The following is a 69,106-nucleotide window of genomic DNA, read 5'->3' as shown; positions in this document are numbered from 1 at the left end:
AGTATGTTTTTGTGAGACAAATGAGGTATATATATATGCACGAGACTGTATTTATTTGCAGTCAATCTTCTCCTACTAGTGTAGTGTAGTGTCTATTTGTCAATGAATGGCAGGTTTAAGTTAATCTGCGCACCGCCTTTCAACTACTAATTAATTATGTTGAAATTGGATGTGTGCTTAGCGAAATCATAATTGAATATGGTGCACCCAAATAGATTTTTAATTAGTCTTTGATGGCTAACCCAAGTGACTACTAGGATTTCCGAAATTAGGGTGAGCATGAGCATGAGCATCATCACGCCATTGATGATGATGATGATGAGGAATCTGCACCTCCCCACCACCACCACTTTGTTTATCCATCTCCTTCTTTCAATACAACACAAACATTTCCAACCATGCACAAAATATATACACTCTTAAAGAGTGTGCTGAAAGCATAAATGCATATTTCTTTCGAGATATATAGCTACAATCATCATTTCATTTTCCCACCTTCTTCGAATTCACACAACGCTCAAATTGGGGATATTGAACAACGAAACACACCTCAGTTAGTAAGTTCGAGTCATCATGGCCAGAAGAAATAGGGAACCATTATTGATTCTCTTTTAAAGCAAGCTAATCATTGTATTGAAGTCAATGTCTCTAAGAGAAATAAATATGATTTTAAATTGTTGAGAGCAGTGCCATTATCATATAGCCTGGTATATGTATATAAACTGCACACCTTATTCCTTAATTAGGCATTCGTGTGAAGATAGATACATGTGCATTTATGTAGACGGAGGGATGAGTTAGGCATGATAAGTGATAACAGCACCCACCAAAAACCCATTAATTTCGTTAAATATAAGATCGGACCTCAACATATCAGTGGTTTGAATTCCTAGCAAAACCAGATACAAATACTAAAAAGGAGTCCACAATCACCCCATTACCTTCTACTTAGCCAAAGAGTATTCAACACAACCTCAACCATCTCCATTTCTCTAGTGAGCCACTCGGCTCCATCATTCTGTAGTTGCAAGTCGTGAGCCTGCTGCTGGGAGTGTTGTGCCCTAGAACTCGGTGTCGAAGCATGCTACCATGATTTTTGAAACCATGGCCCTCGCAAACGGAATGTAGCTTGCACTATACCTGTACATAATAGAAACGGGCACTGAGATCTCACACCAACCACAATATCAATTATATATCCTCTGGCTCTATATATATCAAAATAACGGAGGATTCATGGACAGACAGTTCCAGACACGAGAAAGATCTTGATAATCACAGTGGAAAGTTCAAGGCATACTAAAACTAAAAGTGAAGGAATCTGATGGATGCCAGAGCAATGGTTGGTTGGTAACTTGGTATCGAATCCTTTAGGGACTAAAGGAGGGGTGGGTGCAAGAATGCAAACGATCTTCCACCCACAACCTGTGGCCATCTGCAGTTGGGCTGAAGAAGTCAAAGCTCTACCCTACCAACACTAAGGATAAAATATTGCGCTCTATAGCAACTATAGCTTCTAGCTCGGTATTAGTGTTTATAAGCAAAGTCACATGTGGTAGTGCTAAACCCTAAAGAGTGACATGAAAGCGAGGTCAAAGGTTTGAGTCTCTCTGTTGCTGGGGGTGACTGAAAAGGATTTGCAGGAGCAGCCTTTAACTGATCAATGGCACTCCGGTGTAAAGCTCAGACGTCTAGGTTCTGCAGTTGCAACTTTGCAGGGTTGAGGAAATAAAGTTGCACCTCTACTAGTAGCTATACTGTTACGTATAAGTTGTAGTGCTTTTTTGAACAATATAAGTTGCAGTGCTTGATCCTAGCAAGTTCATTTTGTTTGAAGAGAAGAGAAGAAAAAATTGTTCCTGCAAATGAGCATAAGATATTCCTCCCTCTATTTCTCCACATATTTACCAATATCTCTAGAGAACAATCACTTCATGGCTAGAAATACCTAATGTCAAATGATAACAGTTTTCATAACCTTTGACATACATTAGATTTATACAGTTTCCGCAATCTCTTAGCCAAAGCTTTTCATCACATGCGTGAACCATGGCCTTCCTTAAAATTGTCAAGGAATCGTCTTCCATATCCTATAACTATAAGTATTCTTCGACGTGTTGTAAACCAAAGCAACTCAAGATTTCATTTCCTCCCAACCAAGCAATAAACTAAAAAGTGTGGGTGCATGGAAAACCGCCAATCACAAATTATTCAAATACATCAAGACATACCAAATAAGAGCACCAAACTCCAGCACGATTGCCAGAAGCGTCAATAGCTTGTTCCGGACCTGCGACATTTAAGTGAGAGAATCTTAGGTTCGAGGATAAGAGGAGATTAAAGAAGTTACAAAACCAAAAACATAAAAAAATTATATAAGAAACTCACATATACAGCACAAAAAAGAGCTATTATGATGCTAGCAATATATATTGCTGTAGCATATATACGGACTGGGTCAAGCATCATTGTGACTTGTCTTTTAGGGCCAATAAGAAATGCTGTGCTGCCACCGAAAAACATCAAAGTTAGCATCTGAAATTTACTTCTACTGGATTTGAAGATGATCATAGAAATTAGAAAGTGTAGTGGCATCAGAAACTGTGAGGTAAATGGATGTTATATGATAAAAGGCAAGCATAGAATGAGAATGAAAAGACAGAGAATGTCAATCTCATGTGCAAAAAATCAGTCAACAGAAGCTAAGAGTTCCACAACTAGCAAAGATATATAGTTTCCCTTGATTGACCTTTAATTATGAATAAAATGCCAAGGAAGTAGGCGACAATCAGTTAAAAGCAGCTGGACAGGATATAAAAGCTGTGTGTCTGAAAAGGGTTTCCTTGTCAAATGCAGTTGATCATTCATAACACCAAAAATTAGAAATAAATCAAACTCTGTATCATCTTTGTCATGCAATAAACTGGAATGTAGGAAAGGAACTGTCTTGTACCAATCAAGGTACACAGAAAGAAAATGTGTAACGATACTCCACAGCAGCTGTTTAAGAGATGAGATCTTAACATAAAGCATGTGATTAGCGATATCAAAATGTGGAATTGGATGCCATTTTGGCAAATATGTTAGAACGAGAAATGCAAAGACGATGTAGTTCATAGTATTATCGAAATACGGACCTGCCAAGAGCAAGCAGATTGCCTAATGAAAAGGTTATCCCAAATTTGACAGGATGGAAGAAAACAAGCATCGACTGTCAGGCAGAAGACATAAATACAAATGGGTTAATTTCAGTAGTTTATCTGTTGGGAGACATCCTTAAGATGTATTTATCACTTGGCATAAAACCATATGCAAAAAGAGATCTTTCATCATCTTCAATTCAGATAACTAAAATGAGGGAAACTTACCAAGAGTGTGCAAGTTATACCAGCAGATAAGCAAATTGCAAAACCATAGAGTCTCTGAGAAAAAGAAGTAGAAAACACTCATAAGTTCATTAACAATGATTATCACGCAATCTCCAAAATCCAAAATAACATAGCTAATCATCATTACATCTTGAATCCTCAACTATCTCACTCGTAAAATCCCACTACACTATATTTCGGCGCAAGCAACAGGAATAATTGCATTCGAGAGAAAAAGAATAGAAAGAAAAAACCCCTTAAAAATCTAAATTTGACCTGTTTGGTGGACAAAGTGCAGTTGCGATTGAAATCGTCCATGTAGGAAGACTCCTGCTGCTGCAGCTGCTCTTCGTCGTCAACCTCCATTCCCACCAGCATTTTCATCCTCTCAAATGCTTGGTTCATCTTGTCCATTTTCTTCAAATAAATCTATGGAAAGGGTTGATGTTTTCCGGTAGATCTGAAATTCATTAATCAATGTGTTGGATTTGTGAAATCGATTTCCAAACCAACTGGGACATAAGCCAGCTTCTCTCAATAGTTAGCTTCAACTTCAACTTATCAATTTGTAATTTAGTCCCAATCCACAAGCTGTGCAATTTCACTAAGACCCTCCTAAATTAGAGAATGTTCTAACTAACCCCTCCACTTTCATTTATCTAAATGTTCTCTATCTTTTTTTATTAACCTATATTCTGATTATGCAAATCCACAAAAGATGCAAATCGGCAAGAGGGGGGTTTATGTGTGGTGTTGGGAGATAGCACATAGGGGTGTCAATAGGTTAATTCACCGGATTTCGGACTAGCTCTATTGGATTATTGGTTATTTGGGTATGAGCTAATCGGATTGAAGAAAAAAATTAAATTAGAAATTTTCAACCCTAATTCTAAATGTTCGAATTTCGGGCTAGCCCATCGGACTAGTCGGGTTCAAAAATTAAAATTTATTTTTTATAAAAATGGGTTAAGGTGCAAATACACATTTGAAGTGGACACTCCTAGTCCTAGGGGTGAGCAAAACCGGACCAAAACCGACGGACCGGACCGAATCGATCGATTTTTCGGTCCAGGTCGGTTTTGGTCCATGTATTGGTCCGGTCCGGTCCTATTTTTTTGGACCGAAAATATTTCGGTTCGGTCCCGGTCCCGGCGAGGCCAAAACCGACGAAAACCGGACCGAACCGAATATATATATTTTAAATATATATTTAATATTTTTATTAATATTATTAATATTTTTATTAATTTCTAATATTTTTATTAATATTTTTATTACTATATTAATATTTTTTTATTAATTTCTAATATTTTAAAAATGGTCGGTTTTGGACCGAACCGGACCGAGAACCGATGGCGGTTTCGGTTCGGTCCTAGGGTTTCAGTTGGTCTGGTTCGATCCAAAAAATATTAAAAATTTGGTTCTCGGTTTCGTCGGTTTGGTCCAGTTCGGACCGACTGCTCACCCCTAGACACTCCTAGAGGGTTGACCCCACATAGTCCAGAATTAGGGTGCATTTAAACCCATTGAACGGACGACCGTTTTCTCGCCGTTTACTGATTTTTTTTAGTAGGATCCACTATTTAATTTCTTCATACTTCTTTCATATCTTTAAATGTCATCCTGTTAACACGCGGCAGCAGCTTTCCCTAGGAGCGTGGAAGGCGGCGGAACTCTTGCAGCCCCGTTTCTGGACTCCGCTTGCGCCGGATTAGGAAGTCGACGAAGAAATCTCCAATTGCTTCTCCCATGGAGATGAAGAAAATAATAATAAAAGAAATATGAACAAATTAAATAGTGGGTCCCACTTAGAAATTTAAAAAAAAAAGTCAGTAAACGGCGAGAAAACGACCGTCTGTTCGATGGGTTTAAATGCACCCTAATTTTGGACTATGAGGGAGGTTTTTGTGCCAAGGTCGAGAATGAGGGGGTCAACGCTCTAGGGGTGTCCACTTCAGGGGTGGATCTGCACCTTAACCCTAAAAAAATTAACAAATACTCCCTCCGTCCCAGCTGAAATGTCTTGTTTCTTTTCGGCACGGAGATTAAGAAATGTGTATAAAGTAGATAAAGTGGGTTGGTGAAAATTATTTAAATATTAAGTACAGAGAGAGAGTGTATTGCCAAAAAATAAAACATGACATTTCAAGTGGGACAACCCAAAAAGGAAAACAGGATATTTCAGCTGGGACGGAGGGAGTATATTTCTTTTAACAATAGATAAATACACGCATAAATAAGTAACATTTCAATATCGACTTATATAACAACTAATACGCAAGTCTTAAAGATATAAAGATGCAATAATTTTATTAAATAAGTATAATTTTTTAATTTTTACATCTAAATATTTTATGTTAAGTATTGAATTAAAAATACAGAGAAGTGAATGATGAGTATAACATTTTAATATTGAATCAAAAAACATTTCATAAAATTTTTGAAAAAATTATCTTATTATTCTGATTTTCATAAGGAAAGTAATGAAGTTGAAATTCAAATAACGATAAAATTTTCATATAATCAAGTGAACACATTATTTTCGGTTCAGCCCTATATGGTTTCGGGTCGACCCTATCAAGTGTCGAGCTATTCGGTTACGGGTTAATCAGGTTGTAATTTTTATTGGGTTGAAAATTTTCAGCCTTCCTCTCGGAATGACGGTTTATTGGGTCAACCCACAAATTTCGTGCTGGATAGCACATGTGCGAGTCGGGGCTCCTCCGTGCGATGAACTGACTGGTTTGCCGTGATCCATCCCTTGTGCCTCATTCAATTATAACTCTCTTTGTCCCATAATTTAGTATTTTTATTTATTCTTTAAATTAATACTTTTTCTATTTTTAATAAAATTATTTCACACAATCCTATAAAATATGGCCCCCTTACTAAGTTTTAATTTCTTTAATATTCTCATAAAAATGAAACCATTGATCCACTCACAATATATTCAACCATTTTATTAAAACAATGTCATTCTCAAATGAATATTAAATTATAGGACAAAGAGAGTATTATGTAAATAATATTTTTACTAAAAATAAATAATACTTTTATCAACAATACATGAAATCATGTACATAAAACATAATACTAATGCTTGTTGGAAATATTGGTTTTAAGACCAATCTGAAAATTAATTATTTAATTGAAATAATTATTGGATGTTAATCTACGTCTCGAGTATATGAATGTGGTATACTTGAAGTCTCAAAACCGATTTCCGGTGAGTGAGATATTGTATGCCAAAGTTTGAATGTTGTATAGATAACTAACACTTGGGAAGTGTTTATTGTCTCACATTGGAAAATGAGAGATGTTTTCTCATGTATAAGAATGGCAAAGCACATGGAGCTAATAACTTGTGGGCTTGCATGCTAGTGGGCTTGGATAAAAGCCTTGGCCTCGCGCGCACACACACATGCGCGCCACTGAGAGCTCTATTGGGGCGAAATTCTTCTTACTCGACTTGGCATCCTAGTTTGTTCTTCTTTGTACTAATTCAGTTTCTATCGTTTTGTTTTGCCAATTCCTCTATTTTCTTAGTACAGTTTGAACTTCGTGATTCTTGAGTTGTAAAAGTTCTTGAATGTGTGCTCGGTGATAACAATGCTTTTCTTAACAATACGTGATAATTTCTTCATTTCTCAAATTTTTACTATGTGAAATTCATGCTAAATTTTATGAGAATTCTTCGTGAAATACATGAATATTAATTGATTTATCTATTCAATTATATTTATAATTTTTATACTTCTTCTATTTTCTTAGTACAGTTTGTACTTTGTAATTCTTGAGTTGTAAAAGTTCTTGAACATGTACTCGGTGATAACAATGCTTTTCTTAACAATAAGTGATAATTCCTTCGTTCCTCAAATTTTTACTATGTGAAATTTATGTTAAATTTTATGAGAATTCTTCGTGAAATACATCAATATTAAAATATTTATCTACTCAATTATATTTATAATTTTTATACTTTTAAAGTGATATGAAAGGTAAATTAGTAAAATAAAATATTTTTATTTCATTCCTAAACTTTATTTCTGTAGTGGGCAAATTTCGTACAGCCCATTCAAGCAAATATTTGCGGCCCAATTCAAAAAACCGAATTAAATAATTCAGCCCATACTCTAGGTCATCAGGGCCCATCGACCCAAACCCTAGATAGGGCAGCGACTTGGGGAAGAAGGCTGAAACTAATCAGGGATATCGACCCCACGAATATAGGAACGACTAGGGTTTAAGTAGACATGCTAGCAAAACCCTAGCCGTCAAGTGATCACGGTATAAATAATAACTTACTAGGTCATTCGACCTACACAATCATTGGCACTCCAACACATTCTCTCGCTCTTCTCTCCCCTCACGCACTATTCTACCTCCACGCTCTCAGCCTTAGGTTTTCCGGTGATCAGATCAACCGAGACGACCCAACGACCCTCGCTCATTGCTCAATCGCCTTCAACTCCGTCGACCAGATCGACCCGATTTAATCTTTCATTTACTTTCAATTGCTTTCAATACGATTTTTATTAATATTGTTTACTGACTTGAGCGTCGGAGGCCCTTCCATCGACACCCCCATCGGTGCTCCAAGAAGGGCTCTAACGTTGTTCGTGTTTCAGGTTGCTAGTTGACAAACAAGGTTTTCGTACCTCAATTCCACATGTTTTGTTGTCATTTCCCTTCATGTTTTGTTTGTGAATGCTTGTTTGTGCCCGAATATTTAGTTTTATGAAGATTTGATATCTTGGTGTAGTTTTGGAGTAATTTCAGGAACCATCAATGATTAATTGGAGGATTTTGAAGATATGAGATTGAAGTACGTCTCGAGAGGAATCCGTGAGCGCAAACGGCGACCAAATCCGAGTCCGGACGAGGGAGAACGGAGCAAAACGAGCGGCCTGCGCAATACGCCCAGTAGCCCGCGGTCACCACCCGCGGCCGCGGGGTGGGACCGCGGGTCAGCTGCCCCCGACTCAGGAGACACCCGCGGTCACCACCCGCGGCCGCGGGGTGGGACCGCGGGTCCCCTGACTCTCCCCCACGTTTGCCGGCCGCGGGCGCGGGCCAGGACCGCGGGAAAAGGACGGAGCCTCCCCAAGTGGGCCCCAGTCGGGTTTTTCACCCCTTAAACCCCTTTCTCCCCCTTTTCCTCACATTATTCATCATCCCCAACATTCAACACACCCATTTCCATCTTCCCCAATTCCTCCACACCAAACCCTAGCCTCCATTACCACATCTTTTTACCAAGATTGAATGCATTGAAGAGGAGAGAAGATTGAAGAAAGCTCATTAATAGGATTTGTCACTTCTTACTCTCTCTTTCATTTATGTATTTCTTTGATTTAGGTTTGTTGTTTGTGAACATGTTTGAATAAATCCCCCATTGGTTTGGGGATTAGGCTAGTTGATTATGTGATGGATTGATTATTATGCTTAATATATGTCTTGATTATTTCCTTGCTATTATCTTTTCAAGCCCTAGCTTTAATTCTTGTATGGATTGTTGGCCACTTTCTATGCATTTCTAATTTGTGATTTGAATTGGGAGAGGATAATCATAATAGATTAGGAGCTTGAAACATATTGACTCAATAAACCGGGAGGTTGAGAGTTGGGTGAGAGTTTACCGATCCTTTGTGCTTTTGGGAGTTATAGGTTAGAAGTTGACCGGGGACGGCAACTATGACCCGTAATCTACCGTTTTAGTCGTCCGGGAGGGGGCTAGAACTAGTGGGGAGATCACTCTAGATAAATAGGAATATCAAGACTAATATTGAGCTAATTTGAAGTCCATTGCTAATCCATCGATGCCTAATCCCTAAACCACCTTCATCACTTAATTAATCCACTTTATTTGATTGTTCTTATTTTGTCTTTGAATTTGTTAGTTAATCAAACCACTCACCTCCTTGTTTAGTCTAAATAGCTCTAGCATAATGAATTAGGATAATCACTAGATTGAACTACTAATCCTTGTGGGATACGACCTTGCTTCCATATATTGCAACTACCCGTATACTTGCGGCGTGGTGAAAATATTAGCGAACACTAGTGCCCATCGTATCGGACGACCACGACGTCCTTATCCGTAATTGTTGGATTCATCCCCAACAATTTCTAGCTATCAATTGTAGGAATGAAATCAAATAAAGAATCACAATTTCATTCCTTTGATATTCATTGTGTATACCAAACATAGAAATCACCTAAAGATTTGTCATTTATTTCTTATCCCCATTCCATTCCTACTTCCATTTCATTTCACGCTCGTGTCATTCCATCATACGAATAAGCTCTTAAGACTTTTTGATATGCTTCACGATTCCATGAATCAATAACGACCTTTTTTATGTTTTGATATGCTTCACAATTATGTTGATTGGAAGTATTATCTTCTTGATAGTTCAACTTTTTGGGTCGATGGTTACAGTAAATTGCAGCTTTTCTTGGTCGGGCCTTTCTCTAATAAATGTGTGTCTATTAGAGCATCTGCAACGGTTACACGATAGCAGCCTACTCGTGTAAGGCTGCTATCGTGTAACCGATGCAGCAAACACTTACACGAGGGCTACACGTCACAACCGTTGAAAATAGGCGCGTGTTTAAAAAAAATTTAATTTTAAATTCTTGAGGCAGCTTTGACTCCTCGGTTTTCGTGCCAAATTTCATCGTTCGATTTTTTTTTTTTTTTTTTCTTCTCTTTATATTCCATCGTCCTCCTTCTTCTTCCTCACTTTCACTCCACAATTCTCCTTCTTCTTTCACTTTCACTCCTTCTTCTTCCTCCTTCAAGCCTTTTCTTATTTTTTCTTCCGACAATAGCGGGATCCGACCACGGTTCTTCGTCTGATTCATCTGACGGTGTAGCTCACGCGATCATGGAGGAGATAGAGTTGCAGAAACAACTGCTTGCTCACATCTACGCCTAGCCGGCGCCGGAGGCGGGACGTGCGAAACGTCCCCGGTCTTACGTCCACCGTGATAGAGAGGAAGCCCATGTACGTCTTATGCAAGACTACTTCAACGACAATCCGACGTATGGACCTACATTTTTTCGACGGCGTTTTCGAATGCAGAAGGAGCTGTTCTTGCGCATCGTCGAGGCTGTTCAAGGTGAAGATACTTATTTCCAGATGACCACTGATGCAATAGGTCGGGACTCTCTTTCCCCGTTGCAGAAATGCACGTTGGCTATCCGCCAGTTAGCCACCGGCGTCAGTGCGGATACTTTTGACGAGTATCTCAAAGTCGCCGACTCCACCGGGCGTGTATGCCTCAAGAAGTTCTGCAAGACGGTCATCCGGGCTTTTGGAGCCTATTATCTGCACCGTCAAATGTCGGAGGACATCACACGCCTTACCCAGATGCACGAGGCGCGACACGGATTTCCCGGGATGCTCGGGAGTCTTGATTGTATGCATTGGGGGTGGAAGAATTGCCCTAGCCAACCATGATCTTGGAGGCCGTTGCATCCCACGATCTGTGGATTTGGCATGCCTTCTTCGGTGTCGCTGGTTCGAACAACGACATCAACGTTCTCAACCAGTCACCTCTTTTCGTCGACGTGTTGGATGGAACGGCCCCGCCTGTGCTCTTTCAAGCGAGCCATCGCTACTACCAGATGGGCTACTACTTGTGCGACGGCATATATCCGGAGTGGCGTTGCTTCGTCAAGAGTCCACCGATAGCGACAAATCAGAAGGAGACAAGGTTCAAGAAGATGCAAGAATCGGCACGAAAGGATGTCGAATGAGCCTTTGGAATCCTTCAAGCTCGGTAGGGAATCATTCGCAGTCCCGTGCAGAATTGGTACCTGGAGTACCTCCGGGACATCATGTTGTGTTGCATCATTCTCCACAACATGATTGTGGAGCACGAAGGTGAATGAGCAACCAATTGGAGAGATGACGATGCGGGACATGGGGCGTCTAGCAGTGACTCGATGGAGAGTGGTCGAGCAACCCCAGTTTCATTCGAGGAATATGTGCAAAGAGATACCCTTCTCCGAGATAGGCAGTCGCACGCCGCGCTCCAATATGATTTGATGGAGCATGTTTGGGCACGTTTCGGACCTTTAGGGCCGGAATAGTTATTTGTAGGATTTGTTTTTATTTTATTAAGTTTTATGTAATTTTTAGGATTTCAAAATTAATGCAATTTAAATTTGAAGTAAATTGTGTAATTTAAATTTATGAAATTAAACTTAAATGAAAAATGGAAAAATCAAAACTAAATCTACCATGTAACCCCAATGCAGCCTCTTTACACCACGTGGTCCCCCCTCATAAAGTATGCTATTATGTAGACTATCATGTAACCCCAATGCGGATGCTCTTAGTATCTGAATGAAGGTTAGACAAATGATGCATTGATTTGATTAAAGAGTGTTAGAAATGGATATTGGGCTCATTCCTCCCTTAAAAGGCCTTATAAGGGAGAGAGTTGCCTCATGCCACTATCTCCAATCCAAATGTGGGACACTTCAATACACCCCCGCACGCGCAGCGTGGACTGTCCCAAACAACATCTGTTGACAACGATATTGGGGGGCCAATCATTGGATTGGGTTGGGCTCATTCCTCCCTTAAAAGGCCTTATAAGGGAGAGGGTTGCCTCATGCCACTATCTCCAATCCAATGTGGGACACTTCAATACACCCCCGCACGCGCAGCGTGGACTGTCCCAAACGCCATCTGTTGACAACGATATTGGGGGGCCCATCATTGGATTGGGTTGGCTCTGATACCATGTTAGAAATTGATATTGGGTCCATTCTTCTCTTAAAAGGCCTTATAAGGGAGAGAGTTGCCTCACCATATAAAGTGGCTCATGCCACTATCTCCAACCCAATGTGGGACACTTCAATAAAGAGGATGCAATTATATAAATGAACTTAAGATAAAGAGGATGCAATTATATAAATGAACTTAAGAGTGCATTTTTTCATACTTGAACGAGTTCATCATATCGTTTGTTTTTTCAAAAAAAGGAGTAATATACTTTAATGGCATGGATATTTTCTCTAATGGACTACACACCATTGAGAAAATTATTTTGATTGCCTGCATTTTTTGGCATCTCTGACTCTGTTGGAGCTCCCATTGATGTGAGAGATGATATGTGGTTGGTATTTTGTTGAGTTGGTACGTTTTTACGAGTAGCGTACCCGTATTAATATCAAAAACTATCAATACGTTAAAATACGTTTTTTTTCAGGGTTTAGGAAAATACGTTTTCAATACGTTTGACCGAATGTTTTGAAAAAGAAAAAGAAAATCAGAAATCGCTACTTTACGGGTTTCAGACCATTCTCTCTCAATTTCTCACAATCTACACTTCGCACGAGAAAGAATCCGAGCGCCGTTCGCCGCCGTTCTGGTCGCCGCCTCCGCCTTCTGGAGCATTCATGGTATGTGTGGGTTAATTAATTGGAGATAGGACTGAATTCTGGAGCATTCGCGAATCGCGCACCATTCGATTGTTGAATTTATGGTGTGGGTTTGTAGCGTAGATTAGTGGATTGTTTGATTTGGTGAATTGGGAGTGGGTGGGTATGCGTGGGTTAATTAATTGGGAATTTGGGACGCCAATTGTGAGTCTGAATTGGATTTAAGTTTTAAGAATTAAGTAGTTATTTGCTCTATTTGGTTATGAATGAGTTTATATGATATGTATATACTAATTTTATTTATAAAAAAATTATAAAAATTAAAACGTATTTTTGACATATTTGTATTGTGATTTTTGGGATATTTTCGTTCTCGTATTCGTATTGGTGCTTCCTATGTTCGTAGTATGCATAAAGTCAAGTTATTATGAGCAAAGATATTTGTTTAGTTAATGCCTACAAATTGCAGTGAGGCAAATGTTTGAATAGAACACAATTCAGTGACTACTACAGATAGAAAAGAAAAATATTTTAGCAATCGATCGTATTCTTGTAGTATGTTCTACTTTAGCTTTAACATTTATCATTCAGAAGGAGATAAGAATTGATTCTGCTGACAAAAAGAGTTAAATGAAGTTCATGCATTTGAGAGGATGAAACCACTTTGGTATGTGATCGGAGATTGGATAAAGTAAGAGAATTCATGGAAGCTGGCTTATATTGACTTCTTAGAACATTTTTTATGTCATCAATAGAAGTGGATACAATGGCATTCAGAAGTACAGATTTGAGCATTCTATTCCATCTCACCCTTCCATCTTTCTTTCTGGTTTTGTCCTCCAAACCCTTATATGATTTATTTTGACATTCACCTATTACAGTCTACTCTTTACCGAGGGATGTCCAGGAAAGACAAACCTAGAGGACGCCCTCATGGGTTAACTCAACAAAAAAAGCAGGAGATTAAAGAAGCTTTTGAACTTTTTGATACTGATGGATCTGGTAATGATAATTCTATAGGAAATGAATTAGATGTCAATACAGTTATCTATTCGTAATGGTTGTTTTTCTTCAATTAATTGTATGCAGGAACAATCGATGCAAAAGAGTTGAATGTTGCAATGAGGTATACCTTCTTCCAACTTTCTTTTTTCTTTTTCCTTATTTTTGTGGGGGGGGGGGGGGTTTAAGACATACTTTTAAGTTGACGATTATTTCTTACAGTGATCTTGTTGCTTTACAGGGCTCTTGGTTTCGAAATGTCTGAAGAGGTAATGACTTAGTTTTAAAATCTGTGCTGCTGTTAAATTCTCTGAGGTGCAACGATTTATGTGCTTATACTTTAGGGGTGTGTTTGCTTTGAGGTATAAGGAATGGATAAGCTCCATTTACCACCTTATACCTCATTACCTTGTTTGCTTTGATGTTATAAAAATCCGGACAGATGGTATAATTTTTCGGGCTGCACGGTTGCACCTTTTCCTTGGGAAAAGTATAGTTTTATACCTAAGGGAGGCTGATATAATTTTATACCACCTTATGAGGAGTGGATAAATATATTATCATTCAAACCATACAAGATATAAAAAAATGTGGTCCCCGCTTTAAGTGAGAATTTTATAACTCATTATATTCTCCCTCTATTTAGAGGGATAAAAGGCAAGCACACCCTAGGAGTAGAGCATAATCTGTAGTTTTGCTTCCATTGTATAGTACACAAATGCTGCATCTCTTTAGCATATTGACCATGAAATTGTAGGAGTTTTTTTATTTTCCGTAGTGGCACAAGCATACTTCAAGGATTGAGTTTCTAAGTGAACTCGAGGAGTTTGAGTGGCTTTCTAAAACATTTAAGACCTTCATCTTTATGTTATTATCTTAATTATCCAAGAATTGATGATTGAATCATTTAGTTATACTATATCTAGGTCGGTGGTGGGCTGTAATGTAATGTTTAAAAATTCATAATTGATGCCTTACCTAAAAATTACTTTGCATGTTATCTTTGAGCCCCTAATATTGCATCAGAAGATGGAACTCTTGATAAGTTATTGGACGAATTGATAAAGGTTTTAGCTTCCATAAGTTTTGTCTCTAGCAGCTTGGTCGTGACCATTTCTTCTAGCTGAGTTTATAGTATATAAGTGTATAACAATAATCATGTTACTTGTGTATATATAATGAAAAGGGTCCTATTGTTTGAAAATTTCTAGCTTTTTACTACAGGAAATTACTCGAATGATAGCTGAAGTTGACAAGGATGGCAGTGGTGCAATTGACTTTGATGAATTTTGTCACATGATGACTGCCAAGTTTGGAGAAAGGGACACCAAAGAAGAGCTCATGAAAGCTTTTCACATTATTGACCAAGATAAAAATGTGAGTTTCTCTAGTGTCTTAAATTCCATTCCGTCTTGATTCTCACAAATAGGTGTTCATCATTTGAGTGCAGGGCAAGATTTCTACTGCAGATATTCAGCGCATAGCCAAGGAGTTGGGTGAAAATTTCAGTGAGAAAGAGATTCAGGACATGATTGATGAAGCAGATCGAGATCGTAAGTTTGCTTGATTTTTCTCTAGCTAGACGTGCAATTTGTTGTGCTAAAATTGCTTGTGGTATTCTGGACTTGTATCTTTATTTCAATCTATGTTGATAATTGTGGTAATCTCCCATGGAATGTGCAGGTGATGGTGAAGTAAATGCTGAGGAATTCATGAGGATGATGAGGAGAACATCATATGGATACTAGATTATTTTGCTCTCTACTTGTCTACTGTGTAATTTGTTACTGGTGTGTTGTAACATATGGTTTTGAATGATAAACAAGATTATCTGGATTCCAAGTGTTGGTTATAATACAATTCTTAGTTGAAATGATTTGGCTACATATAATTGTGATTTGCCTACTTGCTGTTGCTGACAGTTAGATGATCTACCTCCTCAAAAAAAGTTAAGAAATGTGTATTTCTTCACTAAAGATACTATTTATTGCATTACTTTGAACATAGTCACATATAGATAGTATTCCACTACAAAGAAGATATATATATATATATTTGGTTTGATTATACAGATGAGCAGCTAGCAGTTATATATGGAATTGAATTGAATTCAATTGATGAGGCGACAGTTACTTCTGACCTCTCCCTTGGAACCTTCCTTGACATCTAACTGTCCCATTTTAAGCATGGCTCGCTGGAAGTCCATGAAAAACATGGCTGGGTTGAAGGAATATGCATTGACGAATCCTCGAGTTGCAGCGCCATCAAACAGCGTCTGGTCGGAGAAGAGGACCCCGGCCCTTGTCTGCAGCGCGTTGAAGTATGCAGTGTCGAACCTGTTTCTGGACGAATCAAAGGGCTGCTCTGCATTGTCCCCCGCGCTGCACGTCTTGGACAGGGTCTTGGCGAACTGGGTGTCGATACTGGGGTCCACGTCGCTGGTGGAGTCGAAGTTAGAGAGCCGGGACTTGAAAGACGAGCATCTCGCCACGCCCAGCGTGTGCGCCCCTGTCACTCACTCACTCAGTCTCACACAACACAAGTTGTACTATAAATTCATTCAATTCAGTTCCAGAGATGAACAGTTACCGGATAAGGCCACCATGTCCTGGGCAGTGAAGCCACGCTGCCCAAACATCCTGATGAGCTCCGAACTGTTTAAGGTTGGTGGGGGCAGGTTAATGGTGTCTTCTATCTTTGATCTCCTCCCATCTCTTCTCCCTTTAGGAATCTCATAAAATGGACCACCAGCCTGGATTCAAATCAAACCATCATGAACTAGAACTATACTGTGTGATAATGAGTAAAGTAAAGTAAAGAAAATTACGAAGAAAACAGCATCTCTTGCAGCCATGGCAAGAATATCAGCACAGGAAACAACTCCAGGGCACTGCCTCTCCAATGCTTGTTTAGCAGCATCAATGATTTCATAGCCTCTCAAGCTTAAATTCGCCGGCGAGTCCTTCTCCGCCGTGTTGCTCTTGGTTGAGTCTATCAGCACGGATCCATCACACCCCTGCCATGCAGTATCATTTATCATCAAAACAAAACACACACACACACATTGATTAATTACATGATGCATACCTCCACAAAGCAGTCATGGAAATGCATCCTAAGAAGACCAGCAGCTAAAGTGGGATCAGACTGCACAGCTGTGTTGACAGCATTCCTTATGATAATATCAGCAATTGGGCAAGCCATGATGTAGTAGTTGGGGCTCAACCCGTTTGCCATCCCATACACCCAACCATTTACAATCATATACTTTATTAGGATTATAACCCCAAACAACAGATTAAGAGTCGCCATTTTCCCAAGATAATATTAATGGCTGCTCATATGCATGGATATATATAGTCACAGAGGTAGTGCGCATGGAGATGCATGGCATAGGAAAACTTGATTGGACCGCCACATGTGCTCATATATTTTGCTTTAACCAAAACGATTATGGGCACTAATTCTACTTCTTAAATATTAATCACTTGACTAACTAACATGTATTATAACGATTGGAGGAAATGGAAATGCACCATGCATAAACTCACCAACTATCACTATGGTGCTATTATCTTACTTAATTAATACGTAAAGAGATACTACTTATCAATTAATTGCATGGAATTGGAACGTGACATGCTAAGGGGCACTACAATACTTAAATGTGATCCACAGTTCCAAATTAATCAAAACTGAAGAAATCAATTAGTGCAGATTAAAAAATGTTTTAAGAAATAGAGATTAGTGTGCCAAATTTGACTTGTTGTTTCTTCAACTAACAAGACGAAACTCTTTTTTTTTTAGCAGAAAAGAAAAAACAAAAGCATAATGAACAATGAGATAGCAAATGTGTGGAGAAAGTCAAAATTGAAGTGGAAAATAATGAGAAAAGGCAGTGGGGTGGTGCTGCTGCATAGCTGGTTTCCATATAATCTCAAAGTGGGAAGAACTCGTTTCCAACTCCAGCGATAATAATAATCAATCACATCCACAAACATCCATCAATAACTCCTCTCCAACACGTTTCCTTCTGGATATTCTATTTCCTCTATCTCAGCTTTTAATATTCATATTTTTTTTTATGTTCCACATTTTTATATTTATTTTAATTTTTAGTGAAAGTAAGCTCCACTTTAATTATTTTAACACTCACATAAAAAATATAACCCTTATTCCACTCACAATACGTTCAATCACTTTATTAAAATCATTGTCTCTCTCAATTGAATACTAAAAATTGAGACGGAGAAGATACTTAATTTCGTTATTATTTATTCATACAGTACACACATATATGATATGATATATGCATGCATCAATACATTGAACTCACCTATTTAACCGCACATGACATTATCTAATTAGTAGGGTTGACGACAAATATTGAACTTATTGAGTATTTTATCCGTTAAATCCCATGTTTGTTGCATAATATGCACTTCATTAAAAAAACAAGTACCATACCCCCTAAAAAAAGTATAAGTTCATTAATCGTCATATTTTCATCTTAAGAGAAAATCGGTTTCAAGATTTGTAAACTTAATATAAAGTCAAATTAATGCACAATTTTTAACAAATACTCATTCCATAAAAATTTGTATTATGATTTGGAGGCACAAATTTTAATAAATAGTTGGAAATTTTTTATGAAGTGGAGAAATAAATCCTCTAGAATAATGGACGCATTGGATGCACAGAAACTATATTGATGCATGAACGAGCTTCATGCTATGTTGCTTGGCATTGGCTTCTGTCTCGAGAATGACATTGGTCCGATTTTGGTTTCTCTAACTCTCTTCTTACTATTCATAAATAGTAATTCATTCATCCATAAAAATTGCGACTTTATTACCATATTTGAATGTTCCTGGAAATTGTGGCATTTCCTTATTTGAAAATGACCCCACAAACTTTTCTTCTCATTATTTACAAAAGGTTGTGAGACTCAATATCTACTCAAATACAACTATCACATTTTTTCTTAAAGCTCGTGACATCTCTTTTGGGTCACAATTTTTAGGGATGAAGGGAATAGAATGGAATGAATTATCTTTGTGATGAGATGTATGAGGCCTTCGTGCGTGTTAAGGAGACTACCGTTTTAGAGTTTTGTCATGTTCGTAGAGAAGTTAAACTAAGGTTTCATTCGAGGGGATGGACGACGGGCCAAACTAAGCTTTGACAAAGGTTGTAGACGGAGGATGCATAACAAAGCTCAGAGAGTGAAGGCGGAGGAGGCACTGTGTAAGGGTGGAGGCGCGAGGGTGGAGCCCTGGAGGTAGTGGAGGAAAAAATTTGCAGTAGAGGCACAAGGGGTTGGAGGCTGGGGATGAGAGACAACGAAGAAGAGGAGTAGAGAAAGAGATGGGACGAGTTTAGAGAAAACTTTTAGGAAAAATAAAGTACTATAAAATATGTAGATTTTAATTAAATTTTTAATTAATCTCTAATTTTGCCCCAAAAAAGAAATTAGCCATATAACTTGAAATAACTCAAAAAAATGTGACATTAATAATGAGACTGAGAAAATATTATATACTCCCTCCGTCCACCAATCAACTACCCATTTGGTGGTCGGCACGGAAACTAAGAAAGCTGAAAAAGGTGGTGTAAAAGACCAAAAGGGTAGAGTGTTAGTGTAGTGTGATTACTTTTACTAATCTTTCCTTTATAAGTTGAGTTCTTTAACATTATTTTTATTCCTTTATTTAAATTACTCATTTTTTTAATAAGCTTTATTTGTGATTTATTCTTAAGTAAACTCATTCATAATTTTATTTAGTGATGCCTAAATTACTCATTTTTTTAATAAATGGGCCCCAATTGTGAATATGGCAGAAGGGAGTATTCATGCAATATTTAAATGGAAGGCACAAGTTTCGGTACTTAAAAAGAAATTTGCATTGATTTAATCTGCCAAAAATATGGCAGATTACTGTAAGTACAAAATGGCGCCAGTTTGGGCAGGAAATTACACAAAATATTTGGAGGGAATTGTTCAAATCTACCTACCAACTTAATGAGTCAATAAATACACAAAAGAGGAGGTTGGTGAGCTCATTAATTTCAGCCAACTCCACAAAATGCCACAAGAAAGAGAGAGTACTAAACTATCAAATGACAAAAGAAATCAAATTGCGCAGTGGCTTTTGCAACGTAGTTCCAACGGTAAATTGAAGTACGGCGCCAAGAAAGAAGCAGCCAACGTCTTCAATACAAGCTTGAAGACTATTTGGGCAATATGGAAAGAGGCAGCCGCGCAGCAAGCTATCGGGATACCTATACAGTTGAAGAACATGAAAAAGGGATCAACACATAAAGACAAGATGAAAATTGATGCAGAAAAGGTAAAAAACCTAAGTGTACTACAAAGATCCTCACTTAGAGTGATGGCATGTTCTTTAGGAGTTAGTAAGTCACTAGTTCATAAGTGGGTGAAAGAAAAGGAACTTAGAGCACATACCAATTCCATCAAGCCCTTTTTAACACCTCAAAACAAAGTAAAAAGGCTGCAATGGAGCCTATCTCAACTTAGTAGTGTAAGTGAGATGGGAATGAGAAAATTTCAAACAATGTTTAACACTATACACATAGACGAAAAGTGGTTTTACTTAACAAAAAATAAGGATAGGTATTACCTTGTGCCCGGTGAGAAGGAACCTTATAGAACTTGCAAATCTAAGAGGTTTATTCCCAAAATCATGTTTGTGAGTGCAATTGCCCGCCCTATCATAGATGAACAGGGGAATGTGCTTTTTGATGGGAAATTGGGTATTTTTCCATTTACAAATGAAGAGGCAGCCAAAAGAAATTCAAAGAATAGAACAAAAGGCACTATGGAAACCAAAGCAATACAAAACATCACACAGAACATCATGAGGGACTGCATGCTCAATGAGGTATGCATTTACTATGTTTATGCTATCAGAATTTATTGCTTCCATTCATCATTTAGCCTTTTAATTATTTCCACAGATGTTACCTGTTTTTAAGGCCAAGTGGCCTGCATTTACAAGCAAAGACATATTCATACAGCAAGACAATGCATGACCACACATTAAACCCGATGATCCAGAGTTCCTAGCAGTTGCAAGATCAGATGGTTTCAATTTTCATCTGGTCTGCCAACCTGCGAACTCACCGGACACCAATGTGAATGATCTTGGCTTTTTTAGAGCCATACAAACATTGAAGGACCAGAAGCCAGCCAAGGATGTGGCTGAATTGCTGAAAAATGTTCAAGAAGCATATATGGAGTACCCACCACAGAAGATAAACCATGTATTCTTTACACTACAGGGTTGCTATAAAGAGATACTCAAAGTAAAAGGAGACAACAACTACCAGATACCTCATATGAACAAAGAGAGATTGGAAAGGGCAGGGATTCTACCAGATGCAATAGCCATTGAAGAACAGCTAGTACAAGAGTGTGTGGACTACCTGGAAGGTCTAAAAGATGATGAGACGCAGCATGTACAGATGATGGAGGAAGAGCAGATGCAGCAAATGATGGAAGAAGAGCAAATGCAACAAAACATGGATATGCTCCTAGATGGAATGCAACATGTACAAATCACTTAGAATAGGGACTGAAATTTAGTTTTGTGTATGGGTTTACAGAACCAAACATGAGTGGCCTTACATTTTGTATGTTTGAGATGTAAACTTGTTAAGTGAAGCATTTTGGGTTTATCAATTTACCTATACATTTTGTTTATGTCTATCTCCTAAGAAACCTCCAAAAACTAAGTTTAAAACTTTAGTGGTGGCTCTCTTAGGAGATTAACAATTCCCCTCAGATTATAACATCATCATTGGGGCTGACTAAGTCCAAGTATTAGTATCAATATCTTATCAGTTTAACACCAGGAACATATAGGCATCACCAGGAACATAGAGGCATCACCAGCCATAGCACATAGCAAATCAGACAATACCAGCAACATATAAGCATCACCAGCCATAGCACATAGCAAATCAGACAATACCAGCCACAAAGAGGCATCACCAGCCATAGCAACTACCCATAGGCATCACCAGCCACCAACAAACCAAAAGAGACAAAGAAATGATAAAGATATCACCTTAATCGATCATGCTATCTACCAACGAAGGAAGATAGATGCGTAGGGTTTGAAGGCGACGGCGGCGCCTAGAGGATTCGTCTGCAGGCGGCGGCCGCGAGTGCGCTGGCGGCTCTATGTCAGAGACGAGGCCACCGGCAGCAAGCCATGCCTGGTACTCACTATCATCACCGATGGACTCCGAAATACCAACGTATTTCGTGTATTTTTCAGCTGAGAACTGAGCGAAGTTGTAATAGGTGGCTTCCTCGACAGATCCAGGTGTCGGCGGCGCTAAAGGTGGAGCGAGAGTAGGTGGCGACCACGGCTCAACAGATCCGGGTGCCGGCGTCGAATCTATGAAAGATTCTGTCTCCGGCACCATGGATTCCGTCGAAAGCACGAATGACTCAGATTCCGGCACGAATGACTCAGATTCCGGCACAAATGACTCAGATTCTGGCACGAATGCTTCAGATTCCGGCGCCAACCCCTGAAGAGAAGCCACATAAGAAATGGCGACTTCTTCCATCGAGGGGAGCCGGAATCCACCGTCAATTTCCGTCGATTCGACTTCCCATTCACTTGGATAGGTGGGATGAGCAGTCGGAAGAGAAGCCATCGATAGATAACTCGATGGTGCAAAGAGGAAGATCGAAGAACAACGGCGGGAGGGAAATCGGTGAGAGGGAGATAGAGAATTAGGGTTTGCGCCGATTGGGGTTGTATTCCCTTTTTAGGGAATAAAAAGTGAGAACTCATTTTGCAATAAATTACCGAAAAAGGATAAAAATAAATATGTTATCATTACCTCACTTAATTAATTAGGTGGGATTAATTAGTGTTCTTAATGTAAACTATGGTGGGCCATGCTAGTAAAGTGTTGTAATTTCAAAAGTATGGAAGGGTATATGTGTCTAAAAAGCAGAGTTGGTAGTTAATTGGTGGACAAAATTTTAGAGGCAAATGGGTAGTTGATTGGTGGACGGAGGGAGTAGATTTTATGTATGAGTTCACTGCCATATACGAACCCGACGCGGTGTAACAGCGAAACAAAAGTAAAGCTAAGATTGAGACGAGGCAAATATACACAAACTCTATTTCTGAAACTAATGCCACTGGAAAGTCATTTCACGGCCCCCTTCATATATATACACATCTCACTAGACCCTGCTTGCTTGCTTGGGAAAACCAAAAAAAGAAAAAAAAAGGCATATTTTATTTACAGATTACAGGACACCAGTGTTTGTAAAGCTCATACCCGCGGCGGCATCAACAAAAACATTATCCACCACTTGATCCCTGCATTGCCCATTTCCCTTGTTGGTGCTCCTGCGTCTACATCTGTAGCAGAAAAACTTCACCGGAACAGCATCCGAGTCGGGGATCCCCGAACATCTCGTGTGCTGCCATATCCCACACACGTCGCACGCCAGCATTCTCTCACCATCATCATCCTTTGCACCACACAAGCAATCCACAATCCATCTCTCTATACCCCTTTCCATTCTAAACCTACTCAGCCCGTTTTTCCCATGGAACTTTCCCCGGATGCGCACAGATTCCATAGACCCTAGCAACAGTCTGATTTGAGTGGATTCATCAACACCGCCATAACCAACCACCTCGTCCGCTTGGAACCTTCTCAGCATCAAATACACATCTTGGAAGGCCCTCATTGCTTCAAGCTTCAGGTCAGCAATTGTGGCATCTGGTGATAGTACAAGTAACTCAGGCGGAGGATTATGGTTATATTCTTCGGGCTGTTCCATCAGATCAACCTCACACAGTACCTGCACTGCATTTTCCTTGGAGACAGACAGGAAATGCCCTGGGAGGTAGTCCTTTACGAACTGCTTACAATCAAGAATTTTTGTGGCAGAGCTAACTGCAACATCTCGTTTAGCTAGAGGCATGTTAAGTACCATCGCTTCAGGATGGAGAAGACACTCATAAAAATACTTAAGATCCCAAACAAGTCGTTCATCAGATGGGTGGTTTGCCATCGGGAAACTGTTCAAACGTGTACTGGCTGGAATGGATGCGCTTCCTGGCTCAAGTCTGTCAGGAACAGAGAAACATGGGCATTAATGAAAAATTACGATTCTAATCATGTCAGACAAGACACAGGTTAAAAAATGCTGCTAACCTGTACTCCATGGCACCAGAATCAGAAATGCATCTAGCAGCAACGACCATGCCTGGAGCTGCCTGTTTCCCCTTAAGTTCTTTAAGGCAGTAATCCAAAAGCTCTGGAGAACCTACTCTGCAAACAGCACCTCTAAGAGCACGCCAACTCACCCAGGTGGATCCACTAACAGCACGCAACACTTTGAACATGGCTTCTTCTACACGTCTTACGTCGTCAATAGTCCAAGAACACAAAGCCCTCGAATTACTAGTCCTAAGTTTCTTGCAAGGAGATTCATCTGCTCTTACAGCAAACTGATGGTGGCGATCGTGAATCAAACCCATCAGGAAACAAAACAGGTCTCGGATGTTTACAAGCTCCCGTTCAGATATGGACTGGTAAAATGAGATTAAATCCTGCAGGCGCGTCCGAGGCTTCCTTCCTTGAGCTTGAAACAAAGACAACGGCAAAGAGGAAAGATTCTCGATTGCCATCTTATAGTCTTCCAGGTTCAACGAGAAACTGCCCGCGCCAAACTGATAGCCCCAATCTCCATACCATGGATGGCCTTTAACCACAGCATGAAGCAATCGGAACTCCAGCCCATTCTTCTTCGACACGTCCATCACGCTGACCTTTCTGTTCATCCATAAAAGCAGAAGTTTGAGGTTCCTATTGCATTGCATGATAAAAGAAGCCAAAAGCTGAATAAAACAGCTATGGTCGGAATAAAAGATGGAGAAATCCCCACCTGACACCCAGCATTCTGCAAAGCCTATCCCAGAAATTCATTATGTGTCGTCCGGAAAGAAGCCTGGATCCACCTTCTCTACCATTTACTCTAAGAAGATGGCCGTAGCCATTTGCATGAACGACACCATGCAACAGATGTGTCGTGTTGTCTAGCTGCTGATACATCCAATCTTCGACATCTTCCGTTGTCATTACATGATTGCATGACTTGCATCTGGAGGAAACAATTCAGATATTAGAACAATAAGCTACAACAATGAATCCCACATTTATTTTCCCAAGTTGGGCAGGCAGCACAATGGAATAAACAAAAAATGTGTCAAAGTAAAAAAGAAGAAGCAGCTGCAGCACATAACGAGCCCGTTAGCTCCATATAAAATACATGACTGAATATTTTTATCCCCATTACTAGGATACCTCCAATTTTACTTTTTCAATGTGATATTAATCAAGCAAAAAATAACTCAACGATGGAAATTATAAAGAACCTTGTGATATTCCGAAGTAATAATCCATCTTAATAAACAATAGATTAGTCTTACTACTTTTATTTAAAAGTTCAATCTTTGCAAAATTAAAGCCAGTGAAACGTTATTTTGCCAGTTCCTAAGCATAGAAAAGCTAACTAGTAGCCTTGCCCGGATACATAGACGTAAATTGTGAAACGATAAGAATAGCTCAGGAGTAAAGGTTATCTCTACCTGGAATCAGTCATATGAAGGGCATCACCACAGCCAGCACACGTCGTATTATAGCCAGCGATAGAATTGCCATCAGATTTTATTATGAAATGATACCGCTTAGCGCTGACCGGATTGCTACTCCATCCTAACATTATTATATGAATTAATAATTAGATTCACATAAAATTAAATAAATAAATAAACACTAATAAGGAGCGGAATGCAGCATCCTATGATGAAAGTCAATACTCGTATTGATAGATCAGTTTAACGTTTTATTAGTAAAAAAAAGACTGAAGAAAAAGACACTTGTAACCTCCCCGTGAACTCTAAAGGAATGCTGATGATGAAGGGTAGTTTTAGGATAAAGAGAACATCGAATCGGAATTTCGTAATAGGGGCAGGTTAGGCGAAAAGGAAACACATCAGCGAATAACGTGGCCCACTAACCCACTTCTATTTTATATTAGTATTGTTTTTTATTTTTCATTTAATTTTAATTTTATGGGCCTTACTTTATTGGGCAGTGGGCCTAGACTACGATATTAGCTCTTCCACCTATGCACGGGTCGGTCCCACTTCCACCTATAATCAACTTAATCTTATAATCTGTGCTTTGGAAATATCAAATTAAGTTTCTCATAAAGACCATTATTATCTTCCATCATAAAAAACATTAAAAAAAAAACAAATAATAAATCCAAAAAACGCATCAGTCGTCCACTAATTACAACATGATGGACAAATACTGATCCGCTAAAACTCAATCATAGCCACCCTCTTACCACTAATACGGGGAAATATTTCGGTAAATTTCTTTTTCACCACCCAAAAAACAAATATTTCAACTTTCTAGTTGGTGTTTTCCGCCTTGACCAAAACGAGCGCTTAAACCAACGAGGTTTTCAATTCTTAAAAATAATTTTACTAGTAAAAGAAATTCTGCAATTAGGACTGCCACGGCAAAAGTTAAAATATCAACTGAGTCAGCGCGCCTGACTCGGTGTTGAGAACTCACCAACGACACGACACTGGTCGCAATAAACGGATCTGGATCTGGCAACATCCTCCTCCACGACGTCTAGGAAGACGATGGCAGGTCCGCCGTCGTCTACGGCTAGGTCGCCTACGGCTAGGTCGCCTACGCGGAAGAGGATCCGCCAGGTGAGCAGGTGGGGGAAGAGCGACGAAGGGGGAGGAAGGTGCGCGTGCTTCGTCAGGAACGCCCTAACGGTGGTCCTGAACGGCCTGGCGGCCGCCGGCGATTCTAGATCGCCGGCGCTCGGGAACGTGAGGAAATCACTGAGATCGGCAGTGACTCGCCTCTTGGCCAGCCGCTTGGTCGGCCTGCCGTTCACCACCATGATCCTTACGTCAGATCTCCGCGCGTGGGGCTACGGAAACGAATCCTCGTCTCAGATCTGGATCAATCACAGACCGGACGGCCAATATTGAGATACAGGAGGGATACAGTAATGGTTATAAATTAGTTTTTGAGGAATAAATTACAGAAAAAAAGGAGGAAGACGAAGGAGGAGGAGAAGAGGAAGAGGAATAGGAATAGGGAGATCCGTAGGAAAAGGAACCGGAGGGAAAAGAGACGCAGAGAAGGAGACGAGGGAAAATTGGAGGGTCTGTTTCGGCGGGTTCGAGAGATTAGGGTTTGGTTGGTGTGGTTGGGATTTCGGGGCTTTTTTGTACTTTTAAATCATTTTTAAGTTTCGCAATTTCCCTCGATTCTCGTGACTAATTAAGTTTCGGGAATTTTAAGTCGGTCTATAATTGCGATGCCACCATTTATTCAAATTTAATACTCCTTATATAGCTAGTAAAAACGAAATACATGTACATGCATGAGGCATCCCTTTTATTATAGATTTATGACTCTACAAATTCAAAACCAAATCGAATTAAGTGTATATTTATTTTCCTAATTTATTTAAATTTAAATTCATTGAATATATGGTGAGGGCTTCTTCTTTTTCTATTATTTAAATGAAGAATATGGTGAGTGAGTTAAGAGTGAATTAATTAAATCAACGGATATATTGCGAGATGCTTAGTTAGCAAGTCATTTATTAACTAATAGCGCGTTGAGTTTCGACAAGTTTCTCCCTAATTGTCCAAACACATAAATATACATTTATTTAGATTTTTTCCAACAAATGAATTTTCATCAAAATTTAATTCGCGATTCCAAACTTTTAAATAAAAAAGAATGAAAAATAACACAGAAAATTTCATACTCTTTAATTAATAAAATTATGAGAATATAAAATAAATAAAATTTTAAAATTAAGAATGTAGCAAATGAGTTTTTTAGATAAAAATAAGATTAAATCATACAAAAAAAGTCACACACATAAATTAAGGTATTGCCTTCAATATGTAATCGTATTATATGGAATGAATTTAATTGTATTCATCTCAAATTTCGATTAAGAAGTGAATTTTACTATATGTTCTTGTCTTCAACTCATACAATGAATTTAAGTTTTCAATCAATAAAGTCTCATAAAGAAAATGCGAGATTCTAAATATATATATATATATATATATATATATATATATATATTAAAAAGTTCATACTTATTTTTAACCTATAAAAAGTTTGAGAATATTAAATAAATATAAAACAAAAATATGTGAATAAGAATTCAAAACAGTGAGTGTAAGATAAATTCAAAAAGATGATGCATGAGATGTTTATGTTTATGTACGCACATGAACTAAATTGTCCCTTCAATTAGATTTCATTATATAATGTATATATTTATACTAATCTCAAGCTCAATTAAAAAAGTGATTTTACAAAAAACAATTGTAGACATGTAGATTGATGTTCGAATCTATTTAGAAATTGTATGTACCTATAATTGTTTCGAACCCAATAAAAAGGTGAGTTTTACTGCATGTTCTCGTCTCAAACTCATATATTAATACTTTTTTTAAACACTCGTAATATTAATACCTGCTAATTAGTCAAACGTGTAAAAATCATTTTATTTCAGGAAAAATTAATATGGAATTTCAAATTGAAAATAAAAATAGGAAAGAAGATTAATTGAGAAAATACTCTTTGATTATAAAAATTTCAACAATATTAAATAAATAAAGAGGTTATAATTGAAAAATATCTAAAGTTTTTCAATTTTTTAATTTATATAATGACCTTTTTTTTACCAGAATATACATGAATTGAAGATTGATTCTGAATCGTCCCACAACTTACAATTTACCTAAATCCAATTTAATGTGGCAGTCGAAATTTTCGACAATCTTGAGTTCTTTTAATGATTTTATTTCAATCGTAAAAACTTGTCAACTCTATCACATTTTTGCATTTAAATCAATTTTAGCACCACGGCTCTTCTATGATGGCTCAAATATTAAAGAGTAAACATTAAGATAATTAATATAAAAATGAATTATATAGTTAAATCTATTTTTATATAAAAGCAATATATATATATATATATATATATATTAATTACCCTAAATTATGCTCTGTAATACCTGCATTAATTGATTGATAATCATTGAAAATATTATTTAAATATTGTAAATAAAAAAAATAATTATTGCAAATGCAGAAGATCGAGATAAATTAGAATTGCGAAATTGTAGATTGTTGGCAATCGAAATACGAGAGAGATTTTTAAATTTCATTTTCCTATTAGGTTATTGATAATATCACTCCTCCAAAATGCATATATGATCTTTTTTTTAAAACCCAAATCATGTCCATATATTACGAAAAATCATCTAAAACAATCTCCTCAAGCCAAAAAGGGAAGTTCTCGGTCCAACAAATTGGACTATCACAATTGCGCACAAATTGTGCTAAAGGATGGGCAGCTTTATTAGTCTCTCGATAAACATGATTAACATTAACATTGATAGTTGGAGCTGAGACGTGCCGAGTCAGAGGTACGCCTCGGCATGATGGTCAGCTCTGGAGGGTAGAGCAGAGCAGCTCTGGAGGTAGAGCAGACCAGCGCGGGGAGGACAGAGTAGAGCAGCTTTGGGAGGTCAGAGCAGACCAGCTCTGGAGGTGAGCTCTTGAGATGTCGATGGCTGGATCAGTGGGAGCAGAGTGAAGCAGTTACTGGGCGCCAATTGCCACGACCCACGATGGGCAGTTTTGAGTTAGTGGAGCGAAAAACTGCCCGACAGTTAGTCTCAGCCATGTAGACGGTTTTTACCTAGTGATGGGGGTTGACTATCACATTAATATATTGTAATTGGCTGTGAACGTGCAGAGTGTAAAGTGTGTGCGCGAGCCTTGAGCATAGAGATAGGCCCTTGTAATTTTATTGTGGGAATAAAATTAAAGGTTGGGGTGTGGTGTTCCCGTAAATCGTTGTGTGTTGCTTAAGGTTGTTCATGTAAATGTCTGCTGCGTGTGAACTTTGATTCGTGCACATTACATTCGAGAGCCTCATACATTCTAAGTGTCAAAAGAGTGTTGGTGATGGAAGAAGCTGGTCGGATTGTGGGAATTCGGCGCTGCACGGGGCGAAAAATCCAGAGTTGAAGGAAGACCCTGTGACATTTGGTATCAGAGCCAGGTTAGGTTGGCTCTGGTGCGTGTTGCGGCCGTTGTGGAGATGGCGCAAGCGTGAGAATTTTCTGCTCTTGAAGAGAGGGTGCTGAGGTTGGAGACGATGCTTGGGAGGACCCCGGAGGTCTCAACGTCGGCTGGACATGAGACCATCTTTGGTCAGATTGCTGCAATCAAAGAGTCGGTTGAAGCGATACGCAAATCGGTGGAAGACACTCCTAGATTTGTTAAAGGTCGGATCGTGTCGTGCGAGGAAGAGGTGTCTGCCTTGACACAGGCGGTCAACATCAAGATCGAGGAGCTGTTGGATGAGTTGCGGCTCGTGAAGCGAGTGCTCCAGAACGGTGGAGCAAAGCAGGCCGGTTCTAAAGGTTCGAATCCCAGAGCCTAAACCTTTTGAGGGTGCCAGGAGTTCGAAGGAGTTAGAAAATTTTCTTTGGGACATGGAGATGTATTTCAAGGCATTTCATGTGCCTAATGATGAGAAGGTGTCGATCACTAGCATGTACTTGATGGGTGATGCGAAGCTTTGGTGGCGTTCGAGACCAAGTGTTGGTGCTGGTGGCGATCAGTTGGAGTCTTTAACGTAGGAGGTGTTGAAGCGTGAGTTGAAGGAGCAGTTCCTTCCGGGAAATTCCTCGTGGGTGGCTAGGGATGCATTGAGAAAGTTGAAACACAGAATCTGTCCGTGACTATGTGAAGAAGTTCAGTTCATTGATGTTGGACGTGAATGACATGTCGGAGGCGGATAAGTTGTTCAACTTTATGGCAAGATTGCAGCCGTGGGCTCAGGCCGAGGTGAGACGGCAGGGAGTTAAGGATGTGCAGTCGACCATAGCTGTTGCTGAGGGGTTGGTTGATTTCAGGTCAGTTGGTGATTCCCATGAGTTCGAGAGAAGAAAGAAGGACTCGAAGAAAGGGAAGGAAAATGAGAAGTCTGGCGAGGAAGTAACCCAAGGCGCCGGAGATGGCAGCGACAGCCCCGAAGAAAAATCGGGGATGTTTCATTTGTGAGAAAATGGGACATCAAATGAAGGATTGTCCAAAGCGGGTGAATGCGATTGTTGTTGAGAGAGATGAGGACAACGAGATCGTGGGCCCGAGGATAAGTACGTTGCAGTTGATGTCTGCAATTCAAGTTAAGTCCAAGAATGAGGCCGATCAAAGAGATGGTGGTGACAGGGTGATGTCGGATGAGGCCATAATTTGGTTCGGGAGTATTCGTTAGAAGGAGCTCAGAGAAGGGGGTTTAATCCCATCAACGACGAGGACGTCGTCAGGTTTTGGTGGGGGTGGTTTGTTAGCCCCTTGATAGTTGGATCTGAGACGTGCCGAGTCAGAGGTACGCCTCGGCATGATGGTCAGCTATGGAGAGTAGAGCAGACCAGCTCTGGACGCAGAGCAAACCAGCGCGGGGAGGTCAGAGCAGACCAGCGCAGGGAGGACAGAGCAGACCAGCTCTGGGAGGTCAGAGCAGACCAGCTCTGGATGTCAACTCTGGAGATGTCAATGGCAGGATCAGTGGGAGCAGAGTGAAGCAGTTGCTGGGCGCCAACTGCCACGACCCACGATGGGTAGTTTTGAGTTAGTGGAGCGAAAAATTGCCTGATGCAGCCAACACAGAGTTAAGTTCGCGTCAGAGCAAAGCAGAACAGATCGCCAGAGCAGAGAAATCGCCAGAGCAGAACAGCGAAGTCGAACTGCCAGAGCAGAGAAATCGATTGTGCCCGAGCAGAGAAGTCAAGTCTGCCCGAACAGCGAAGTCGAACTGCCAGAGCAGAGAAGTCGACTGTGCCCGAGCAGAGAAGTCGAAGCTGCCAGAGCAGAGAAGTCGACTGTGCCCGAGCAGAGAAGTCAAGTCTGCCAGAGCAGCGAAGTCGAAGCGGCCAGAGCAGAGAAGCCGACTTTCCAGAGCAGAGGAGCGAAATTGCCAGAGCAGAGCGGAATTACCAGAGTAGAGGAGCGGGCATTTCCGGAGGGGCGTTTTCCAGTGCTGGCGTTCTCGCCCGAGTTGTCAAAACTTGCTGATCAAGTTTCTTTGTTTCCTTGTTTGTAGTTTATTTCCTTCTTTAGATTAGGGTTTTAGTTTGCCTATATATATATGGCTACATGTGAACGAAAAACGGAACCAATTTTGATATATGATATTTGTGAGTTAATCTCTCTTGAGAACTACGAGTTCTTCCTGAATTTTGCCCAAGCAAATTCAACTTATCGGCGTATCGACGAGTTCATCATACTGATCACTAAATTATTAGCACAAAATACCGCAACTAACACGGTGCAGTTGTAGCAAAAATAATAAGTAACCGAATATCGTATCCACAGGGATTGACACAACGAAACGACTTTATCTATCTCCTAAACAAACTTAAGTAGTAGACAGGCAACAGAACGTAGAGATTGGTTGGCTTAAATTAAAATGCAAATAACGATAATTAAAATCACGTAAGAAATATCAAATATAAAAGACAACTGATCCTAGGGATGTACTTTCACTAATCAACTACATGCATTTAATCTATTGATTCAATTACCAAATTTTAATCCAACCCTGATGAGAGATCACAGAACTATTCACAAGCTTCTCTAACGAACACCTATGAAAGTAGATTAATTTACCCCTCTTCACATTCAAGACTCCAAGGAATAAATTAACTCCCAAGCGTACACAAAGAATAGCTCCCTATAGTTTCACCTATCCCATTCAAGTGTCAAGGCTACTACTATATCATGCATTCCTAAATCGGCTGAACAATTATCGCATTCAAGACTCAAACTGAACAGCTAGACATGTAAATTATTGGCCAAATAATTCACAGGAAATTAAGCACCAGGAATCATGAATCACAAGTTGGAAGGCAAATTGATATCAATAAATCATACACACATAATTAAATAACTATGTACAAACCCTAGGTTCAGATAAAAGAACTAGCCAAACATAATAAAAGAAAGCAAAAATATAATTAATAAGAACACAATTGAAAGAACTAAATTAAATAAAACTCTGAATAAAACAATTGTAGCAGCTTGAATCTTCAATCTTGTGGAAATCCAATCCAAGCTGTAAAAACTGGAAAGCAATAATAAGCTAAAGCTATGAAACTGAGAAAATAAAGTTGGGAATTGAAAAAGGAACCCAAAATAGGTCAAAAGAAGACCTATTTATAGTGTCAGGGTAAAATACAGTGTTTGAAACCCAGAAGAACTCTGAAAATTGGAAAATCTCGCAAACCCGCCAAATTCGGCGGTCAAACTCGGCGGTCGCCATTTAGGTCGCCGAATTTGTGCTGAAAAATGACCAAATTCGGCGCCCGCCGAATATAGAGCTCGCAGTACAAATCTGAAACAGGAATTTCGGCGACCAACTCGGCGGTCGCCGTTTAGGTCGCCGAATTTATTCTTCAAAATGCCCATTTTCGGCGACCAACTTGACTGCTGCGCGCAATGTTTTTGTTTCGGTCGTAACTTTCTCTTCCAAACTCCGATTTATGATCCGTTTACGCTCACGAACTCGTATCGAGACGACCTAGAACTTCTATTTCTGGACATTGTTCCAAATTGGAAGTCATTAAACCTGATATTTCCTTCAAAGTTGGAGTAAGAATCATGTTTCACAAGATAAAGCAAATTAAGCACAAAAGAACTATCAAACACTCAATTTCCTATAAAATTAATATCAAAAGAACATTAAAAACCATGGAAACATGAGTGTTATCACATACCTCGTCGTATGTCATTCAACGTCTTCGAGTTGCTGCACCGATCACATCGTTGGGGTCTAGAGATCTATTCTCTAGGAAACTTCGTAGATTAGGTCAGGGGTTTTGGGACAAACTTCCACCCTTTATCTTTACATTATTTCTCGTTTTCAAGTCTTCCGCGCGTATTTATTTGTTCATTCCGGTGAATTTCAAGAGGTTACCGGTGAGATTATATCATCTGCACTGGCGGAGGTTCACATCATTTGATATATGATATTTCCGGGTTCACAGTAAGTCAAGAGGTTCACATCATTTGGTATCAGTTTCCGGGTTTCGTAAGGGCTGCACTTTAGGGTTTGCTATCCGACCATGTCTAACAAGGAATTTCCATCCGACTGGAATATTACCGACGCCGATTTGATGTATATGAAGGAAGAGATGCGGAGAATGGTAAAGGATGAATTTAAGCCTCTCCATGAGAGGATGGACCAGTTTTTTGAGCAATCTCATTCCACTTCGACTCGAGGAGGCCGTGGTGGTCGAAGTGGCGCAAGGAATGATTGGATCTATGAGAATCGGGGCCCTTGGAGGCAATATCAACAATTTTATAGTGGTTCATCGTTCAAAGGGAATCAATGGACACGTGAGGCGCCGCCACGTGAGGACAAGAAGCAGTTCTTTCGGTCTCGAACTGAGGGTGTGCGTTCTGCACATTGGGGCACTCTGATAGTTTTTGATGGTTGCAATCGACATAAGATGTGTTCCAAGTGTTACAGATTCGGGCATATTAAGAGTGAGTGTCCGAACAAACATATTATGATCATGAGAGAGGATCGGGAGGTGATGACTGCTAGTGAGAAGATCGATCCCGATCTGCCCAAATTGGGGGGGTCCGACGAAGAAGTGGCAGTTGTGGTGGATATCGAAGTTGAGGCAGGTCTGAATCCAAAGGAGTTGGTGGAAATCGATCAACAGGTTATTGCTGTACAAGATGAGGAGTCTAATCTTACGTTGCTGGAATTGAAGGATTCACGTGAGGAAGTGCGTGAGAAATCTTCTTTGGCAACACAGGCTTTGACACAAGTTCAGGGCGTTGAAAAGGAGCAGTGCTGCGATGTCGACGAAAAGGCGGCAGAGAAGGTGAACGCTAAGGAACAGCCGGTGGAGAAAATGGAGAAGAAGACTGACCTGGCAATCGCGGTGAATAGCAACGATAAGGCATACCTGCATCCAAAAGAATTGGTGGTAGTTGATAGAGCGGTTGATATCAACATTGATGAGTCTAATCCTAAGTTGGAGCCACGTGAAGAAGTGCTGCTTGAGGAATATGTTCCAATTACTTTGGAAGCAAAGGTTTTGACGCAGATCAACAAGCATGCATGTGAAGTCTTTTATGATGAAGCGCCGTTGCAAAATAAGTATAAATGGTGGGAGCAACCATGGCTGTTCGGAAGAGAAGTGCAGCATGGCGGTATTCTTAACAACCAATTCGTCATGTTCAAAGCTGAAGAAAAATCAACGTTAGAGCCGAAGCAACTGGTTTTTGATCCCGGCAAGACGAATGATGGACAAGAGAGAAAAGTTATGGTGAAGTCTAAGTCGTGTCTTGCAACAAACGAAGATTTGGTTTTTGATCCAGGCATTTACATTAACGACTTGGATTTGAGGACAAATCCTCTTCAAGAAGAGGGGAATGATGTAGCCAGCACAGAGTTAAGTTCGCGCCAGAGCAAAGCAGAACAGATCGCCAGAGCAGAGAAATCGCCAGAGCAGAACAGCGAAGTCGAACTGCCAGAGCAGGGAAATCGACTGTGCCCGAGCAGAGAAGTCAAGTCTGCCCAAACAGCGAAGTCGAACTGCCAGAGCAGAGAAGTCGACTGTGCCCGAGCAGAGAAGTCGAAGCTGCCAGAGCAGAGAAGTCGACTGTGCCCGAGCAGAGAAGTTAAGTCTGCCCGAGCAGCGAAGTCGAAGCGGCCAGAGCAGAGAAGCCAACTTTCCAGAGCAGAGGAGCGGAATTGCCAGAGCAGAGCGGAATTACCAGAGTAGAGGAGCGGGCGTTTCCAGAGGGGCGTTTTCCAGTGCTGGCGTTCTCGCCCGAGTTGTCAAAACTTGTTGATCAAGTTTCTTTGTTTCCTTGTTTGTAGTTTATTTCCTTCTTTAGATTAGGGTTTTAGTTTGCCTATATATATGGCTACATGTGAACGAAAAACGGAACCAATTTTGATATATGATATTTGTGAGTTAATCTCTCTTGAGAACTACGAGTTCTTCTTGAATTTTGCCCAAGCAAATTCAACTTATCGGCGTATCGACGAGTTCATCATACCTCGTCGTGTGTCATTCAACGTCTCCGAGTTGCTGCACCGATCACATCGTTGGGGTCTAGAGATCCGTTCTCTAGGAAACTTCGTAGATTAGGTCAGGGGTTTTGGGACAAACTTCCACCCTTTATCTTTACTTTATTTCTCGTTTTCAAGTCTTCCGCGCGTATTTATTTGTTCATTCCGGTGAAGTTCAAGAGGTTACCGGCGAGATTATATCATCTGCACTGGCGGAGGTTCACATCATTTGATATATGATATTTCCGGGTTCACAGTAAGTCAAGAGGTTCACATCACTTTCGAAAATGGTTCTCCGGTCTTCTTTTATTTATGGTTCTTTCTTGAACCTCTCCCTATATATATATATATATATATATGGAGAGGTTCAAGAAAGAACCATAAATAAAAGAAGACCGGAGAACCATTTTCAGCCATTCGATCATCAAGATCTACGGTGGATGCATCATCTTGTTGGATGAATGCAGATCCTGGGTTCGAATCCTGAAGGGAGCATTTTTTTGTTATTTTTTTAGTGCATTAATTTTAACAGCGAATGCATTAATTTTTACAGTGGATGCATTAGATTTGATGGTTCTCCCGTTCTCACAAATAATGTAGTTCTCTCTAGAACCACACCCTATATATATATATATATATAATCTATTTTAACATGTACAATAATTGTTTTCTAGTGCAATGGTTAAGATCTACCTTAGAGCTAAAAGGTCTAAAGTTCGAAAATTCTGATCAATTTCTAGGAGAACCAACTCGATTCAATAAAATTACAAAAGTTCGGTGGGTTGAGTCAGATCGGCTCAATCCTCCTGTTTGTCAGCTCTAATCAAAAACAAAAAGTCATGGATAAATCTAAAATAAATTGATTTCTTCTTTTTTTCGTAGCTTTAGTATCTTGTAAATTAAAGATTTTTTGGTCGATCCGTAATAGGAAGTGTAAATCCTATAATTATAACTTTTTCTATTAAGGAATATTGACTTAAATAATAAAATTAAAATATAGTAACAAAAATATATTTAAATAAAAAAAATTAAAGATGTTATGTAGGACCCTTAACTAAAAGGGAGCTTGAATTACTAATCCTATTATGATATATAATAATTTATTGAGACACTCTTCCGTGTCATTGGTTTCTAAATGATATTATTTCAAACATACAAATGACACTTGAAGATCTTCAAGTGTCATTTGTATATTAAAGTAGTGTCATTTGAAAATGTTCAAGTGTTATTTTCCAAATGAAGCAGTGTTATTTTGAAAATCAGTTGCACGATGCAGCCCGGTTGCATAGGAGTATTTGTGTAATTTATTTTAGGGAAATCATATTAGTATGATAGTATTTGATAGATGAGTATGAATGCATGATAAAATTCATGATTGGTGAGGAAATTGACAAAAATGACCTCCTTGAAAAGTTTGAACAAGGAGGAAGAAGTGTTAGTAGTTTAAGTTTGAGGTTGGGTGATTAATAAACAATGAGTCAGTCAACTGATAAGATAATGGAAAAAATAAAAATAAGGCGGTGAAGGAACAGTATGACGTGGCGGGAGGATTGTAGTCTGTAGACAATGTTTGGGATGTGATTCGGCAAAATATTTACGATTTTCAAAATATAGAGTAGTTTGTTTTGAACAGCGTATAGCAGAGCAGATATATGATTCCCTCGGAATATTTACTCTTTGGACCTGTTTCTTCGGCAAGAAAATAATATTAACTGAGAATATTATTTAAAAAATAATAATTTTATAGAAAATTAATCTTAATAAATTTCTTTACTGTGCGTTTGAAAATATAAAAAAAATTATTAAGATTTTGAATATACATCAATAAGGTTAATTATATGGAGTAATTCATAATTCTAAACTAAATTCAAGTTTTCTTACAATAATAAAGGGTATTGGCCTATAAACATTCGAATTTTTCTCATTTTCTGATTTTTGCAATCAACTTTAAAATCTGCCTATAAATACCTGAACTTTAATCTTTCTGATTTTACACCCGATGAATTTTTACTCTTAAATCGTTGTCGATCTGACAGTCAGGTTGACATCCCAAATCATACAATTAAATGTTCTAGATCTTATATTGACAATAAAATTATTTGCTTCATTATACACTTCAAACTTTCCTCTCAATTTGGTTGTCATGTTCGCAACGATTTGAAGGTAAAATTTTGTTGGATGCAAAATCAGAATGAATACAAAGTTCAAATATTTATAGGCAGATTTTATAATTGGTGTGCAAAATCAAAATACCTAATAAAAGAATACCTAAAAATACTAGAGAAATATATAAGAATAATACCTCCTCCGTCCACCAATTCATGTCCTACTTTCTTTTTTGGTCCGTTCATCAATTCATGTCCTACCCAATTTTAGTAATTATTTATACATTTTTTAATTGGTGGGTCTCAATAAATAATATACTTTTTTTCCACTCAACTAATAAACAAACAATACACTTTGTGGGTCTCTTTCTCCACTCAACTAATAAACAATACACTTTGTGGGTCCCTTTCTCCACTCAACTAATAAACAATACATTTTTTCTTAAAACTCGTGTTTCCTCCCCTAGGTCATGAATTAGTGGACAGAGGGAGTATTAAATATGTAAATAAGTAAAAGAATACCTAAAAAAACTAGAGAATAAGAATCCTGAAAAGTTGTACTACTTTCCTTCTTATTATTTTTCCTATTTAATAAAAGTTCAACCAAACACTAAAATTTAATGTTTTGAAATTAAATTATTTGAAAAAAATAAATGAAACCTCTGAATTTAACCTTTTCTTATCGCAAGCCAATGAGGCATAGCTCAAGTGGAAAGTTGATGCATTCAAAGACTCTCATTTATGAAAGGTCTTAATTAGGTTCAATCTTGCCTACATGTGGTTAGTTTTCCCACTTTTGTGAAGGTGGTGGTCTCACTTGCGTGCGATTATTTTTATACAACATATTGTACAAATACATATATATGCTCGCTAGTAAGTAGTCTGTTCAAATTTGATGGGAATATAGTATTATATAAATGTGTAAAATTATTTAATATAATTTTTAATTCATGAATTTTTCATTTATTTTAGTATTGAATAAAATTGTTTTAAAATGAAAGGTTGTAACATTTATTTGAAATTTAACTAAATTAAATGTTTGTACCTGCAACCAATTACTGAAAAAAAAAATTGAATTCGATAATATATCAATATTAATTTCAACTATCAAAGTTTGATTAAATTATTAATATGTAATTACCTCATAATCTATTGAAAATTTTATCATACACCACGTTCGTTGTTGTGTCATGCGTATAACCACTCTCATCACATACTAAAATCTTTAGTCCTATTTTTTTAGTGACTCTTAAGATTGTCATGTACAATTGTCCATGACTAAAAATAAATTTTCAGTAGACATTATCCTACATTCGGAAGAGATTGTCCCTAATTCTTGTTCATTGTCATAGCAAAACAAACACTCGCGGGGAATTGCCTTCTTTGGAACGACTCAAAAAGAAATACATATCAAGTTAGTTGGGACGACTAAAAAAATACGAATCATATTAGTTGGGAGTTGAGACGGAGGGAGTAATTTTCAATATTTATTGAGATAAAATAAATAATTATTATTATACTTTATAGTACTATTTATTTAATTAATTTTTTTATGAATTTAGGTAATTAATAGGTATTATTATATAAATTTAAAATGAGAATTAGTATTAAGATTATTTTTAAAAATAAATATAAATATTAATCGATGTGCCTACGCTACCTCAACAGTTCTACCCATTCTGGAGAGCGGCGTGGCACGTTGTTAAAGAGGACTTACTCCAGGTTTTGAAGGATTTTCACGCGAACGGGAAAATACCGAAAGGTGGCAATGCTTCCTTTATTGTTCTGATACCGAAGAAAGAAGGGGCTGGTTCGTTGGATGAATTTCGCCCAATTTCGCTTATCACCAGCTTGTATAAAATTTTGGCTGAGAGACTGAAGATGGTTATGGGGTCGATCATTTCCGATAATCAAAGTGCGTTTGTCAAGGGTCGCTTCATCCTTGATGGGGCGGTTATTCTGAATGAAGTTATTGTTGAGGCAAAAAAGAAGAGATTGGGCCGTATTTTCTTCAAGATATGACTTCGCAAAAGCATACGACTCCGTGCAATGGGATTTCATTGATATTTTACTCGATCGACTTAACTTTGACGGAGTTTGGAGGAAGTGGATTAAAGGGTGTTTGGAGTCTGGCACGACAAGCGTTCTGGTGAACGGGTCATCTACGGGAGACTTCAAAATGGAGAGAGGATTGAGACAGGGTGATCCGTTGTCACCTTTCATGTTCCTTATTATGGCGGAAGGCCTCAACGAGCTCATTGAAAGAGCAGCGGAGAGACAGCTCCTGGTCCCGGCGAAGATTGGCAAGGATAAAGTGCCCATTTCACACTTACAGTACGCGGACGACACTATCTTTTTGTTGGAGGCAGATGACAGAAATGTGGAGAGTGTGAAGAAACTACTTATTATCTTTCAGTTTGTCTCGGGTTTAGCTGTAAATTTTGAGAAGAGTAGTCTTTTGACAGTGGGAGTGGATGAGGCAATGGAGAGAAGATGGGCATCGCTCCTCATGTGCAAGATCGGCTCTTTCCCGTGCAACTACTTGGGTACTAAAGTGGGGGGTCGCAGCAATGGTGTTGGAGATTGGAAGTTTTTGGTTGAAAAAGTCTCAAACAAAGTGGCAAGATGGAAGAAAAGACATCTTTCGCTGGCAGGGCGAATTACTCTTGTCAAATTGGTGTTGCAATCCATCCCGGTTTATCAACTTTTCTTCGCTTTCATACCTAAAGCGGTGATTAAGGAACTTAACTCACTGTTCTCCAGATTTTTGTGGGGAGGAGGGACACAGACTGGGGGTATTACTTGGTTTAAGTGGAATGCCTTGTGCTTCAACAAGAAATCAGGCGGTCTGGGTTTCGGAACGTCGAATGGTTCAATCAGGTGTTGTTAATTAAGTGGCTTTGGAGGTTTTTGGGGGAAGGGAAAGCTCTGTGGGCAAGGGTGATTAAATCTCTTTATGGGGAGCTTGTGTGGGGGGGAGGGGGGGAATGTTCGGTGGCGGGAAGAGCTGGACAGAAAGGGTGGTGGCAGAAAATTATGGAGAAGGGAGGAGGGATGAGCGATTGTTGGTTCATCAATAATTTGAGGCGAAGGATTGGGGATGGTTTGGAGACCTGTTTCTGGGAGGATGTGTGGGCGGTTGACAAACCCCTTAAGTTTGTGTTTCCGAGACTGTATAATTTGTGTTTGAACAAGAAAAGGCTGGTTGGTGAGAGCGGGTTTTGGGAAGGAGGGTCGTGGGTGTGGGCGGTGGAGTGGAGGAGGGGGTTAAGGGAGAGGGAGAAAGGGCAGGTGGAGGAACTCCGGATGGTGATTGCTGATTTTGCTCCTTGTTTAGGTTTAACAGATGGATGGAGTTGGAAGGCGACACCAGATGGACGTTTCACAACCAAGTCGGCATATGATATTTTGGCAAAAACAAGAGAGGAGCAACAAGTTTTACCTTTGGAGATGACAAAGGTTTGGAAGGCCCCAACACCAAATAAAGCCAAGGTGACGACATGGAGATGTCTTAGAAACAGATTGGCAACATGCGATAATTTGAGAAGAAGAAATGTTCAGATCAGCGCGGAGGAGAGATGGTGCAACGCCTGTGTTTCAAGCGAGGAGACGACGGAACACCTGTTCCTTCATTGCCCGAAAGCAGCGGCGGTTTGGGATCAGATTTTCTAATGGCTTGATATCAAAACGGCAAACCCGAGAGGTATCTTTCAACACTTCAGCTCTTTCATTGCTGCTGGAAAAAAAAAGAGAGAAAGGAGATTCCTCAAAGCTTTGTGGGTGGGAACAGTGTGGTTGCTCTGGGAAAGCAGAATTGGTAGTCGTTTTCAGGACAAGGCTTGGGATATTGATAGACTTGTCTTACAGATTAAGGGAGACTTTGGAGTTGGAATGAGGCTTACAAAATTGTGGAGTTAGGAATACCTTTTACTTCATGGTGTTCCAAGGATTTCAAACTTTTTATGTTGTCTTTTTTTTTTTTTTTTGAGACCAACAGAAACATTCAATTAAGCTCAAAGAATGTTTACATCAAAAGGTAGAACCAAAGCAGACCAAAGAGAAGAAAAATTACATAAAGCAAAAGAAGCAAGCTTGTCAGCAACAATGTTTCCATCTCTGGGCGTCCAGCTGAGCATTGCGTGGCTAAAAGAATCCATCTCCCTGTTGATATCTCGCAGCGTGTTTCCCAAGTAGGAAAGATCTTCCTCTCGCTTAAGTAACAACCAGTAAAGGGATTGGCTGTCAGTTTCGAAGATAACGTCTTCAACTCCGTTTTCCCGACCTAAATGCATGCCTTCAAGAAGTGCCAAAGCTTCCCCTCCCAGCACCGAGAAATTCCCATGAATGAATCCGTACCTGCATCCCACCACACCACCATCCTCCGTTGTCATCACCACACCAATCCCAATCCCATTCCCTCCATTCCACGCCACATCACACGAAATCTTCCGCTGTCCTTCTCTATCACAAGTAACAGTGACCGCTTGTGGATGTTGGGTACTCGCACGCAGAGGGGGCTTCCAACACGCTTGATTTGCAATCACCAAACACTCCAGGTGGGAGATTTCCTTTTGCTGAAAAATGAGCAAATTTCTCGAGTACCAAATACTCCATGCTAGCGATGCAAAGTGTGCATGAACCTGATGATCTGGACAACTTTGGATCTTCTCAAACCAGTCAATAATCGAGCATTCACCGGACATGGGTGGGAGTCGTAGGGGAGAAACCGACCACAAGGCCTCCACCCAATCGCAATCCCTAAGAGCATGCTCCATCGTTTTCTCGTGAAGGCCACATCTACGACACCAAATATCTACATCAATATTCCGGCTTCGAAGAGCTTTTGCAGTTGGGAGTGCTTGAGCGAGACATTTCCACATAAATAATTTCACTTTCGGAATGACCTCAAGTTTCCAGATCCAGTTCCATAAACCCCCATAAGAGTAGGACGACGAGGCCTCCATTCTCATTTTAATTTCCAAACCCAATTTATAACCTGCCTTAACAGAATAGTTATTGAGTTTTCCGTCCGGCCAGAAAGGCTTGTCATTTTCTTGGGGGTTACCACGAAGTTGGGCCGTCACTCTCCATCTATCCTCTCCAACCAACGTCTCCTCCAGTTTTCCCAAATCCCACGAGCTTCCATCATCCTCCAGCAGCTCCGCAACAGAAATGAGCTTGGCCTCTTTAGCCACCTTCGCCACCTCAAAACCACCATTCCCTTTTGGTAACCATGGATCCTTGCCAATTCGTATGCGTTCTCCATTACCCAACTTCCAAGCCACGCCAACTTCAAGTAATTTTCTGCCCACTAGAATGCTTTTTCAAACAAAAGATGGATTATGAGCATTTCTAGCAAGGAGCAAATCATTACGTGGGTAGTATCGGGCCTTCAAAGAGCGAGCAATCAGCGAATTCTCATTGGTTAGAAGTAGGGATGGCAACGGGCCGGATCTGGACTGGGTCTGGCCAATACCAGATCCAGATCCAGATCCAGATCCGTGGATCTGAAAATTTTGGATCCAGATCCAGATCCGTCAGATCCACGGGTCCACGGGTCCAGATCCATGGATCTACTATTTTTAAATTAAATTAAAAAAATTTCACAAAATCAACAACATCTTGTTTCCATCATGAAAAATATAACACAAAATACTTTTATCTAATTACTTTTAGTTTTTATTCTTTTGAATATAATTTATTTATTATTTTTAATTTAGTTAATATTATTAGTAAACTAAATATAAAATATAAAAAATATATATAAAATAAAACGGATCCACGGGTCGGATCTGGGCCGGATCCGGATCTAAAATTTCAAGATCCAGATCCAGATCCGTTTTCAAAACTTAGATCCAGATCCAAATCCAGATCCGTCGGGTCCAAAAAATTGAGATCCAGATCCGTAAAAACGGATCTGGATCCACGGATCTGGACCGGGTCCAAAATCCACTGCCATCCCTAGTTAGAAGCCTCCATGCTTGTTTCGCAAGCATTGCTTGATTAAAAAGACTTAAATCTCTGAAGCCCAAACCTCCATCTCCCTTTGACATGCATAACTTTTTCCAGCTCTTCCAATGAATACGCCTCTCATCATGCTTCTGCCCCCAAAAAAAGTTTGCCGCCACACTATTGAGACGCTGACAAATTTGGTCCGGAATAGCGAAACAACTCATAATGTAGGAAGGTAGGAAGGTATCGATTGAGACGCTGACAAATTTGGTCCGGAATAGCGAAACAAATTTGCCTCTCATCATAACTTTTTATGTTGTTTTGATTGACATTCCTGATGCCTTGTTACATTTCTTTCAATAAAAGTTTTATTTTACTGATAAAAAAAAAACAGTTCTACCCATTAGTCAATACTTAATTTTAAATTCTCGCTCGTTTATCTGAAATCCCCAACATGATGTCCTCTGAATTTCATTTGTTTTTTTTGAACGTAGAATACTATTTTCCCTTTAAATCCGACATAGAAATAACTGATTTTTTTTTTTGGAGTTGATATATTTGATTATTTTTACTGGCGCTTATATGCACGTATAGATATGCCAAAACTATAGACTATACTATATTAAAAAGAGAGTTTTCAATTTCAAATTGATTTCAAATCAATTTGAATGACAATTTTGTAAATAAAAGATAATTCAAGGTTATATGCAAAAAAAATATGGAGAAAAACGTGTATACAACTTAAAAACTGATTTTAACATCACGTTCATTATTTGAAATAATTATTGAGTAAATATCTAATATAAATATGAAATAGTTTTTAAATTAATGATCGAACGGAAATGTCCGACATCATTAATATTGCAAATTAATTTACCAAATTTATTGGAATGTTTAATTCCAAAAAAGATGAGCCGTTTGAGCTATGATTAATTTATTACGGACCTATCTATCTATACTATTATTCAGAAAGCAATTTTTAATTTTTAATTGATTTTAAATTAATTTCAAAATTGAATAATAATTTTGTAGTTCTAATAAAATTGGAGGTTTATTTACGAACTATATTTTTTTAATCTTTTTTTCTTTATCTTCTTATTTTTTTGTTGTATTTATTTCTAAAATTGTGAAATTTGACTAATTATAAAATATTTAATATGCATATCAAATTAAAGATCACAATAAAAAATTTTAAAATTTAAAAGTTATATTTATTTAAAGACTAAAATTCTAAAAAATTCTCTCCGTTCTCATCTTTTTTTAATAAATCTATGTTTTAATTATTTTTTATTTTTATTTTCATTTTTTAACTTTTTTTTGTATTTTCATAAAATTAAATTTTATAATTGTAAATTCTTCTTTATTTTTTATTATTCAATTCAAATATATTCAGTTAAAATTAATTTTTTTATTATATTTATAAATATAATACTAATTGAGTTGATATCAATTTTATATAAATATAAAATTATAAAATTGTTTCCCGTGCGTTGCACGGGGTGCAAGTCCTAGTATGTACTTATTGGTAAGTTTCAAAGTTAATTTCACATACCGACATAATTCAAAATCTCTATTTCCTTGTAGTATAACATCTTTTATTGCATTCATAGATAATTAATACTACATGACAATAATATTGGTGCCAATACCTAGCACCACAAGACTCTCCTATTAAGATAAATAGTTCCTATATAAATGCTATAACACTTTCCAGTACTCTAAAAATACTCTCAGCTAGCACTCAGAAGAAAGGCTGTAACACTTTCCAGTACTCTAAAATTATAGTAGCTTTTGATTCAATGGAAATTAATGTATGATAAATCTTTTTTTTTTAAACTAATTAATGTATGATAAATCAAAAAATGCATTTTCCAGTGATAATTAAAAATGATGATAACATACTTTAAATTTGATCCCTTAATATGTCATTTTGCCATGCGAAAAGCAAACAAAAATGAATAAAAAAATGCAGACAAGAGCAGATGTGGCAAGAGATGCACTGCATTGACAAGGGACAAAAACAAGTCCCTAAAAGAAGTGGAAGATGACAACTTAGAGGAAACAGAAAAGCAAGGAAATAGGCTCAAAAAGCAGATTTTGAAGCCTATTTTTCCTTGAAAAGTTGAGCATCACTTGTTCATATAGCTGCATGCCCTGAGTTCAATTCATTATTAATAGTTTTAACACACATAACTAAAATGAAGATGATGATAAGGATGGAGATTGAATGCACAAAGTATTGTGTGGCTTTGATTTTAATGAGGAGCATTCTGATTTGTTCAGCAGCGCAGGTGACAGCCATGTTTGCCTTTGGTGATTCACTCACAGATCCAGGGAACAACAACTACTTGAATTCGTTGGCCAAGGCCAACTACATGCCTTATGGGGTCGATTTCTATGGAGGCCTGCCTTCTGGAAGATTTTGCAATGGCAAAACTTTTGTTGATTATCTTGGTGAGAGTTGAGCTAATATATAGTATATACTTAATTAATCCAAGACGACTTATTTTTACTCGAATCTTCATGCAGGAGAATTGTTGGGGCTTCCTGTTCTGCTGCCTTACACAAGTCCTTTTGCAACCGGAAGAAATGTTGTTAGAGGAGTGAACTATGCATCAGCTGCAGGAGGGATTCTTGAAGAGACGGGCCGACATCTTGTACTATATATCTATATCTATATCTATGTAATTAAGGATCTTGTCTGAACTAGTTCTTGTTGATCAATCACAGGGTGAAAGATTCAGCTTGTCTGCACAAGTTGTCAACTTTGAGAGCACCTTGAGTGAGGTGAGGAGCCAAATGGGAGACGAAGAATTCAGCAATTATTTGGCCAAGGCATTAGTTGTGATGTCTCTAGGCAGCAACGACTACATTAATAACTATATGCTGCCTTCATTCTATGCGAGCAGCTACATCTACACCCCTAATGGCTATGCCGATCTTCTCATCAGTCGCTACACAAGGCAGATTTTGGTGTGGATTACTCTCACTAATTCTTGCCTAACTTGCTAACTAAGCTGCCTACTTATAATCAAATGCTTTGATCTGCAGGCGCTGCGCAGCTTAGGCCTCCGGAAATTTCTGCTGGGAGGCATCGGACCTCTCGGCTGCATCCCTAATCAGGTAGCCGCGGGCGCTGCTCCACCAGGAAAGTGCGTTGCTTACGCGAATAATGTAGCAGCCATCTTCAACCAGAGACTTCAATCTCTTGTTGATGATCTGAACGCCAAGTATAATGGGACTATATTTTCCTATGGTAATACGTTTGGAGCATTTGTTGACCTACTCAACAATGCCAACACTTATGGTAAAAAAAAAAAAAAAACATAATCCACCATTTGTTTAGTTTTTTTTTTAAATTTTTTTGGTGATGACCTAGTTAATTAATTAATAGTTGATGATGACAGGATTTAATGTGACAGACAGAGGGTGTTGTGGAATAGGAAGAAAGCAGGGGCAGATAACGTGTCTTCCATTTTCTGTGCCTTGCAATAACAGAAAGCAGCATATTTTCTGGGACGCTTTTCATCCAACAGAAGCAGTGAATCAAATTCTGGCTGAACGAGCTTATTCTGGATCCCCCTCGGATTGCCATCCACTAAATGTGCAACAAATGACTCTTATGTAAAATCAAAACAAGAATTAATGTTGGATGTATGATGGAGTACTTAGAATTAAGTCTACTCATTGTAGTATGCGGCGCCAATATAAATGCATTAAACACACAAAGTGAATAATTGAATTATTTACTACTATGCTTGCAAGCTGTCTTGAGTAAAAGTAGCAAGTACGTAGTTAATTATATTTCTATATATAAATAAAGAGAGAAAACACAAGACAATAAATAAACAAAAAGAAGGAAGATGAAAGGTGATGAATATCATCATCATGTGTCAGTTGTGGTGTTGATATTGATGAGAGGCTTATTGGCAAATGGTGGTGCTGCTAAATATACAGCAATGTACGTATTCGGAGATTCACTAACAGACCCTGGAAACAACAAGTATTTTGTGGACAGTACAGCAAAAGCCGACTACCTGCCTTATGGTATGGATTTTAGTGAAGGGCCTACCGGCAGATTCTGCAACGGCAAACTCATCGTAGACTTCCTTGGTGCGTACCTGCTACCTACCAATATATATACTATATATTTCTAATTAATTATGATTCTAATCAGCATATATATATGTAGCCGAGATGGTGGGGCTTCCTATGCTTCCATCGTATGTAGATGTTATTGTGAAAGGCGCCAGCACTGCAGCAGGAGTCAACTATGCTTCAGCCGGCGCAGGAATTCTTGGCGACACAGGATACCGCTTTGTATTTATAATTAATATATGCTTCATTCATAATTAAGTAATTAGTTAGCAAAGTAGTGGTAATGTAATTACTAATTAATGAACAGGGGCGCGTAGTCCCTCTAAGCCAACAGATCCGCAACTTGAAGAAAACGGTGGATGAGCTCCGAATGCAAGAGAATGAAGTGAGCAATTATTTGGCAAGGGCGTTGGTGTTCCTGGATATTGGAGCTAATGATTACCTTAATAACTACTTGCAACCCGACTACTACGCAAGCAGCCACATCTACAATATCACAGAGTTTGTTGATCTTCTTGTAAACCGCTACACAGACCATATATTGGTAACTAATTAATTAGTTAGTTTGATATACAGTATCAATATGTAATTAGTTTATATATGAATGCAGGAAATCCATGGTATGGGGCTGAGAAAGTTCATGATAGCAGATGCTTCACCAATAGGTTGCGGGCCTCTAAGAATTCGGAATAAAGTGTGCGACGACAGCTTGAACAAGATGGTGGGAATGTTGAATAGGCGGCTCAAACCTCTGGTGCACCACCTCAACTCCAACTACCCCGGCTCTCAATTCATGTACGCCCCATCATTTCAAGTCTTCACGCAGTTGTTCCACAATGCTGCGGCCTACGGTAATTGTATTGTGTGTGTATATAGTTGAGTTTAATTAAGAAAGCAGAAAAAAAAATGAAGCATATATATGTGATTGACGACGCATGCAGGGTTCAAGGTGAAGGACGAAGCTTGTTGTGGGGAGAATGGTAATGGGAAAGGAACGAAACCTCTGTGTTACAAAGATACAGTGCCGTGTCCGAATAGAGATGAGTACCTCTTCTGGGATGCTGCTCATCCTTCTGAAGCCGCCAATCGGATTCTTGCTCACCTCATTTACAACGCCACCTTATAACTCACCTCTCGCACACACACACTTGATTATATCAAAATTAATAATCAACAATTTGAGTGATCCATATGCATATGATATAAGAATAAAATGTACTAGCTTAGGGGCCAAATGATCTTTTCGTAGCTAACTATTACCAGGCTTTATCATTTCTTTTCAATGTAAGTGGTTGTCGATTAAATTTTTACCTAATCATTAAGTATTGCATAAAGCTCAACAGAGGGATAAATGTTAGTTGCACCGTGAGGGGCGTAGTCCTACATTTTCTTTTGAGGTAATAATCCTATATTGTCAATGAGATATGAATAAAGCAAAATTAGATGAGAAAAAATTATTAAAGGCTTTAGGACTAATTAATGAATTAATCTAATATTATAATCAATTCCAACACGCGCGCCATAAATGATTTTTTTGAGAGAACGAGAGGATAATTTATTGATCACAAGAGCATGGTAAATGAAGATGACCCACCACAAAAGTCGGAGGTTTATCCCAAACATGTTGTGTACTAAAATCCCTCGCCGCTTTCGCTAAGAAGTGAGCGATAGCATTATGATCTCTTTTAACATGACAAATAGAAAAATCGGGGAGCGTTGCTAACTCATCTCGACAGGAACGAGCAATAAGGCCCAACTCAGAGATCTTCCTGCTTCTTGCATTAACAGCATCACAGGCCCTCCGGCAATCCGACTGTAGCCAACCACGCGCCATAAATGATTACTATGTTTAGTGATAACAAACATACGCCTAAGAGGCTAAGAAGACACGTAAGAAACAAGCCATTGCAGGCTATTTGCAGCGGCACTATTATGAACTCTAATTAATATTTATAACTAAAAATTAAAATTTAAAAAATTATATACCCTAACTTTGAATTAATTAACCCAAATAATCAATTATTAATTCAAATAATTATAAACCCTAATTGGATGAGTGAACCCTTGTTAATTATCTTCTTATTATATTAAAGCATAACAAATTAAAATTGAACAAAATATAATTAAAAATTATAATAAATTAAGATTGATACACGGTGGTACACAATAAATTGTGGGACATAGGATCTCACGTGCGTTCTACACTAGTTTGCCGTGAACAAACCTCTCAAACGGGAAAGTAGTAAATGAACAATATTTCGATAATTGGAGTGGAGTATAATGTTCATCACGATAGGTTCCTTTGTTTTTTTTGCTTTCCTTTTTGTTTTCTTTATTTTGTTTGTCCATATGAATTACTACTCCCTCCGTCTCACGAATCTTGACACGTTTGGATTCAGCACGAGAATTAAGGAGTTGTAGATTAGTGTTTTAAGTGTCTAGTTAATAAAATATAAAAGTGATAAAGTAGGAGAGAGAATGTAATAAAAGTGATAAAATATGAGAGAGAGTAATAAAAGTGATAAAGTAGGTGAGAGAAAGTAATAATTATTACCCAAAATGAAAACGTGTCAAGATTCGTGGGACGGAGATATTATTATTTATATCTTGTTTTATTTGTAGAATTTGTTTTTTCGCTTTTAAATATTTGATAGTATTATTTTGTTTAATCACCATTTGTATTTAGTTTCATTTATTAATATATTTTAAATAAATATTATATTGTCATTTATCAATGATAATAACATAAAAATACAAAAACACTTACTTTTGCGATTGATACTTTCACAAATGATATTTTTCATAAAATCAAATTATATTTTATATAAAAATAAATAATGCTAGTATAATACAAATGATATTTTTAATACATGCAAATTATACTTTTAATATATGGAAATGATACTTCGTAAATGATATTACAAATGACACTTTTAATAATGAAAAATGATACTTCGTAAATGATATTTTGTATAAAAATAAATGATACTTTTAATGCATTCAATAATACTTTTGAATGGAGCTAAGAAGGGTTCCGAAAAAAAAAAACCGATCTAAACAAAACGAATCAAACTAAGGGGGTGTATTCGTTGTGGATTTCCACAGACTTTAAAAAGTCCATGGAATTCACATAGATTCCAGACAACTTTCAAAGAATTCGTGGTTGGATTGCACCCCGATTTTCACTGATTTTCGAAGAATTTAGGGGATAATTCTGGAATTGAAATCCATGATGCCAACGCCCGCTGAGTCCCAGCACCGCTGGAAACCCAGCGACCGCTGGGAACCCAGCGTGTTCTGGCTTCCAGCGGCCGCTGGAAGCCCAAAGTTAGAATGCTCGAATTCTGGAGATTTTACTCAAATCCCAAACAAATACCCCCTAATTCATGCTCAATTCCGTGGATTTCATGAAATCCCCAACTAATACACCCCTAATTATATAATTCATGCTCAATAAAATCAACCTGGGCTGGGCTGCCTGGGCCCAGCGACCGCTGCAACCCAGCGGCCGCTGGGAACCCAGCACACGCTCAAATCCAGCATCTGCTGGACTCTCTCAACGGTGGCTGAGTTCCAGCGGTCGCTGGCTTCTTGGCCGCGGCCGCTGGAACTCAGCGCTCGCTCAAAACTCCATGGATTTCAATTCTCGTGGTTCTTGGCCGGATTTCGTCGTGTGTATTTTTTGGATGAAATCCATGAAAGTCATTCCGGATTTGAAGTCATTGGAATAACGAATACACCTAGATTTGTATGGATTTTAAAAAGTCTGAAACGAATACACCCAGATTTATATGGACTTTTAAAAGTCTTGAACGAATACACCCAGATTTCTGCAGACTTTTAAAAGTCTGGAACGAATACACCCAGACTTTTAAAATCCATAGAAATCTATTAAACTCCACAACGAATACACCCCCCTAAAGAAGGAAATTTATGTCGTTGTATGTGAGATTCAAACCCGCGATTTTATAAGTACGAGGCATGATTTCAAACCAACTAAGCTAGAGTTCAGAATTACTTCTAGCCATTAATATATATGCCTTCCTTGCACCATCATATTATATGGTATAACAAGTTGTACATGAGAATTTGTCATATAAAATTACTCAACAATAGAACAAAGTTCATTATAATATGTAGAGTAAATTATTGGATTATGGAGATACTCTTACGTAAATTCTAACTTATTACGTTTTCAAATCTTTTCAAAATTTTATTTAAAATAGACGATTGTAGAATGAAATTCACTCTAATATAGAGTGAATTAACGAAGATGTTCGTACAATAAAATTCTACTTTATTCCATTGTTGAATTTTTCCAAAGCTTTAACCGAGATAGTTTGATAGCCCAATTAAGGCTTCATTACATATATAACTGGGCCTTTTCCTCTGTTTGGTAGGGAGGTAGCATAAAGTGAAGAGCTCGAGTTTGGACGTGGGCCCGAGCAAAAAACATTGTTCCTTAAGGGAAACAGATGCATGGGTCACCCTCGGTTATTGATACTGGGATGCTACAGTGTCCCTTGTTTAATTTATTGTTCACAAATTTGCCCCCAATTTTGATCGAAAAATTTCAATTTTTTTTCATCTCACCGCCTGCAATATTTCACCACCACTGCCTGCCAAACACCACCACCCTGACCTCGCCGACATTGCTACCATTCCCGCCGACCCCAGCCTTTCCCTATCAAAACCCTGATTTTCCCCCTTGCAATATTCCACTACCACTGCCTCGCCCTCATCTTAAATCCCTCCGCATCGCAGCAGTTGCCTTCGCCCTTGACGCCCTCTGCCCTTGCCGATCTCGCCGCCCCGCTCTCGCCCTCACCTTCGTCGGCCCCTGCCCTCGCCGACCTCTCCATACCCTCCGACCCTTGCTCTCGGTTGAATTTCTTTGGAAAAAATTTCTTACCATCAATTTTGAAGAAGATACGCCATGTTTTCTTTGAAAAAAAGGGTCCAATTACAAACAAATAAATAAGAATGAGAGCCCAAAACTTTACCAAAAAAAAAGTCAAAAAATGAAGTCACTTGAGGAGGCGCATGGCTACATACTTGGCTTCCCTCAATGGGTGTTTGGCTGCCCTCAATGGCGACGACATTGCAGGGCCACTTCTTTTTTCAAATGATATTTTGGACATTTCATGCTAATTTCATGATAATAGCGTGTGTTATCAAATGAACTTACCACGTTTGCGAGTTTTTAACAGTCTCCTATTAAACACACAACCATGCAGCATTGCCGACCCAAACTCAACAATATTTTTTTGAGTTTGAGCTAATAGCCTTATCCCAACCAAATTTTCAAACTCCCGCTTAAATGTATGTCTGCACACACAACCTAGGCATGGATTAAATTTCACCACCTAATCCCACAGAATAACCCGAGAAGAGTATGAAAGACTCTTTTACAAGTGACTAAAACGAAGCTACTCCCAACAACTAGAATCCAATATTTTTCACTTGTGATATTTGGAGGCCACAAGTTTTGAGGTATGTATAGTGGGTGGCCGACCTATATTTTTCACTTTATTTTTCGGAATATTACTATTTACATACAATATTAATAAGATATGTAAATAAAGAAAAATAAAAGAGATCAACAATCACCTAAAATTATCATCATCGGACATCAAACAATCTAATATACATGGGCAATTAATTTTAATAAATATGATGTCATATACTTCCTTTGTCGCACGAATCTTGAGTCAATTTCTTATTTCAGCCGTTCCACGAATCTTGAGTCATTTCTATATATAGTAAGAATTAGGAAAAAAATAAGGGGTTCTAATTAAACTTATCTTAACTAATTGTGTACTTTTCTACTTTATCATTTTTCTACTTTATTACATATACACTTATCTAATCACTTTTCTACTTTATTACCTACACACTTAAAACACTAATCTTCAACTCCTTAATAAACATGTCGAAAAGAAGTGACTCAAGATTCGTGGGACCGAGGGAGTAGTAAATTTCATTTTTATCAAGTTCACACCCGTTAAAACGCAAATGAACACTTTATATATAATTCAGACACATAATAATTAAATTTTTTATTTGAGATATATGATATATATGAACACATATTATAAAGAATTCATTTTCAACATAATAATTAAAGAGTAAAATTTTGAAGTAGCCAAAATGAAGCATAAAACACAATTTATGGCCACACATTGAAAAAACACAAATTTTGGCCATTTTTATAGCTTTGGGACGTTTTTGCCCTTAATTGGGCGGACTGGGTAGGGTCAGGAGCGCGGGTCGCGTGCCGGGTAGGATTAGACACGCGGGTCGGGTTAGGCACTTATGGCACTATTAGTGCCATAAGTGCCAACGAATTTTTTTTTTTACTCCCCCTGCCCTGTCTACCCCCCAGACCCCCGACCCCACCCACCCCCAAGCCAAAAAATTTTACTTTATTATTTTATTTTATGGCACTTATGGCACTAATAGTGCCATAAGTGCCAACGAATTTTTTTTTTACTCCCCCTGCCCTGTCTACCCCCCAGACCCCCGACCCCACCCACCCCCAAGCCAAAAAATTTTACTTTATTATTTTATTTTATGGCACTTATGGCACTAATAGTGCCATAAGTGCCAACGAAATTTTTTTTTACTCCCCCTGCCCTGTTTACCCCCAGACCCCCGACCCCACCCACCCCACCCACCCCCAAGCCAAAAAATTTTACTTTATTATTTTATTTTATGGCACTTATGGCACTAATAGTGCCATAAGTGCCAACGAAAATTCAAAATAAAATAAAGTAAAATGGTCTTTTTAGCACTTATGGGGGTGGGTGGTGGGGGGGGTCGGGGGGTAGACAAGGCAGGGGAAGTAAAAAAAAAAAAAAAAATTGGCTTGGGGGTGGGTGGGTGGGGTCGGGGGTCTGGGGGGTAGACAAGGCGGGGAAAGTAAAATTTTTTTTTTTTTTTTTTGGCTTGGGGGTGGGTGGGGTCGGGGGTCTGGGGGTAGACAAGGCAGGGGAAGTAAACAAATTTTTTTTTTTTGGCTTGGGGGTGGGTGGTGGGGGGGTGGGTGGGTAGGTGGGGGGTGGGTGGGGTCGGGGGTCTGGGGGGTAGACAAGGCAGGGGAAGTAAAAAAAAAATTTTTTTTTTTGGCTTGGGGGTGGGTGGTGGGTGGTGGGTGGGGTCGGGGGTCTGGGGGTAGACAAGGCAGGGAAAGTAAAAAATTTTTTTTTTTTAGCTTGGGGGTGGGTGGTGGGGGGGGTGGGTGGGGTCGGGGGTCTGGGGGGTAGACAAGCAGGGGAAGTAAAATTTTTTTTTTTTTTTTTGGCTTGGGGTGGGTGGTGGGGGGAGGGGTGGGTGGGGTCGGGGGTCTGGGGGTAGACAAGGCATGGGTTAATCCCTAAATCTGGATCCGGGTCAAATGAAGTTGTTGGATCTATTGGGTTAAAGGGTAAATTAGGTAGAGCACATAAAAGATGACTAAATATTGATGTTTTAAATTTTGTGGACAAAATTTAAGTTTCAATCACCAATAGGGCCATCCGGCCCTATTGTTTCATAATTAAATTACTAATACAAAGACTAAATTATATCTATTTGAATTAGAAAAATTACACACATTTTAATTGGAATCAAACCAAAAATCTCTCATTAAAGAAAGACTTTGGTCTAATAATAATTAAACCTTTTATTATGATATTAGTAATTTATGGTTGAATAAAATTCAATTTATGCAGTATTTACAATAAATATTCGTTATTCGTGGGTGCAAGTTTATTTTTGCCTATTTAACACTAAATAATGTGGGGGTGTTTAGATAATTGTTCAAATTTGAGGGTTTAAAGCTAAGAAAACATCGTCATCGCCGAACACCAAAAGGAGGAGAGAGAAACAGAAAATATCTATTTGCTATATCTTGAGATACAGATCGAATTTATTTGTTGGAATTGAACTCTACCTCCGGAGGCCATACTTGTATAAGTATTGGCGTTACGTTGTAGTCGAACCCACGAGCTCTCTTTTATTCTCCCTCTAAGCACCAATAATTAGCGATATGGAGCCGCCGGCAATACAAGAGGGCGGCGGCGGAGGCGGTGTAAGGCGGCAGCAGCCTCAGCAACAAGCCGGTATGGGACAGATGCTTACGGGAGTAATTAGGATAGCTGTGATTTGGTACTTTGCCTCCAAATTTTTTGGACCAAAACGATCGCCCACTCAATCCTCAACCCAGATCTCCAATCTCTTCCACAAAGGGGAACTTTTGGTTCGTATATTCTATCAGCTTCTATTTTTTATATGTATCAATTGGAACTTTATTTGAGGTGTGCACTCCCCTCAACATATGGTATTCATGTGTCGAATACTAGTTCATAGCAACGCATGCTTAATGAATAATTAGATTCCATAATTGATGTGCGTGGCTTGCCTGTTATTGTTCATCGATTCTGTACTTATCTCTGAAACTATAAATTTGACGAAAGTCAGTGGGTGGTTTATGGCTCCGCTGAATCCTGAAATCTTGTATATGGCTCATTGTTCAACTGTGATTCTCGACATCATTCATTCATTGAAGATGGACTTCTTAATTAAGTTAAGTTGCCTTATTCCCTAGATATATAATCTTTTGGTGGATCAATGGATAAATCATCCATTGGATGAGGTTTCTGGTTCCCACTTTTTGCTCACTAGTTCCATGATACGTAGAAGCTTGATCATCATTGTTGTTGTTTCACATATTTTCCTCCCATTGGGGTAGTGAGTATTGGAGGGAGGAGCTGGTTGACATGATAGTATGATACTATTACTATAACATCGTTTTGTTACTTTGTACACAATTACAAGACGTTTTCTCTTATACCAGCATTGTTCTAATATATGGAAGTCTAATTTTTTATACAATAATCATACCTTTGGCACTTTCTAGATGAAAGATCCACATTTTACATTAATATAACAATCATTCTGCACTTCCATGATCTTGCATTCCAATATTAAAGAAAAATTGATCTCATTGTTTTCAGGACATGTGGTTGTACGTATCTGAGCAAGAGAAATTTAGTGACTTTGGAAGTGAGGCTGCCCTTGTCTGGCAGGAGACAAATATACCTTATGCAGTTTGGACTTCAGATAGTACCAGAACTCTGTCATTAAAATATCAACCTTCTGAGGTGCTGGTTATTCTGCTCGTGAACTTGATTTCAAGTTTTTCTTTTTTCTTTTTTTTGATAAATTACATAAGTAAATAAAGAAATTTAAAGACCGTGCGACGGAGGACTCGAACCCAGGACCTCAGGTCTTGGGCATTAACCTCCTACCCCTAGGCCAACACACCCACACTGACTTCAAGATTCTTTTTTTTTTTTTTTTGGATAAATTAACAATATTAAATAAAGAAATTAAAAGGCCGTCCCACAAGGAACTTTTTTTTTTTTTGATGAAATTACATTATAAATAATACAAATCACACACACACCCCACCTAGTGGTTATTGTGGCCGAGAGTACTCGAACCTGTGACCTCTTGGACAACAGGCAACCACCCTAACCACTAGGCCATCCCAAGGGGACAAAAGATAATAGGATTTGAACTCATGACCTTTGAAAGAAAGAATGAGACCTTATCCACTGCACCAATTCATAACTTGTAAACAAGAGAGAGAGAAAGCCGTCCCACAAGGAACTTGATTTCAAACTAACTGGCTCGTGTTTTGGGTTTCACTTCTGATTCATTATGAACTATTCTACTGTTATCAGGCTTTAAAATCCAATGGGAGTCTGTATGCCCATGTTTTCTTTGCTAAGTCTGGCTATCCGCCAGATCCCAAGGATCCTGAGTACCAGCCATTGGCAGCTTTTGGGCGGACCCACCGTGAGATTCTGCTGACCTATTTAGTTCTCTCTTGCACACTGGCTGTTACAATATTGGGGGTGCCTAAGATCTAATAAGATTTTGTTTACATGTATACAGCTGTTGTTGTATATTTGCCCAAGTCAAAGTCTGACAAGAGGAAGAGTTTGTTAGGGAATTCAGATGACTCTAGTGATGATGGAAAGATCTCCGAGGTATCTGTTATTTCACTTTCTGATTCATTGATACCTGATTTGGTTATGCATGTTCCTTGTAATTTTCAATGCAAACTTCGATACGACTATCAAATGTTTAACTGTCGGAGTTTTCCTTTGGCATTGTATCAAGAAGTTTATGGCTCTATGAACAATTTTTTTGCTTCAGGTAGTCAAAGATGTTCAAGAAGATGAGAAAGAGGATGGACCAGCGGAATGGAAGTCATACTGGAAACCGAATATTACCATAAATCTGGTTGATGATTTCACAAGGTATAATTGTCTAAACATTTCAACAACTGTTTATTTTATCTTTCATGACTGTTATTGATCAATTGTTAGGCTTATACGAATTACTTGTATCGAGCTGCTATTTTCACAATTACTACATGATAAGTTTGCTATTTTTACAAAAGTTCTAAGCAATTGTTATTGACCATTTTCTGGCAGATATCCAGAGAATGCAGTTCCTCCAAATATTGCTCCTTGTATCCTTGAGTTATCTACATCTTTCGCTTTCTTCTAAAATTTCTATTGCAAATATACATACATTGCAATTAGAGATGATGTTTCCAAGTATACTTCATGCTGTGATTTGATCTACCTTCTTTTTATTTGATAGGGTGGCCTACAGTTTGCTTAAGACACAATAACATATCTTTTCCTCCATCATGATTGATTGACTAAGTTTAGCATGGATACCTTATTTTTTGTGATTGTTTTGATGGAAAATGGAACTGCGCTTTCATCATGAAAGTGCACATTTTGTTACTTAGTAACAGTCCCTATTCTAAGGAAGAGCTTTTGATGTTATACTGTCTATAATTGGGCGGTTGATTCCTCCTTTGCGTTTATACCATGAAACCTTCGCAGTATCTATTCCCTGACTCAAATCATTAGACATGAACATTGAGCCTACTACAGGAAATTACTACCCAACTGTTTTCTTCAATGAGTTTTGGTTACTTCGGGATAAGTTAATACAAATAAATGAGACGGTGAATGAATTGCCACTAAATCTGGAGGTTGGTCCCATTAGCATGACAAAATGGCAACTCTTTCTACAGATTGACCAATCATTCCAGGTTCATAGGAGTTATGGAAGCATGCTCGAAGGGGAAGCTGATGAACTTAAGGTACGATTGTTAATCATATCATGTTTATTCACTATCAAGTATTGGTATTATTGAAGGACCATTTAGGTATTCAATACTATGGAATTGCTCTTTATCAATGTGTTAACATTCAAACTGGGTGCCTAATCATTTGACTGTTTCAACAGAGAGTTTTTCTGGAAGGAAACCCTATTCTTTTAGCAGTTACCATGGTTGTTTCAGCTCTTCACTCAATATTTGACTTCTTGGCTTTCAAGAATGGTAATGATATTTCCTCATTTTGTGCTCTTACAACGAGCATACAATTGTATCAACTTCTAAAGCATGATAACTATGTCTACAGATATCCAGTTCTGGAATAAAAACAAGTCGATGGAGGGGTTATCTGCGAAATCTGTTGTTGTGAATTTCTTTTGTCAGCTAATTGTCTTCCTCTACCTGCTTGACAATGAAACTTCATGGATGATACTTGCAAGTTCTGGTATTGGCTGCTGCATTGAGTTTTGGAAAATAGGGAAAGCTATGCATATTGAGGTAATTTATTATTTAGTGTATGCTTAAGCTCTGAATGTCATCAGTGTCCAAGTTTAGATAGCTCACACTTTCAAACACTAAGCTGTGCTGGAACTGTCATTTTTTGTTTCCCTTCCACCCAGGTTGACAGAACTGGTAAAATACCTATGTTGAGGTTCCGTGACCGTGACTCATATGCTACAAACAAGACAAAGGAATACGATGATCTTGCTATGAAGTACTTGACATATGTCTTGCTCTTCCTTGCTGTCTGTTTCTCCATTTACTCTCTAAAGTACGAACGCCACAGGAGCTGGTATTCTTGGATCCTGTCATCCCTTACAAGCTGTGTCTACATGTTCGGTAAGCATTTTGATCGTGTTTTCAGAATTTTCTTTCATCCTTGTGTGTGCGTACCAGAAAACAGTTTAAGATTCTCTTGTTGTTCTAAAGAAATTCCTCATACATGTTTTCTGGAATTGTACCAGAACTATTGAAGCAAGTGTGGTGAATTGATGTTTATATCTAGTGTTACTTACCATGTTATCTTACAAACATAATCACATTCTTCTCTGCTGCAGGTTTTATCATGATGTGCCCTCAGCTTTTTATCAATTATAAGCTAAAGTCTGTTGCCCATCTACCTTGGAGGCAGATGACATACAAGTTTTTGAACACAATTATTGACGATCTCTTTGCTTTCGTGATTAAGATGCCAATACTGCATCGACTTTCAGTCTTCCGTGATGGTGAGTTATTGGTAGAAAATTTCAATTAAGTGAATAAAATATCTGAATCAGGGAACTCAATTGGTAGCTTGTGTCTTTATACTTATGGTAACTTTGGGTTGTGCAGATGTTATATTTTTGATATATCTTTATCAAAGATGGAAGTACCCGGTAGACAAGAAACGTGTGAATGAATTTGGTTTCGGTGGGGACGATGATCAAGCCTTGGCCGCGGCTACAGATTCAACACAACAAACGGAAGAGGACAAGAAAACTAACTGACCTAGTTGTGACCAAAACAAATTGATTCTGTGTAACTCAATGACAGATTAGTTATGGGATTTTTTTTGCTGCTCATATTTATATGCTTATTGTTTAATGTTTGCCTCAGTATGTAGGTGTTTTTTTGACATGTGATTGATTGTTTTTTTAAATAGAAGAAGATACTTCTTGAATCCTGGATTCAGTATATAGTACAGTGGCTATATTAACTATAGCACTTCGTTTTGTTGAGTTCCATTTTGGCGAGTGACGCTACTTAGTATTTGTTACTTTTCTCAAGATTGCCTTTAATTTTTTTTCTCCGTAAGTTTAACTTTTACTTCACTAGTTTTGTATTCACCACATACAAATATAGTATAGCTTATGAAGCTAATATAGCCAGTTGTTTTGAAAATCATGTATTTTGGGTGACGTTGCAATTGCAACTTGACTGCATGAATCATAATATCAAATGTTGTGCAACTATTCGTTTGATCAAGTTCGCAAAATGTTAGTGTGCGTGTGTTGGCCAAGCAGTAAGGGGTTAATGTCTAAGGTCAAAGGTATTGGATTTGAGTCTCATGTGGTGCAGCCTTTTAATTTCTTTATTTAATATTGTAAATTTATCAAAAAAAAAAAGTTTGCAGAATGGAGTGTGTATTGGTCAAACGGTAAGGAGTTAATGTCTAAGGTCAAAAGTCTTGGGTTCGAGTTTTCTGTAGCTCGGCCTTTAAATTTCTTTATTATTTTATTAAAAGAAAAAAGGTTGCGAAATGGAGTCTATGATTTGATTATTTTATTTATTGAGATGGTATTTGACCAATTTCATTATAGCAAGAGATAAGTAAAACTTAGTATTCCAATGTTGATGATTTAAAAGTTCTCTTATAATTTTCAAATTAATAAAGATTTATGATCTTTAAGTTTTTTTTTTTTTTTAAATAATGATGTTTAAGATTCTTTTTTGAAGTGGATGTTTAAGATTCTTACAGTATTTTTTAAAAATCCGTCAAAAAAAAAAAACGATTCTAAAACATTAATAAAAGGAAATTAAGAAGGGAAATGAGGTTTATTGGATTTGGAGGGGGCGGGCGAAAATAGTGGGAAAGGAGACAATCAGACAATTAATTAGGTAAAAATAATGTGAATGGAGCGATTAATGGTAGGGGTACAAAGCAGTGAGCACAAGGTACACACAACAAAACTGTGCGCGGGAAAAAGAGAGTAATGATTATGGTGAGTAGGATTTTATATTCCAATTTTCATCCATATTCTCTTCCGCACAAAGGAGAGAGAGAGAGAGAGATGGTGAGTAGGACTAGGAGAGGCACAGGGAGAGGGGAAAGTGAGAAGATGAAAGGGGAAGAAGAAAGCGGTGATAAGGGAGGTGGAGGAGAGTATGAAGAATCCAGAGCACAAAGAATCAAGGAAAACATGGAGAGAATGAAGAGCCTGGGCATTGCTGATCTTTCCAATCAGCTCAAGACTCGCCCTTCCTCTTCCACTCTCCGCAAAAACAAGCCCCAGCGCCCACCTTCAGATGATCCTCTGCGCCGCTCTTCTAGGTAAATCTCTCGTGGAAGCTACAAATTTCTTTCGATTTTGTGTCAAGTAAAGTAAATGCGGTGGGTCAGGTTGAAAGAGGTGCCGCGACCGAGTTACTCGGAGAAGCGATCTCCCAAAAAGGCGCATTCCTCCTCCTCACAGAAGGTGGAAATCCACATTCCAGCAGGTGAGAATCCTGAGATTTACACGGAGGAGCACGAGAAGCTGTTGGGTGACTCCGTGGCTGATTGGACTCTCCAAGTTGATGGATTTGACGAAGACGGAGTGCGTATATACGATCCCTATCTGGGCAAGTCTTGCCACCAATGCAGGTTCCTCAACATATTTATGCTTTTTCTTTGAAATACTTACTAGTATAAGATTGTGATTGATGACCAGTTTTCCATTGTTGCAGACAGAAGACTCTCGGACTGCGCACCGCGTGCAGCAAGTGCGACACCGTTTCAGGCCAGTTTTGTGGAGATTGCTTATACACGAGGTCTCTCTACTTTCATTCTACACTTTCCTGCTTATTTTTATTGATTGCTCGATTGAACCATCATCCTTGGACCCTAATGATATTTGTTTTTCATGTTAGACGAATGATTGAATGATGATAAAATTTCTACAAACTTAGTAAATTGTTTTGCTCATTTCCTGACCTAATTCTTGTTGCTTATTTGATCATGTGGTTGTATTCCAAAATTCAGGTATGGGGAGAATGTGACTGAGGTTAATTTGAAGCAAGACTGGGTTTGCCCTGTATGTCGTGGAATATGCAATTGCAGTCGCTGTAGAAGAGATAAAGGGTGGAACCCTACTGGAACAATCTACAAGAAGGTAAATTTGACAAATCTTATGCTGCCTAAGTTCATCTATTGGAATATGGAATTGAAGTTGACAATATCAACTGAAATGTTTAGGCACATAAGCTTGGTTTCAAATCTGTTGCGCATTACCTCATTTACACACGTCGCGAGGGAGCAATTGACGCTGCTGAAACTCCATCTGGTGATGAAAAGGAAGGACCATCTGATGCACTTCCAGAGTCGGGACGCAAAATACCACAAGACATGGAACAGGATAGTGACAGTGACTATGAAGGAGATCATGAGCATGATGAAGACTATGAGAAGATAGAATGAGTCTACCTTTGGAGCTTATATTTGCTGGGTAGGAGGCTATAAAAAGCCCTTTGTTTTGACAAGTATGCACGACAGCATGCTGGTGGTTTTTGTACCATGAAAATGAGTTATATGGATTAGTAGAGATTTCCAAAGATACTATAGAGTCTATAGTATTAGACTTTAATCCATCCCTCCTAGAATCACACTGCTCCATTTGTTTCCTTGAAGATTATATTTGATTATGATGATCTTAGAAATTCCTCTGTCAAATGAACTTCTTTATGTTGCTTCTCATTAAATTGCAAGAAAAGTACGTGTCGTTGGTATTTCATTTCTTACGCAATCAAGCGGAGGAAAAAGGGTAAAAAATCAGTACTTTCTATCACGGAAGGTATTCTTTGTTTAATAATGAGGGAATATTGTGGCAATTCCAAATGCCGAAGATTCAACATGAAACAATATAGGACACAAGAAAGAGGGGAAATTATGGTCAATTTGTATGGAGATAGAAGAAGGATAGTTGGAGGAACTATTAGTGCCATAATAAATGGAGGTCATGTGTTCTTGGGGAGGTCAACTTAAAAACTATAGGCTCATTTGTAGATATATTAGGATATGACAGGATACAATGTAAATAAGAGATGAAGAGTATTGTATTATTGTATTTTTGCATTTGGTAGCTAAGATATGAAATGTAGATATTGTAAATTAACTAGTATTATACACATGCAACGTATGGTATTTCATTTTTTTAAAATATAAGTTTATTTTATTATTTCTCCTATTTTTTTAGAATTACAAGATGTATCTATTATATATAATCAAATAAGCAATCCGCACGTACGCGAGACCTCTACACTAAGGTTAAATTTAAATTGGGTGACAGGTGAGTCTTGCTCATCCAACAGATTAATAGGTTGGTCAACGGGCTAGTACGGATAGAAAAAAAAATATTTTATTTTGATAACATTATATATATTTGTGTTCAATGATATGTATATTTCTATTTAATCACACACACATATATATACCCTTCTTACTAGTAAAATGTGTCTAAATCTTTTTTTTTTGGATAAAAAATGCTTCTAAATCTTACAAAAGCACTAAAAGTAATCAATCATTGGATAAATAAAATCAATGGATGAGATTGCACACTACATACTATATAAAGTTTGAGTACTATATGATCACTTCTCTACCTCTATATGCTATGTGTATAAATTATAATGAACTTAATAATTATTAAACATGTGCATGTAATCTATTTAGTAAAATAATCAATCTAGTTATTACTTATGCAAGGCCTTCAAAATAAGAAGGTAGTATTGAATCATGGTAAAATAATTTCAGGAAAATAGGCAAGATATATTTGAGGTGTTGGAATGATATTGGTTGGGTGGGAGTTGAGAAATAGACAAGATCAATTTTGCTTTTCGCAACATTGTAACATCCAAATATGTATTTGCGAGGAAATGAAAATGAGAGTGAAGCAAGCGTAAAAAGAAAGGGCACACGTAGGTCCGTTGAATGCGGAGGAGGTAGGCATCCCCATTAACACTTTGCCTAAACTCATTAATTCTAATCCCAACTAACTCCTAACATATATACCCACTATAATAAATACACCAATTCTTTATTTTCCGATTTGCCTATGCTGTATATTTCTTTACATATTATTGCATATTGTGAGATCATATATAGATGGTAGCTCTTCAAAATTTGGATCACATTGAGTCAGTGTGAGTGATGATAGCAGCAGAAGAGTTCACCTTTCCCGTGATTAGCAGCAACGCCACTGACACTGTCAATCTCACACTTCTGCCGCCTCTCTGGAGAATCTCCGATTCCGACGAGACGACCTCCGCCGCCAGACAACGGCGGCCATTCGCCAGCCAAATTATCAAGACCGATGATGAGGCGGAGAAGGGCCAAGGAGCAGAGGCAGAAGCGGAATCGCAGGAGAAGATGGACCTACTGTGGGAGGATTTCAACGAGGAATTGCAGAGTTCCGCCGATTCTTCCGGTTCCGAATTCAGTGAAGAAACTAGTCAACATCATTGTGATGAATTTGAAGATCTAGAAGAGTGCGCTAACGTGCGCCAGTTAAAACTGATCCGTGCAAAGCCGAAGAAGATGGAATCGCTGGTGAAGGTGATGAAGAAGCTTTTCTCGCTCAGCAACCAACAAAAGAGCAATCACCATTGAGATACGATTACGATACATATATTTGTATGTAATGTAATATAGAAGAACAAGAGTTAATTCTATTATTCAGATCGAATGAAGAATTGTGAGGTCCATCTCTTCTGAATTCTGATTGGAGATTGAGTTTCTAATGTAAAGTCGAATGGAATTTGTTGTCATCATTTTTCTTGAAAATGGGCCTCTTAGATTGTAAGACCCAAAGTAGTAGCGGCCCACTTCTTTACTAGATAGGGTGATGTAAGATTTGGATCAACTGTAAAGATAGTTTGGTTTGATGGATGAGATATATAAGATTGATAAGATTCGAGGGGCGATTGAATAATCCACCCAACTTTGAGGTGATAAACAATCACTCATTTGGGTGATTAGACGGATCGAGTTATCAATTACAGACTCAATTATACAAATCAAATATTCATAAGTTCCTATTTTTCCTTTTTGGGACGTCCCCCAAATAAGTTCCCCTTTCTTTCTTTTCATTTTTGGACATTGACCCCACCACTAATAATATTTTACTTATTCTTATTTTTCACTTTTTCACCACTCTCAATACTAATTATAACACTTTTTCACATTTTCACCACTCTCAATACTAATTATAACATATTTTTCTCCACTATCAATACACTTTATCATTTTTCCTTAAAACCCGTGCCGTCCCAAAGTGGAACTTATTTTGGGGACGGAGGGAGTGCTTGATTAAGGTGAATTATTTTATCAATCATGTTTTATCACCCAAACCAAACGCCTAGAGTATTACCGTATACTATTACCATTATATAGTATTAGACGACACGACACTAGTCCGTTCTAGTAAGAATGATCTGATTTAATATTGCTCACTGTGATTTAATATAATAGTTCTTGTGATTTAACATAATAATTAGATTTTTTTTCTCAAAAATATAATGATTCGATTCTTTTAAATATATATTAAGAATGTATTAGTTTAAAGCTACAAAATAAAGAGGTCCTACTTATTTTAAGACAAAATAAATTTTGAATCATTATAAAAAGGTTATCATGAAATAGATTTTGATAATTAATAATAAGACATAGAGAGTATTATATGATGATCAATTTTCAATCATTATAAATAAGATACCATAAAATAGATTTTTATCATTAATAATTAATGGGACATAAAGAGTAGTATATGATCATTAATTATTGGATATAAAGAGTATTATAATATCACACTCATTATTTATGGGTCTTTTATATATATATAAAAAAAATATCACACTCATTATTTATGATTTTTTTTGATAAATTACATAAGTAAATAAAATATTTAAAAACCGCGCGATAGATGACTCTAATCCAAGACCAGAGGTCTTGGACATTAACCTCCTACCGCTAGGCCAACACATGCACCATCATTTGTGAATATTAACTTTTAAATGAAAACAATAGAGGTGAGCAAATCCAAGCCGAACGTTACCCGTTAAACTGATCCGGACAGACGGGTTCGGTTCGGACCAGACCGACCCAATAGACACATACGATCGATTTGGGTAAAATTTTGGGACCGATTAATTTTTGGGCAGGTTCGGATCTAAACTCGCTCGAATCCATTATTAAAATAATTATTTAATTTATATTTTATAATAAATAAATTAAATTTTATATAATATCTAAGATTCTAAATTTTCTAACCTAGCATTGCTGTATCTTTGAAGTTCAACTCATCGCTCACCTAGTTACCCTCTACCCTAGCGTCGCATGGCCTGTACCAGATCGAACCGTCGGACCTTCCCTCCGCCTCCAGTCGCACTGCATGCGAGCAGGCCGTGCCGTGCCTCACTGTTTGTATGGAATTTTTTACGTTTTAAATTTAAAAATTGAGTGTAAAGCATGAAAATATAAATCTAAAAATTTGACGGGTCGGACCCGAACCGAACCGGATCCGATGTTCGAGTTCGGTCCGATCTTGGGTCGGTCCCCCCTTACATTTCGGTCCGGATCGGTCCATTTTTTGAAATATTTCAAATCATCGGTTCAGATGGGTCGATCCGAGTTAGTTCGAGTCTAACCCGATGCTCACCTCAAGAAAATAGGATTGGAATCTAGGTGGACAAATATGATTTGTAGAGCTGTCAAAATGGGCTGAAAGTGGCCCGGGCTGGGCTAAGATTTTTTAGGCCCAAAAAAAATCGGGCCTATCTAGCCCGACCCATGCAGCCCGTCGGGCCACGTGGCCCGCGGGCCAAAAAACCCGCCGGGCGTTTGGGCCAAATTGGCCCGGTCGGTTAATTAATAGAAAATAGGCGTTTTTTCCAATATAATAACTAAAATAAGTCTAATAAGTAATAATTAGCCAATTATTATTTTTAAATCATCATTTAATTATATTTTCCTAATCTGCTAGTCTTAGACTCTTAGTCTATTAATCATTATAAAAATATATTATTTTCTAATTCAGTATCTTACGAACATGATTAAGCTTTCAAATTGGTGGTCCTTTTACTTTATTTCGACTTGAAAGTGAGAAATATTTTTGTATTATTATTTTGGTGGTTGTTATTTGTTTCATCGAATTTGTCTTCAATTTTTTTCTTTAAATTTGATTTATCAAATTTGTCATCGAAGTAATATATATATATATATATATATATATATTTATTTATTTATTTATTTATTAATTTATCAATTTTTTGGCCCGTTTTGGCCCGATCCGCCCGACGGCCCGTATAAGGCTGGACTGGGCTTCATTTTTGAGGCCCGCTAAAATTTTGGGCCGGCCCGACCCGACCCAAAAAATTGCCTAGGCCCGCTAGGTTGGGCCGGGCTGGCCCGGCTCGTAAGGTTTGACATCCCTACTCATCATCAAGGGCAGCCTAATCTCTGTCTGGATTACTGCTGCCCTAGCTTTATTTCTTTTTTCTTTTTTTAATAAATTAATAAATTTCAAGGATGTATTCAACGTCGTCTTTTCAGGAACATTGTACTCGATATGAATAGTATGCTTCGTGCCATTCCTAAACAATAAAATAGTTGAGGCTTGGTTAAGTTCTTTCGTTAGGCTTCTTGTTTTTTTTTGTATTTCAATAGCTTATATCATATGAATATTTCAATTCCCTTATTAAAGGTCTAAAGAAATAGGACATGCAATATTTCTGAAACCATCTTATGATATGATTCATTATATTCTAGGAAATTCTTCATGATCCGGATATAAAACCGAATGATTAAATTAAATTGATAAAAAATGTTTTTGATTAGTGATCATGTATTATGAAAACCCCCACTAGCTAATTCCTAAAAAGTAGTTGAAAGCCATACAATAGGTCTAAGAAGAATTCACAATACCCTCCAAAATGGCTGTAAAACAACTCTAAATTTTAGATTTATACTTTATGTACAATGGTCCCGCAGCAGCAACCACATCTTGGATTGGTGCA

At 38.2% G+C, this 69,106-nt stretch overlaps 10 protein-coding genes across 11 annotated transcripts; 6 read left to right on the top strand and 4 right to left on the bottom strand.

Moving 5' to 3' along the window:
• Positions 1-793: 793 nt before the first annotated feature.
• LOC131004640 (uncharacterized) lies at positions 794-4,024 on the bottom strand. Its single transcript, XM_057931338.1, has 6 exons — positions 3,645-4,024; positions 3,369-3,422; positions 3,138-3,211; positions 2,389-2,506; positions 2,232-2,290; positions 794-1,140 (listed from the first exon to the last, which is right to left on the bottom strand). The coding sequence occupies exons 1-6, from the start codon at positions 3,780-3,782 to the stop codon at positions 1,062-1,064; spliced, it is 522 nt and encodes a 173-aa protein (XP_057787321.1). The 5' UTR covers positions 3,783-4,024; the 3' UTR covers positions 794-1,061.
• Positions 4,025-12,310: 8,286 nt separating this feature from the next.
• LOC131004634 (caltractin-like) lies at positions 12,311-15,643 on the top strand. 2 transcript variants are annotated; one of them, XM_057931333.1, is made up of 8 exons: positions 12,311-12,523; positions 12,597-12,789; positions 13,650-13,770; positions 13,858-13,894; positions 14,012-14,039; positions 14,995-15,147; positions 15,221-15,323; positions 15,454-15,643. In XM_057931333.1, the coding sequence occupies exons 2-8, from the start codon at positions 12,787-12,789 to the stop codon at positions 15,516-15,518; spliced, it is 510 nt and encodes a 169-aa protein (XP_057787316.1). In that variant the 5' UTR covers positions 12,311-12,523; positions 12,597-12,786; the 3' UTR covers positions 15,519-15,643. The 2 variants fall into 2 exon arrangements, with proteins under 2 accessions (XP_057787316.1, XP_057787315.1); XM_057931332.1 differs by having other exon boundaries at positions 12,506-12,789.
• A 90-nt stretch (positions 15,644-15,733) lies between these two features.
• On the bottom strand, positions 15,734-17,801 carry LOC131004633 (peroxidase 47). The gene is made up of 4 exons (XM_057931331.1): positions 16,858-17,801; positions 16,598-16,786; positions 16,360-16,522; positions 15,734-16,278 (listed from the first exon to the last, which is right to left on the bottom strand). Exons 1-4 carry the CDS (start codon positions 17,080-17,082, stop codon positions 15,881-15,883), a joined length of 975 nt encoding a protein of 324 aa, XP_057787314.1. The 5' UTR covers positions 17,083-17,801; the 3' UTR covers positions 15,734-15,880.
• A 1,856-nt stretch (positions 17,802-19,657) lies between these two features.
• LOC131004632 (uncharacterized) lies at positions 19,658-22,593 on the bottom strand. The gene is made up of 2 exons (XM_057931329.1): positions 21,861-22,593; positions 19,658-20,052 (listed from the first exon to the last, which is right to left on the bottom strand). Exon 1 carries the CDS (start codon positions 22,459-22,461, stop codon positions 21,862-21,864), a length of 600 nt encoding a protein of 199 aa, XP_057787312.1. The 5' UTR covers positions 22,462-22,593; the 3' UTR covers positions 19,658-20,052; position 21,861.
• Positions 22,594-22,909: 316 nt separating this feature from the next.
• On the bottom strand, positions 22,910-27,305 carry LOC131004631 (PHD finger protein At1g33420). Its single transcript, XM_057931328.1, has 5 exons — positions 26,425-27,305; positions 25,425-25,551; positions 24,722-24,937; positions 23,989-24,609; positions 22,910-23,900 (listed from the first exon to the last, which is right to left on the bottom strand). Exons 1-5 carry the CDS (start codon positions 26,768-26,770, stop codon positions 23,069-23,071), a joined length of 2,142 nt encoding a protein of 713 aa, XP_057787311.1. The 5' UTR covers positions 26,771-27,305; the 3' UTR covers positions 22,910-23,068.
• An 18,831-nt stretch (positions 27,306-46,136) lies between these two features.
• On the top strand, positions 46,137-47,827 carry LOC131004628 (GDSL esterase/lipase At5g08460-like). Its single transcript, XM_057931326.1, has 5 exons — positions 46,137-46,527; positions 46,603-46,730; positions 46,804-47,046; positions 47,125-47,380; positions 47,481-47,827. The coding sequence occupies exons 1-5, from the start codon at positions 46,272-46,274 to the stop codon at positions 47,699-47,701; spliced, it is 1,104 nt and encodes a 367-aa protein (XP_057787309.1). The 5' UTR covers positions 46,137-46,271; the 3' UTR covers positions 47,702-47,827.
• A 111-nt stretch (positions 47,828-47,938) lies between these two features.
• On the top strand, positions 47,939-49,510 carry LOC131004630 (GDSL esterase/lipase At5g08460-like). The gene is made up of 5 exons (XM_057931327.1): positions 47,939-48,186; positions 48,266-48,393; positions 48,479-48,715; positions 48,782-49,022; positions 49,113-49,510. Exons 1-5 carry the CDS (start codon positions 47,988-47,990, stop codon positions 49,295-49,297), a joined length of 990 nt encoding a protein of 329 aa, XP_057787310.1. The 5' UTR covers positions 47,939-47,987; the 3' UTR covers positions 49,298-49,510.
• Positions 49,511-55,955: 6,445 nt separating this feature from the next.
• LOC131004627 (uncharacterized) lies at positions 55,956-61,083 on the top strand. Its single transcript, XM_057931325.1, has 12 exons — positions 55,956-56,410; positions 57,168-57,314; positions 57,900-58,014; positions 58,114-58,208; positions 58,378-58,481; positions 58,659-58,696; positions 59,109-59,344; positions 59,491-59,584; positions 59,667-59,857; positions 59,980-60,199; positions 60,418-60,585; positions 60,692-61,083. The coding sequence occupies exons 1-12, from the start codon at positions 56,201-56,203 to the stop codon at positions 60,844-60,846; spliced, it is 1,773 nt and encodes a 590-aa protein (XP_057787308.1). The 5' UTR covers positions 55,956-56,200; the 3' UTR covers positions 60,847-61,083.
• An 849-nt stretch (positions 61,084-61,932) lies between these two features.
• LOC131004626 (uncharacterized) lies at positions 61,933-63,767 on the top strand. Its single transcript, XM_057931324.1, has 5 exons — positions 61,933-62,390; positions 62,460-62,702; positions 62,786-62,869; positions 63,081-63,210; positions 63,294-63,767. The coding sequence occupies exons 1-5, from the start codon at positions 62,053-62,055 to the stop codon at positions 63,513-63,515; spliced, it is 1,017 nt and encodes a 338-aa protein (XP_057787307.1). The 5' UTR covers positions 61,933-62,052; the 3' UTR covers positions 63,516-63,767.
• A 1,476-nt stretch (positions 63,768-65,243) lies between these two features.
• LOC131004658 (uncharacterized) lies at positions 65,244-65,702 on the top strand. The gene has a single exon (XM_057931363.1). The coding sequence runs from the start codon at positions 65,244-65,246 to the stop codon at positions 65,700-65,702; it is 459 nt and encodes a 152-aa protein (XP_057787346.1).
• The last annotated feature ends 3,404 nt before the right edge of the window (positions 65,703-69,106 follow it).

Source organism: Salvia miltiorrhiza, unplaced genomic scaffold, assembly GCF_028751815.1.
Source record: "Salvia miltiorrhiza cultivar Shanhuang (shh) unplaced genomic scaffold, IMPLAD_Smil_shh original_scaffold_447, whole genome shotgun sequence".
In the NCBI taxonomy this organism is placed as follows: Eukaryota; Viridiplantae; Streptophyta; class Magnoliopsida; order Lamiales; family Lamiaceae; genus Salvia; species Salvia miltiorrhiza.
The sequence above is the reverse complement of the archived record's forward strand: the minus strand, read 5'-3'. Positions and strand labels throughout refer to the sequence as shown.

Bases quoted from the DNA above. Each gene is read 5' to 3' on its own strand.
- LOC131004640 (XM_057931338.1), bottom strand. From the start codon at position 3,782: ATGGACAAGATGAACCAAGCATTTGAGAGGATGAAAATGCTGGTGGGA. The intron at 3,212-3,368 runs GTAAGTTTCCCT...TCTGCCTGACAG, and splicing joins GTATAACTTGCACACTCTTG to TCGATGCTTGTTTTCTTCCA. The intron at 2,291-2,388 runs GTGAGTTTCTTA...TAAATGTCGCAG, and splicing joins CTCTTTTTTGTGCTGTATAT to GTCCGGAACAAGCTATTGAC.
- LOC131004634 (XM_057931333.1), top strand. The intron at 13,771-13,857 runs GTAATGATAATT...AATTGTATGCAG, and splicing joins TTTTGATACTGATGGATCTG to GAACAATCGATGCAAAAGAG. The intron at 14,040-14,994 runs GTAATGACTTAG...TTTTTACTACAG, and splicing joins GTTTCGAAATGTCTGAAGAG to GAAATTACTCGAATGATAGC.
- LOC131004633 (XM_057931331.1), bottom strand. From the start codon at position 17,082: ATGGCGACTCTTAATCTGTTGTTTGGGGTTATAATCCTAATAAAGTAT. The intron at 16,523-16,597 runs GTAATTTTCTTT...ATTTGAATCCAG, and splicing joins CAAGAGATGCTGTTTTCTTC to GCTGGTGGTCCATTTTATGA. The intron at 16,279-16,359 runs GTAACTGTTCAT...AGTGAGTGACAG, and splicing joins GGACATGGTGGCCTTATCCG to GGGCGCACACGCTGGGCGTG.
- LOC131004632 (XM_057931329.1), bottom strand. From the start codon at position 22,461: ATGGCTTCTCTTCCGACTGCTCATCCCACCTATCCAAGTGAATGGGAA.
- LOC131004631 (XM_057931328.1), bottom strand. From the start codon at position 26,770: ATGGTGGTGAACGGCAGGCCGACCAAGCGGCTGGCCAAGAGGCGAGTC. The intron at 25,552-26,424 runs GTGAGTTCTCAA...TAATAATGTTAG, and splicing joins CGACCAGTGTCGTGTCGTTG to GATGGAGTAGCAATCCGGTC. The intron at 24,938-25,424 runs GTAGAGATAACC...TGTTTCCTCCAG, and splicing joins CTTCATATGACTGATTCCAG to ATGCAAGTCATGCAATCATG.
- LOC131004628 (XM_057931326.1), top strand. From the start codon at position 46,272: ATGAAGATGATGATAAGGATGGAGATTGAATGCACAAAGTATTGTGTG. The intron at 46,731-46,803 runs GTACTATATATC...GATCAATCACAG, and splicing joins AAGAGACGGGCCGACATCTT to GGTGAAAGATTCAGCTTGTC. The intron at 47,381-47,480 runs GTAAAAAAAAAA...TGATGATGACAG, and splicing joins CAACAATGCCAACACTTATG to GATTTAATGTGACAGACAGA.
- LOC131004630 (XM_057931327.1), top strand. From the start codon at position 47,988: ATGAGAGGCTTATTGGCAAATGGTGGTGCTGCTAAATATACAGCAATG. The intron at 48,187-48,265 runs GTGCGTACCTGC...ATATATATGTAG, and splicing joins ACTCATCGTAGACTTCCTTG to CCGAGATGGTGGGGCTTCCT. The intron at 49,023-49,112 runs GTAATTGTATTG...CGACGCATGCAG, and splicing joins CCACAATGCTGCGGCCTACG to GGTTCAAGGTGAAGGACGAA.
- LOC131004627 (XM_057931325.1), top strand. From the start codon at position 56,201: ATGGAGCCGCCGGCAATACAAGAGGGCGGCGGCGGAGGCGGTGTAAGG. The intron at 58,209-58,377 runs GTATCTGTTATT...TTTTTGCTTCAG, and splicing joins ATGATGGAAAGATCTCCGAG to GTAGTCAAAGATGTTCAAGA. The intron at 60,200-60,417 runs GTAAGCATTTTG...TCTCTGCTGCAG, and splicing joins AAGCTGTGTCTACATGTTCG to GTTTTATCATGATGTGCCCT.
- LOC131004626 (XM_057931324.1), top strand. From the start codon at position 62,053: ATGATTATGGTGAGTAGGATTTTATATTCCAATTTTCATCCATATTCT. The intron at 62,703-62,785 runs GTTCCTCAACAT...CCATTGTTGCAG, and splicing joins AAGTCTTGCCACCAATGCAG to ACAGAAGACTCTCGGACTGC. The intron at 62,870-63,080 runs GTCTCTCTACTT...TCCAAAATTCAG, and splicing joins GGAGATTGCTTATACACGAG to GTATGGGGAGAATGTGACTG.
- LOC131004658 (XM_057931363.1), top strand. From the start codon at position 65,244: ATGATAGCAGCAGAAGAGTTCACCTTTCCCGTGATTAGCAGCAACGCC.